General features: G+C 27.0%; 5 protein-coding genes and 2 long non-coding RNA genes across 10 annotated transcripts in view; 3 read left to right on the top strand and 4 right to left on the bottom strand.

The window, feature by feature from the left end:
- LOC135930833 (protein unc-50 homolog) overlaps positions 1 to 11,752 on the bottom strand; it is an 18,099-nt gene extending 6,347 nt beyond the window's left edge. The window contains exons 1-7 of the mRNA XM_065467621.1: positions 11,626 to 11,752; positions 11,215 to 11,337; positions 608 to 779; positions 534 to 559; positions 425 to 490; positions 263 to 383; positions 72 to 211 (exon numbers count right to left, since the gene is read on the bottom strand). Of these exons, the coding sequence (XP_065323693.1) occupies positions 72 to 211; positions 263 to 383; positions 425 to 490; positions 534 to 559; positions 608 to 779; positions 11,215 to 11,337; positions 11,626 to 11,752 (775 nt within the window). The remainder of the gene's footprint in view (positions 1 to 71; positions 212 to 262; positions 384 to 424; positions 491 to 533; positions 560 to 607; positions 780 to 11,214; positions 11,338 to 11,625) is intronic.
- A 1,202-nt stretch (positions 11,753 to 12,954) lies between these two features.
- On the top strand, positions 12,955 to 13,629 carry LOC135930148 (uncharacterized). The gene is made up of 3 exons (XR_010572732.1): positions 12,955 to 13,114; positions 13,165 to 13,294; positions 13,348 to 13,629. It is a non-coding gene; the product is annotated as an uncharacterized LOC135930148 (long non-coding RNA).
- Positions 13,630 to 17,085: 3,456 nt separating this feature from the next.
- LOC135930120 (U-scoloptoxin(16)-Ssd1a-like) lies at positions 17,086 to 17,775 on the top strand. Its single transcript, XM_065466907.1, has 3 exons — positions 17,086 to 17,277; positions 17,334 to 17,463; positions 17,516 to 17,775. The coding sequence occupies exons 1-3, from the start codon at positions 17,187 to 17,189 to the stop codon at positions 17,610 to 17,612; spliced, it is 318 nt and encodes a 105-aa protein (XP_065322979.1). The 5' UTR covers positions 17,086 to 17,186; the 3' UTR covers positions 17,613 to 17,775.
- Positions 17,776 to 25,207: 7,432 nt separating this feature from the next.
- On the bottom strand, positions 25,208 to 25,942 carry LOC135930166 (uncharacterized). The gene is made up of 3 exons (XR_010572734.1): positions 25,781 to 25,942; positions 25,611 to 25,731; positions 25,208 to 25,559 (listed from the first exon to the last, which is right to left on the bottom strand). It is a non-coding gene; the product is annotated as an uncharacterized LOC135930166 (long non-coding RNA).
- A 2,763-nt stretch (positions 25,943 to 28,705) lies between these two features.
- On the top strand, positions 28,706 to 35,451 carry LOC135930095 (uncharacterized). Of its 4 annotated transcripts, XM_065466883.1 has the most exons (4): positions 28,706 to 28,833; positions 32,507 to 32,601; positions 35,014 to 35,137; positions 35,220 to 35,451. In XM_065466883.1, the coding sequence occupies exons 1-4, from the start codon at positions 28,809 to 28,811 to the stop codon at positions 35,321 to 35,323; spliced, it is 348 nt and encodes a 115-aa protein (XP_065322955.1). In that variant the 5' UTR covers positions 28,706 to 28,808; the 3' UTR covers positions 35,324 to 35,451. The 4 variants fall into 4 exon arrangements, 1 of the variants encoding a protein (XP_065322955.1); XR_010572730.1 differs by lacking the exons at positions 35,014 to 35,137; positions 35,220 to 35,451 and adding an exon at positions 32,848 to 33,102; XR_010572731.1 differs by lacking the exons at positions 28,706 to 28,833; positions 35,014 to 35,137; positions 35,220 to 35,451 and adding exons at positions 30,045 to 30,125; positions 32,848 to 33,102.
- Positions 35,452 to 39,272: 3,821 nt separating this feature from the next.
- LOC135929729 (E3 ubiquitin-protein ligase RNF13-like) lies at positions 39,273 to 58,974 on the bottom strand. The gene is made up of 9 exons (XM_065466434.1): positions 58,841 to 58,974; positions 58,689 to 58,772; positions 58,515 to 58,637; positions 56,949 to 57,121; positions 44,864 to 44,969; positions 42,470 to 42,563; positions 42,007 to 42,087; positions 41,657 to 41,795; positions 39,273 to 41,132 (listed from the first exon to the last, which is right to left on the bottom strand). The coding sequence occupies exons 1-9, from the start codon at positions 58,913 to 58,915 to the stop codon at positions 40,127 to 40,129; spliced, it is 1,881 nt and encodes a 626-aa protein (XP_065322506.1). The 5' UTR covers positions 58,916 to 58,974; the 3' UTR covers positions 39,273 to 40,126.
- A 5,261-nt stretch (positions 58,975 to 64,235) lies between these two features.
- Positions 64,236 to 69,106, bottom strand: LOC135930834 (uncharacterized). Its single transcript, XM_065467622.1, has 8 exons — positions 69,044 to 69,106; positions 66,205 to 68,818; positions 65,936 to 66,126; positions 65,734 to 65,894; positions 65,505 to 65,659; positions 65,210 to 65,448; positions 64,758 to 65,127; positions 64,236 to 64,686 (listed from the first exon to the last, which is right to left on the bottom strand). The coding sequence occupies exons 1-8, from the start codon at positions 69,104 to 69,106 to the stop codon at positions 64,268 to 64,270; spliced, it is 4,212 nt and encodes a 1,403-aa protein (XP_065323694.1). The 3' UTR covers positions 64,236 to 64,267.
- Between the last annotated feature and the right edge of the window lie 2,983 nt (positions 69,107 to 72,089).

Raw genomic sequence — 72,089 nt, forward strand, 5'->3', positions numbered from 1 at the left:
GTAGCATTTAACAACACTGGTGACAACCAAACCTCTTTTTAAGATATTATATTAAATAATAAATGACTAACAAGAGATGAAAGGAAGAAGAATCCCATGAAGAATCAATAATAAAGGAAATAATGCATTAAGGTGGACATCAAAAGCATATGCCCATTCAACATCAACAAATTTATATCTTGAATCTATCATATATCGATTGGTAACAAACCTTTAAATAATATTTTAAAAATATTCTAAACTTTTCTGTAGCTTTAATTACCAAAACAAGGTAGCAATAACAATTCCCAATATTATACAATCAAATAAGGCACTCCAAAGCAAAAATTTTAAAAATCCAAGAATTCCCAGGTGAAGTGTAAATGCAAAAGCAATTGATGATACTAAATATATTAATTTTGATAAAAATTAAGCAATTTATTACTGCTGATCATTCCAATTAATAGAATTAAAAAGGCAGGATCATCTCTAGCAAATTGATCTTTGGTGTCTTGAAAATTATAAAATAATTGGTAAAAAACGTAAATAATTACTCTTTCGATATTGAAAATCACGAAAACTATATTAGAATATGAAGAAATATATAATAATATATAAATAAAATTACACTTTTTGAGGAGATATCATTAAGTATAAAATTTGCCATAGAGCAAATTGATAATCCATTTGTCTAAATTTAAATATCCGGCCAACATATTTTTTTACTTTTATGAGCCTATCATGCTTGAAACTAACGGGATGATGTCTATAGATGTCATCGTGTGGATTTTGAATAAAATCTACCATATGGTTTTGATTTTTAAAGGATAGATGTATGTTTTAATAGTGTTGTTAAATAGCCCAATATGAGCCTATTTTTAATTCGGCTAGCTCAATAATTTACCCGAAAAATATAGCCTATATCTCAAGATATTATTAATATTTATCTAAATCTAAAACTTGTAAGTTAGCCCTCTCTTAAAATTGGCTCAAAAAGCCGTTAACAACACTATTAAATAGTGACCTGGTTGAATAGGAATATAGATGTAATTAATGTTGCTGTACTTTAGAGGCCGACTAGAAAACCAAGGAGAATTCGCCACGAGGCCACAAGAAAATGTTGATTCAAGGTAAATCAGGAAAAATTCACCGATAGAAAAATATATTTATGATATAATTATAACCTTTCTATTATTGTTATCATATTTACATATTATATTTTAAAACTAGTAAATTTTATATTTTAGCATTTAGAATATAATATTAATATATTTCTTGAGGATTATCATTTAGCTATTGCTTATTTTATGGGTTTTCATTTTTTCAAAATAAAAATTTTGCGTTTTAATTATAGCTTTGAAGTAATAAATAAAAAAATTGAGAGATTCAAAATAATATCCATCTATATTTGAAAGGATAAAGTTTTATAAAAATGAGAATTAAAATTATGGAAATGAGATGAGATGAATTATATCAAATCAGAGATTAATTGGAATAGATCATATTCTGAAGTAAATGTTGAAAAGGTAAGCTGAATAGACAGTGGCGTAGCTGCGGGGGTGGTTTTCGGGTTTGGACTTCTCCCAGAGCAAATTTTTTTTTTTAGATTATACGTTCAAAAGACTTAAAAGTGACTTTGTATCAAATAAATACCATTAATATTTATATTTTTCTGGTTTTGATGTTTGTGAAAGGATATTATATTACTATTGAATTTATTCTGGGTAGTATTATTATAAAGTCATTGAGAATAATCTACTAAATTATAATAACATTATCTACTAATTTATAATAACATTATCTACTAAATTATAATAACATTATTTACTAAATTATAATAACATTATCTACTAAATTATAATAACATTATCTACTAAATTATAATAACATTATCTACTAAATTATAATAACATTATCTACTAAATTATAATAACATTATTCATGCATTTAAAAATATTTATATATATTGTCGAAGATGTGGTTATGATTTTTAAGATAAACCCTGCCGAAGGCCCGTTAAAGGGGGTCTGGGGGCGAAGCCCTTAGGATTTTATATGTATGGACCCCCTCTAAGGAAAATTCCTAGCTACGCCACTGTGAATAGAGGTAAGCTGAAACCTTTCGATGAATCAAAATCCAAGTGAAAAGGTCTTGAAGATTATCAAAGATAACCATTATAACTTTGAAGTTAAATTGAATTTAATTTTAAGAGATATTGTAACAAACGAATTGATTTGAAAATATATAGTGTAAAAGACAGCTGGTTTTGACGAATCAAAGATGAGAATGGAAGCTATAAAGTAATCTAAAATAGGTGAAACCATATGATGACCTGAGTACGTGAAAATTTTTTTATGTGGTTTTATGATCGCGACCGCTCTAAGTGCGCTTGGATCAATAAATCGTTTGAGGCTAAAATCTCATCAGCGCTAAATAGTTGATTGAGAATCTGTACAAATTTTAAAGGTTAAATCAGCTTTAATTATTTTAGAAATTTTTGTAATATTCATGCACTCCTCATTATATGCAAACTAAAAATTAAAATATTTTATCAGCTTGAAAAATGATCGGAGATGTCAAGTAATCACTTTCATAATCTTCCATTAAATATAGAGAGATTAAAATGGCAGCAAATTTTGAATTACTACCAGATAACCCTTGGACACAAAATGAAATGCTAAATATTAGAAGTCGAATAAAGAGAATGTTCAGCAGTTAACGTAAAGATGAATACCCGCAAATACCATTGACCTCTATACTGTTAAAGTTTGAAATAATGGATCAAATTATAAATAGTTTGATAAATGAATGTGCACTATTTGTTCGAATATGAAATAAATATCAAAGTTATCCTAAAAATTTCTTGAAGAAAGTTTTTGTTATGATTTGTATTTATCGAATATGTATAGTATTGTTTAAGAAGAAATGGTAGAGATTCCGGGAGAATTATTGGAAGTGTAAAGGTGATAATGTACTTTAGAAGTGATATCTAGAAATAGAAAAATATAAATTTAAAATAAATATTATTAAAATCTTTAAAAACGTAAAAATTGTCAACTTTATTAATAATTTCAACCACGATTTAAGTAATTTTATTCAATTCTTTAAAACACAAAATTTTATAACTTTTATAGTAATTTCCAAACGCAATAATTACCAAATTTTATAATGATGACTTTTTTATGAATGTTTTAATTTTAATATATTTTCTTTTTTTACAATAAGAATTAATATTCAAAAATTAAAAAAATTCGATGTTCATAACTTCATAACAATTTTATAATAATTTAAAATTTAATATTACATTAAACATTCAAATATATATATATATATTAAAAAAAATATTCAAATATATTCATAAAAAAAAAGCAAAAATATACAAATAACTCTAAATATTACCGTAAATAATCAAATATACAAATTTAGAAATCCAGTATAAATATTCAAATATAAAAATTCAAGTACAATAATTATTCAAATATACAAATTTAAAAAACCAAAAGTACAATAATACAACAGTTTCAATATTGTAAAATGTTGGCAAAAAATTATAATAAGAACTGTTTTCATTTCCTCGGAATTTACAAAGATTTAATATCTAGGTTAAATAAAAGTACTAACAATATAATTTGTTATAGTGAGTCTTATAAACGAAAATGTAATAACACAAAATGATAATAATTCCAACCAAGTGCAAACAATAACAAGTATTTATTAAATTAAATTATCTCAAAAAAAATTAACATAATGAGATAAAGAATTAATTATAATTTTTCTGTAAAGTCTAAAAGCAGTGTAATAACGTATAAACAGAGACTATTTTTCAAATATTTGATTGTCTAATTTAATATTATAGCAAAATATTCTCATTTTAAGCATTCGAGAAAATGCTTATAAATAAATTATCATTTTCGTCTGCTGTTTGGTCTATTAATTAAATTAAATTTGTAAATAAGAGTTCTAAGGGAGCAAATGAAGGTAAATGTATTGTAACGAATAAATATTTATTTAATTATTGGATATTTATGCTGCATATTAATTTGAATGATGGATTGTTAAGGTATAATATTATTTCATTTTCCTTTTGTAGACTACAAATGTGTATATATATTTAAAAAAAATTTTTTCGGTTCTATCATGTAAACTAATGTAATGTATTATAAAGTTAGCATGCTTTAAATGAAAGATTTGTTTTTCACAATCTATAGTTTATTAGATTCATTTTCGTTTTAGCTAAAATAACATTGTATTTGTTTTTGTAACTATAACATAATATATTATTTGTTACTTTTATAAACAATCTTTTTTCGCCTGATTGTATTGGCTAACGAAAAACAAGAAAATCAAAAAGAAATAGGGAATAAAATTTTTTCATTTTCAAATCTTTCGTTATAGGATTTAGTGATTTCGTTTTCATTTTCTTGTCAGTTTAATTCGGTAATCCTTTTCTATTCACGAATGTATATTGTCAATATGTCTGACTTTATATCTAAAATTAGCCTTATTCTCGGTGAATTATGTATAATGTAATGTAATGTAGGATTTAGATTCTATAGGACAATTTTTAATAATAATCCTATATTTGCAAATAATATGATTTTAGATAAAAGACCAGAGGCTTCGACTGAATCATGAATTGAAACCTCTGAATTAAGAGTTCTATTAGAAAAGTAAAATAATACTTCACCAATAGCCTCAAAATTCTCATAAATAATGCGAGATGTTTCCAAATGACCAGTCCACCTCTGGTCTAAAATCTCTTAAGGGCGTGGCCTGTATATTTACAGGATACGTTAAAACGCCTGAAAAAATTATACAATGCATATGATAAATTAAAAAAATTAGAAATAATAACAATATTATTATATCAATTTTGAACCACAAGATGCAACTTGTGGTTGTAGCAATGTAAAAAGGAACATTTTTATTAATTTTTTTTTGAAGAAGTGTTTGCACTCCTCCATTTCGGCCAGACATAACGTTTGCACCATCATATGCCTGGATTATTATATTAGCTGGATTAATATTTAGATCATTAAGTTGCTTTAAAATGCAATCTGTAATGCTTTCAGCAGAAAGACACTCTAAATTAATGATTCCTATTAAATTTTCTTGGATTTCTCCAGAAAAAATATAGCGAATTATTATGCTCAGGTTTTCACAACCTGAAGCATCTTTTGTCTCATCAGCCTTAAGACAAAAAAAGGCATCTCGCTTTTATTATATTTGTCTGAAATATGTTCAAGCACCATATCTGCCATAATGGATATTACTTTGTTTTGAATCTGTGATGATGTATACTGGGCATTTTGGGGTATAAATTTCATAATTTTATTTAATTCAGGGTCTTTTTGGATGATGTAGGAAAACATTGCTATAAATAGCCCAGAAGAATAAATTATATTTTCATCTTATGCAGCATCCGTAATATTTGTTGAACCAGTCCCACGGAAAGGTAGCTCTTGTATGCTAAGAAATAGCATCAAATCAAATATTGATTTAATAGAATATTGATTAATTTGATCACCTCCCAACATTTTAGTTATTTCTGTACCTTTGTTTATATTTTGATTTTTATCTGCCATATTGTAATTGAATTTAAATGAGCTTTTGAGCTCTCGTGTTTTAGCAGTCCCTTCTTGGCAGCTAACGCATTTTTCCAATTTCTGATTCCCGTTTGTCCAAATTCATCCCTTGGATTACACAAGTATTTCCTACATGGAAAACAAAAGGCAGCGTCAGCTTTTACACTATACTCCAACCAGTCTCGGCCTCTATACCATGATTTTTGAAATGATCTTTGCCTTCCATGGATATCTTTTTTCGCGTAATTGTTTAATTTGATTTGATTTGGTTTATTCTGGCCAAGGTCACCTGGGATTTGAATTGAACCATTAGAGGACTTTTTTGACATTAAAAATATTATAATTAATAAATTGTAATGAGGGAAAGGGTCATAAATAATAATGTTCATCAGGATGGGCGAAGGAAAGGCATGCTGAAAATGAAAAAACACAAAATTTATCTTGTATTTGTTGTATGATACAACGTATTGGTGTTTTCAATTACAATTATGTTTAATATTACTTTTTGACAAATGTTTCACTTAAGGCGAAAAGAAGATATATTATATTGTAATAATATATTAAAGGTTGTTAATTATATAACGTGATTGGAAACAATTGATTTTCAAGATATAAAAAGAATATTTATTTTTGATATACATACAGATAAAAACCATTCATTTTTATTTTCTATATTATCAAATAAAAAGACCACATCACATTCAAACCACATCACATTCAAGTTATTCTAAATATTTAATTTTATTCAATATGGTGGAGGATAGAAATGATGTAAAGATCAAGGTATTGTTGAAGACATTGGATCTAAAATTTCTTGCGGAGAATATTGTAGATGAAGCTACAAAAAATATAAACGATTCGAAACATTGGATAAAGAGATGGTTGTGAGTATCATGGATAACATTGATAATTTATCATATCAACAAATGAAAGATTTAATACAAAAGAAAGTTGAAAAGAACAAAATCACGCGTATTTTGGAGTTGTTCAATACAAAACCGGACAGACTTGAGTCTTCCAGAGAGTATTTCGATAGACTGAAAGTGTATGGTTCGGGGCTCAATCCTGAATTTTTGTCGGTGCAATTTATGTTGAATTGTCGTAATGAAAAGCTAAAAACAAGGTTGATAGAAGAAAATACTACAGAGCTTAATATTATAGAGGACATTGTTGTCAAATTTCAATCGTTGGAGATTAATAATAATAAAACATATGTAGAGAAAGATTCTTGGAGAAGAGAGGATAGAACCGATTGGCAAGGCTATTCGTCTTGGAAAGAGAACAAGCAGGCTTTTAAGGCCAACACCAAAAACAACTACAACAATAACAACAACAACAACAATTTCAAAAAAGAAATGATACAAACGCCATATAATTTGAGGCCAAGGAATAAGATAAATTTTATTAATGATTTTATGATTAATATGCAACTTAATAATCTAAATTTTTCTTTTTTGATAGATACGGGTTCTCCGTTGACATCCTTGCCCATTAAAGATTTTGAAAAATTGGAGAATTATGAAGAATTTGAGTTGGAAAATTGTTCTAAAAAATTATTCTCTTATGAGGGTTCTCCTATCACAGTCGTTGGTCAGGTCTCGAATATTAAGGTTAAATATTTGAATACAATTAAATATTTAAATTTGTATGTATTGGATGGGGAGGGACCACCGCTATGTGGTCAAGACTGGATTAAAGAATTTGATATAATCAAATTCAACGTTGATGTAAACACTATTAATAAGAATGAGATAGGAGATAGGGTAAATTTTTTAACTTTTAACAATCCTTTCAAAGATACTGATAAATTTTATAAAAAAAATTATGTCATTCAATCGTTATTTACTAAAAAAGGGTATTTTGAAGAGAGTTGTGACATCAACAAACTAATTAAGAAATTTAATTGTGTTTTTAATGATAGAATTGGAAAAGTCAAAAATTTGGAAATAGACATTTTATTAAAAAATGACTTTAAGTTAAAATTTGTGAAGTGCTCTTCGAGTTAGAAGAGGAATTAGAAAACACTATAGAGCAATGGCGCCAGCAGGGAGAAGCCTGTCAGATTTTCACAATGGGCCACTCCATTAGTGTTAGTTAAAAAAAAAATAATACGTAGAGAGTTTGTGCTACTTTAAAGTTACTGTAAACCCACAATAAGAAAGGTTCGAATAACCGCTTCCAAGGATTAATAACATAATTGCTAAAGTAGGTAATGGAAAGTTTTTTTCAAAAATAGATTTCTCATCGGGGTATCTGCAGATTCCTGTATCTAAAGAAACTTCCAAATTTCTGACCGTCTCCACACACAAGGGTCTTTTTCAATTTAATAGACTACCTTTTGGGCTTACAGTATCAACTGCTTATTTTCAGAAGACTATGGATGAAATATTTGCTGATATTAAGGGGTCATTTATTATTTAGATGATTTGTTAATTTTTGGTAAGGATAAGTTAGACCATTTTTATAAATTGAAAAGAGTGTTTGAAAGAATATTGGAATTTGGGCTGATTGGAAATATTAAAAAAAGTGAGTTTTACAAAGAGAGTATAAAATATTTAGGTTATTTAATAAGTGACAAAGGTATACTACCAATCTAAGAAAATATTGATCCTATAAGTACAATGACCGAAATAAGAATAAGGATGAATTACATTCTTGGTTGGGTCTTATAAATTATTATTCTAGATTTATAAGAGATTTTTCTAAATTATCAGCTAATTTATATGATTTACTTAAAAGGGGTAATAAATTTTGTTGGGGAATCAATGAAGGAACTAGTTTTTACGAAATTAGAGAAAAATTGTGTAATGCACCAATTCTTGCACATAATGATAGAAATAAGGAATTGTTAATTTCAACGGATGCGTCCAATAAAGGCATGGGTGCAGTTTTATTTCAGATAGAAGAAGATGGGTTAGAAAGGCCAATTGAGTTTATGTCTAAGGCATGGGCTGGAGCTGAAAAAAGATATTCAAATATTGAAAAAGAAGGATTGTCTGTTGTTTTGGCAGAAAAAAAATGGAAAGAATTTGTAGTAGGTAGGAGATTTAAAATTTTTTCGGACCATAAACCACTGGTGAATTTGTTTGGAGTAGATCCTGTTAAGCTTTACAATATGTCTCCAAGATTACAGAAATGGGCTTTTTGTTTAGCCGGTTTTGATTTTGACATTAATTATAGGAGGGGTAAGGATCAAATCATTCCTGATGGATTATCAAGGTTAATTAAGGAAGATATCATTTGTTTTGTTAATGTTAATAATGATATGAAGGATTTAAGAATAATTAACAATTTAGAATTGATTAAAGGAGAAACCTTTTTAGATTCAGAATTAATCCAAGTTAAAAAAATTGTGTTGGAAAAAGGTGAAAATGATACGCTGATTAAAGGTTACAAGGCATTCGGTAATTTGTTGAATATTAAGAATGATTGTATTTTTAAGGGCGAACAAGTTATTATTCCTCAAAGGTTAAGAAAAAGTTTCTTAGCGTGTTACATGAGGGTCATATTGGGTTGTATAGGATGTTAGATACTATGGAAAGGTATTTTTGGTGGCCAGGAGTCAATAAAGATATTAAAGAAATGATTTTTAGATGTAATATGTGCATGATCAATGTGCCTAAACTCCCAAAAGTTAAACAAAATTATTGGGTACAACCTAACAAACCCTGGTACCGAGTCTATATTGATTTTTTTGGACCTATTAAAAATTTTTATGGATTAGTAATTATTGATGGTACTCTCGCTGGTTAGAGATTATTAAGGTGAAAAACATTAATGCGACTACCACCATTATGGTATTAAATAATCTTTTTTCCAGATTTGGGTATCCAGTAGAATTGGTATCAGATAATGGACCAGCTTTTAGGTCTGTTGATTTTAATAACTTTTTAAAAGAAAAGGGAATTCTACATATATATACTCCTGCATACCATCTTGCGTCAAATGGCATGGCTGAAAGAGCTGTACGATCAGCAAAAAATATGATATATAAATTAGGAGGCTGGGATGACATTTTGGAAGATGTGTTGTTAAATTATCGCAACACGAAACATGCGGTTACTAAGTCATCACCTGCTTTTAGATTATTCGGAAAGGAGGGAAATGGAATTTTTTAAAAGACGATGACTGTGATTGTAGACCCAATGTAAAAAGAATAAATCAGAGAATTAACATTAGGCAACTCTGTCTTTATTAAAGTGGACTCCAATCAAGAATGGCGTGTGGGGATTGTCGTTGGGAGAATTAGTAACGTCATTTGGGAAATTCAGGTAGATGATAAGCTTCTCTTTGTTCATATTGATCACATTAGAAATTATTAATAGGAATATATTGTATATTTTTTTTTAACTTTTATATTGTTGGTTACAAATATTAAAGCATCATACATTGCAAAGAATATGGGTGGTGACGATATGGTGCGAGGTTCGAGTCAGTAAAAATATATTTTATTAACTAACTTTTTCATTTCATACTTCAATTATATACATTTTTTATAGGTCCAAATTAGAATATAAACGAAATATAAAAAAGTAAAATAATATATAAAAAAGTAAGGTTACGCCGTTTATAAAATAAAATTAGATTATAACAAAAATAATAAAAGTTCAAATGCAAAAAACAAAAAATAAGATAAAGGAATAACGCAACATACATATTCTATCTTTCCTAGTTATGATAATTATGATTAATAAGTTACATTGTTAATAATGATAATAATTCCCCTTTCCAATTGTAATTGTTTATTATATTCCAATATAATTCCCCCCAATTGTAATTGTTTATTATATTCCAAAATAAGGAAATAATAACAATAATTCCTTCCCAAATGTAATTGTTTATTATATTCCAAAAAAGAAAATAATGACAATAATTTCCCTTCCCAAATATAATTGTTTATTATATTCCAAAAAAGGAAATAATGACAATAATTCCCCTTCCCCAATTGTAGTTCCTACTATCCCCATATATATATTATTTTTTATATAATTCCTTGTTAATCTTAATGTAAGTATTGGGTATTATTTTAATAATTAAACCATTATTGTAACATTAAATATTAACCCTATCACTCATTTAACATTATAAGATTTTCCTCCCTCATGCCAAACGAGTTCTTTCCTTTCCCATTTTTGTACCTTGTTGTGTTTTCAAGACTTTAATTTTTTTATATATTTTTTTTTGGAGGTGGTGCATGTTGTATGATACAACGTATATTATGTATTTTAAGTGGTGTTTTCAATTACAATTATGTTTAATATTACTTATTGACAAATGTTTCACTTAAGGCGAAAAGAAGATATATTATATTGTAATAATATATTAAAGGTTGTTAATTATATAACGTGATTGGAAACAATTGATTTTCGAGATATATTTATTTTTGATATACATACAGATAAAAACCATACATTTTTATTTTCTATATTATCAAATAAAAAGACCACATCACATTCAAGTTATTCTATATATTTACTCTTATTCAATAGTATTTAAGATACAAGTATTTGCTATATGATGAAGATTATCAGTAAAGTTGATCAGTAAAATTATAGATATTCAGTATTAAAAACTAGAAAGAGGTCATAAACATTATATCAATAAAGATTAACAAAAAAATTTAATATTTTTATATTTATAAATCAATTACTAGTTGCCTCTTGATCTTGACAATGAGAAACTGAACTGCTAGATGAAGATGATTGAGTCTCTTCTTCGTCTTTATTTGTTTTAAAATCAAAATGTAATAATGAAACACCATAATCTCCTACTCCTATTGATATTGTCAAAAATATATAAATAGAAATTAAATTTTAAACTATTTACCATCTTCCTCCTCCTAAGTGTAGTGAGGATCATTTTCTAGATTATTAGCATTCATATCTTGAAATATGAGTGAATATATTTCTTTTAATAATTAAAATTATACAAAAATGATAATATTAATAATAAATGTCTGTCACTTATCTTATATAAAATAAATATATATGAAATAATAATATATAGGTATTGCCTTATATCAATATCATATAAGTCATGAAATAATAATATAAATTTATACTTATATGAGAAGAATCAGTTTCTGAAATTTCTGATGTAGTATTACTAGTAGTTTGTAGAGGTGATGTTGCTTGATATTTGTTTAACTTTAACTTAAAATAAGATTTAATAACTGATTGTTTCTTCATAATTTTAAAATAAACGTTGTAAAATAAAATAACTGGTTATATATTATAATATAAATGTGATACCTATAGAGAATGCTATACACAACAAAAACAAATGAAAAAAAATGAATGAATGATAATTTAATATTGGGTAAAAATACAAATAAAACAGGATAGAAAAAAATTTACACTAGACATGTTTGTAGAATATTCAAAATTTATTTTAAAAATATAAAAATAATCAATTCTAAATAGACATGTTTTTTGAATATTTTTGAATAAATATTCAAAATTTATATTAAAAATATAAAAATAATCAATTCTCTAAAAAAAATTTTCAAATTTTTTTTTTTTGGGGGGGGGCAGAAAATTTTTTTGGGGCCTAAGATTTTTTCTGGGGGCCAGGTTTGGGGGCCAAAAATTTTTTGCCCCCCCCCTCTCCCCTGGGCCCACCGTGACTACGGCCCTGGATAAGTCTATTATTAAATGTGCAATGAGTATGATTTTAAATCTGCAATTTTTAAAATAAAATATTCGATTATGCTGTCATAAGTCTCTTTCTTATTAAAAAGGTAATAGTTACAATATAGTGTTTAACCCATCGTTTTAAACATGTTTGTTTCCAAAAATATATTTTAAAAAAATCATGTAAAATAGGGTGCGCCAGGGATATGAGAGAGGAAGCTAAATGAGATCGCTAGAATAAATTGCTTAAGAAGTCGCACATCACCAGTCTGCCCTTGGTGCTTCGAGTCTTATGTTATATCTTAAAAAAGATATGCGCATCACTGATTAAACTGAGATAAATTTTTAAATTTAAAAAACTTTTAACTTATAAGCCTGGATTCGAAAATAATACAATCAAAATAAAAATTATCTACTTCAGTCCAGATTGCATTTATAATTTTTTTTTTAAAATTATTTTAATATTTGGAAAAAATTTGAAAAATTATTAAAATAATAATTGAATCGCTAAACTTGTTGGCCAGTTTTTATATCCTATTTAACAACAAAAGAATCACACCAACTAATTTACTGTGCAGCACTAATTGAATGATTACAACAATTCCTGGTTAAAATGCCAACAATATTTTGAATATAAAACATTAATTATATCTCATTTTTCAAAGGACATTTAATTATTTATGTTTACATTTTATTAATGAAGTTTCAAGAATATATTTATTATGTTTTTAATATAAATATTTGCAAATTTTTGCCTTTAAACATCATTCAATTTTTTTGGTAATTCAATTTTTTTGGTAATTCAATTTTTTTTTGTCCAAATGAAAACGTATAAGTTGGTGGTTTTTGGAATTTTAGTGCTTACTTTGGGGATTAATACTCAGAAACAGGTATTGGATGGTATATCTGAAAATTCTGGTGAATTAAATTATTTATGTTTTATCTTTTTAATCGGTTATTATCTACAGATACTTGTATTTTGGATCTAGGTAATGAGACATATACATTTTCTCCGGGAGAAATAATTACACCTAAAACTCAATGTATGGGATGCACATGTCAAAATGTTGGCAATGATTCTCAATATAGTTGCTTAGGGTGTGTACATTATACTGTTATTATTGATTTATTTATCATATAAATCTTAAAAGATGCAATGAAACCGAAAAATTGCCCCTATATTCTGGATGCACACCAGTTGGATTTAAAGGTGAGCCTCATCCTGATTGTTGTCCAGCTAATATTTGTTCTTAATAATTTTAACGATGTAATGTAAAATTTATATTTTAAAAATATATTTTAATATATATATATAATATTTGATTTTGTATGAAGAAAATTATTCCATATTTATTTGTCAATTAATTTTTTTTTAAAATTATGCAACGTATCATTGTAATCTCAATAAAATTTTTAGTTTTGATTAGATTTCACCTAGTGTAGTACGTTTGGAGTTTAAAATTAATATTTCACATTATCTAAGGTAAACACTAACCCTTATATTTGTCATGGCGGTAAGCTAACCTCGAGCGCTGTCCACTAGCTAGGTATCAGGCCTTAGTTTGAGTTGCGTAGCTTGGTAAAATATAGCAAGAACTTATTGGCTGCTTCGCGAAGTGTCTGTTAGATTTTACCTAATATAATGGGTGATTTAGTGTGTTATATAATTAGTAGAACTACGAATTAATTTTAAAAAATTGTGAAAATAATTATAAAACTTAGCATTTATTTAAAAAACTTCTAAAAAACTGAATAATTTAAAAACTATGATTTAAAAAACTGGGAAAATAATTTAAAAATTTTGAATATAATTATAAAACTGAGTATTTATTTAAAAAACTTCCAAATTAATTTAAAAACTGAAAAATCATATTTAAATAACTGTGTATTAAGATTTAAAAACTGTATATACAATTTCTTCCCTTTCATAAATAGACCGACCCATAGCAAAATAACAAATTCTTTAAGTTTGCGCTTAATTTAAGGAAAAAAAAATTAGAAATTAGAATAAATATCAAATTTGCATGTCGTGGCCCGGGCGGCAATTTTTATTTTTAAAAACCTGGTATGGCCTAAACAATTAATTAAATTTTAAAACCTGGGACGAATTTTAAAAAAATTTAAATTCTGTCAATTAATCAGTTCAGATTTTGAATTTTGAATTTTCTTTTGAAACAATTTATAAAATATAGTCAAAGTTATTCAAAAATAGATGAATTTTAAAAATTTCTAGTCGGGTCGGATCTTATAATGATCCAAAAAATATCGGGACCATGCTTGAAAATGTTCTTTTTTGGTCTGGGCCGGGCCTAATATATGAGCTTTTGAGATCTCTGATAAATATGTATAATGCTGTTTTAAAATAATATTCAATAATAGAAGTTTATAATTAAAATTCATCCTTATATCGATTTGCGTTGAATCTAAACAAAGGCAAATCCTACGCTCTTAAATTTACAGAGAATTTTATTTAAATTAACTGAAGCTAGTCTCGTCATAGAGGAATCCTCTCTGCAACTTTTTAAATAATTATGACTAGTTATTTTAATACTTACTTTCGTAAAAGTTTACAGGTACAGTTAAAAGTTTCATCAAAACAGAGATTACTCGATACATTCAATTACTTTACAAATTATTATAAACATCATTTTATAATCATGTAAAATAATTTTGGATTTTACAGATTTTAATCGAATAAATTTAAATAAAGAAATAATTAAACTGAAATAAGTTTCACAACCCTATTTATTTGTATCAAAAATAATGTAAAATAAATTATTTTTCCATAAAAATTTGGGTTTAATGATTTTTTATTTAATCTATTTTGAAAATTGCTGTATAAAATTTTCCAAAAAATAAACTTTCATAGCTTATACTTCGGCAGGAGCGCCTTTGCGTAACAAGTTGATTTTTATTTTTTAAATAGTCAATTCCTATTAATTTATAGGAATTTGCTGCTTATTTATTTTATTATTTTTCAATTTAATGGCACTTTTATCCGTGTTCTTTTAAACTAATATTAGTATTTAATCTTGGACAATTTTCCTGTATAATTTTATTTCATCTGTGTATTTTTTAAATTTGCTTGTATATTATCTTGATATATTTATTGTATCAAAATAACGATCCTACAGGAGCTGGGATAATCTCTCACTCAGGATTTACTCGAATTACATCTTTCTCACCAAACATTGGAATCCAAAAAATTAATAAATTATTTATTCACTCCTATAGCTTGTATTATAAACCTTAGGCATTTTTTCACTTATTAGGGGAGACCAGGGAACATAAGAGCCCTAAAAGGCAAACTTCAATAAAATTAAAACTACTTTATATATTGAATAAATAATATTCCAATTTATTCCACTTTATTTTTATGCTATACAGAAAAATAATTTTAAAAAAATTATACATTTTTTAACATTATTTATTTTTCGTAAAAAAATATTTGGGAAAGGGTGTACATCCGAGGAAGGATGAGCATACCCAGAGGCACTTTAGAGCTGCTAATATTGATTTTTTTTAAAAATAAAAACGATACATATTTGTTACACTGCTTTATTGATAAAAATAACGCCATAATGAAAAATGATTATAAAATTAGAATTTATTGACAATTTAAACTAATAAAGATGGATTAAATCCAATATGATCCATGGAAATTTACGTGTGGGACATTAACATTTTAGAGGATTTATTAGATAATTGTATAATATAGTTTATATCACTTTCTTGAGTATTTGTCTTGATGTAAACAATTTTTTGTTGTTTCAATCTTAATTTATACCTTTTACTGTTGCATAACCTAAGCTGGTTTTATCCGTAACGGCTATCAAGGACGGATTTTCGTTAAATTTATTAATGATCTCATCATTTAGTAGTTGTTTCTTCTTTCTAATATGATTTCTTACCATACTGAAATTTAAATAAGCACGCTCAAAAGACTCATATAAACCTCTGAAAAGTACCCCACAGACCCTCAATATCAGTAAAATTTAATTTCATGGTCGTTTAAACTTATTCTTAGTTCAAATAAAGAATAATTTTATATAGAATAGGGTTTAATCTATTATATAAGATGGTTATTATATAATTAAAACCTTAATTATTTTTTATTTATAGTATTTAAAAAATATACTTCACAGGGTATAAGTCATATATTGTGTTATAAAAACTTTATATGTGATCCTATATTGAAAAAATTATAGGCGCATATGCATCGCATATGCATAATGTAGTTACATATTTAGTTAATTAACTCTTAGAGTTGAGTACTCTAAAATAAAACCTCAAGGCTAACAAAAACCTCGAGCTCATAAGATCCCCGGCCTTCCGTACATTCAAATTTTTAAAAACATTAAGTTTAAAAATAAACAAATGATGCCAAAGCGGTTTTCTATCTTAGGCAAGAGATCTAAATCGACATTTTTATATTTAATTTTTGGGAACTCAATTTAAAAAATTTTTAAATATATTCTTATATATTTTTTCTTCTTGAAATTTTAATATTTTATCATATGAATTTATCTTTATAAACTAAATAAAATTTTTTATAATAATTAAAAAACTCGGAATTGAAAACATTATCTTAAATCTTTATACAAAATTTTATTTAAAATGTTTTGTCAGTTTAAGTTCCCTGATTTATCGACCATTGTTATAAACAATTAGAGGCAAAAATAATTCATATTAATAAATTTGAATGGTAAAAATTCGCAGATTTATTTCGCGCAGCATAATTATACAAATGAATGATTACAACAATTCCTGGTAATAATGCCAACCATATTTTGAATTTTCCCTTTTATCATAAGACATCTAAAACTTTAATTATTTATGTTTTCCATTTGAATTAATAAAATTTCAAGGTTAATTAAGCAAAATATGTATCATTTATGTTTTTAAACTAAATATTTACAAATTTTAACTATGAACATAATATTTTTTTTGTAATTGAATCTTTATTTTTACGTTTCTTTTTTAAATTTAAATGGAAACCACTTTTTTGTTGGCTTTTGGAATTCTACAGCTTATTCTTGGGATCAATACCGAGACCATGCTTGGATACACGAGAAACTCAAGTAAATTAAATTATTTAAGTTTTATCTTTTAAAATGGTGTCTATAATTATCTTTAGATGCTTGTATTGTGGATCTAGGTGGAAAGAGTTATACATTTTATCCGGGACAAATGATCAAACCTTCAACCGCATGTATGGAATGCACTTGTGAAAAAAGTGGCGCTGATTCTCAATTTAATTGCCGTGGGTATGTGCATATTATATAGCTATTATTATTTTTATCATTTAAATCTTAATAGATGTGGAGTTATAGGCAATAGTAATCCTAATTGCAGAGTAGTTACGAAAAAATATTTACTGCATCCCGAATGTTGTCCTGATTTGGTTTGTAATTAGTAATCTAAACGACTTTTATCAAAGATTACCGAATGTAATTAATGTGAAATTTATATTTTTAAAATTATCATTAAAATCATATTATATTTAATAGAATAAAAATAAAATCTATATAATTATATTTGATTTGTGTATAAAAATAAAATTATACTATTCTTATTTATTTATCAGTTGATTTTCAAAAAAAGATTATGCAACGTGTCATTGTAAATTTTAATTAAAATTTTTTTTGAAAATCTTTTCTGTCTGAACTTCGTATCTGTAGTTAGATGCATATTTTTCAAAAAATATTTATTTTACTTTCAGCTATTTATCTTTTAAAAAAGAGTTTTGATCAGGCCCGGCACAGGCCCGCCAGTTAGGCGAGGCCCTGCTCATATTTAATAATAAAAAATAAATCCCAGATCCAGCTCAAGTTTATAATAAGTTTCAAAAGATTTTTCTAAGCCACAAGCCCAAACCCATATCTAAAAATTTATTACATTTAATAAAAATAGATATTTTATTGTATTTAGGCAATCATTTTGTTTGCAATGATGAAATTTATTATCATTAGAAGAAAAAATTGCAATATGTTTTTAAAGTAACAACTTATTAAATATGTTAAATTTAAAATTAAAAAAATTTTAGACCCCAAGCTCATTAAAAATATTTTTCAAAGCCCCAAGCCCGGTCCACGCCGCTAGAAAATAATGGGCCACCTCGGCCCGGCTTATAAAGAACTCTAAGAAAATTTTTTCTATTGGTAAAAATTAGAACTTATATACTTTTTTATATTTTAACATTGACGTCATTTCAAAAGATAATAAATTTTAAAAAAAAATAAACTAAAAAACCATTGTAGACCTTCACTTAGCCAATAACAATATTTTAAATGTGAATATAAAACAAAAATCCGAATTATTCATCGATATATCGTAAAGTGGCGTAGGCATAAAGATTTTCTAAAGGAGAGATTTATGGGGGTAGGAAGGGGGGGGGGGGTTGATTGTCAGGCTTTAGTTCAAATTTTTAATATCATGTAAGCCTGGAGATTTTTCTCACGGGTGGCAGATCGGTTTCACTCACTATTAGCCAATTCTCGAAGCTTGCATAACATTATTTTGGCTAAAATCTTAATCGGGATGTTAAACAATTCTAGTTATATTTATCTAATAATTTTTGCCATTAAACTATCGTGTGGTATTTTATAAAAAAAAATCTATATAAATCTAAATATCTATTTTGGTTATTTTTTAAAAAATATATATTAAATTTTTCAAAAATTTTTTAAAAATAAATAACGTATCAAAGTTATTTTAAAAATATATAATATTATAAAGGCAAAAATAATTGAGCAATTTTAATGCCGGTTTGAATTTCAAAAGATATCATTTAAAATTTCCATCGGTCTTCTTGTATTTTATCAAAATATTCATTACTAGAATAAATATTGATTTTAACAAAGGTCTATCAATATAATATTTAATCAGGGAATTTAAACTGTCATAATTTAGAAAAAAGTAAATTACTTATAAAATTCGCTTAAATCGATTCAAAAGTTTCAAAATAAAGTTATCAATTACAAGTTTTATTTATTCATTATAAAACTTTATTTAGATAAAGATAAATTTTTATATGATAAAATTTAAATGTATTACAAGGAAGAAAATTAATTTTCTATTAGTATAATACGAAACATTTTTTTAAAAAAAATTATAATTGAGTTTTCCAAAAATTTAATTTAAAAATGTCAATTTACACACTCTTGCCTAAGATAGAAAAACTCCTTGGCATCTTTTGTTTAATTTTAAACTTAATGTTTTTATAAATTTGTATCTAAGGTTTATATAGGCTATGGGAGTAAATAAACAATATTTCTGGATTCCACTGTTAAAGATGTTTTGCAAGTAACATTTCAAATGAGAGATTTTCCCAGGAGCTTTAGATTTTTATTTAGATAAAATAAATATATCAGGAAAATACGCTTGCAAATTTATAAAATACGCAGATAAAAATAAAATTGTACAGGAAAATTATGGAAAATTAGATATTAAAATAAGTTTAAAATGCATACAATTTTAAAAATGATATTATATAGGAAATTCACAAAATAGATAAGCTATAAATTCCTATAAATTAGTAATTGACTAAATATTTGAAAAGTAAATATGTATTTGTGGCGTAACCTTGAATTCACAGTTAGCTCAAATTTGCGGCGAAGTATAAGTTAATAAAAATTATTATATATATCATATTTTATATACTTTGCCACGAATTCACGCTAACTGTGAATGCCGTGTAAAGAATCTCATGTGAAAGTGTAGTCTAGGATAGCTAATTTTTGAAGAATATACAAGCAATTTAGAAATAGTTTAAAAGTCAAGTAAAAAATCATTAAGCCCAAATTTTTATGAAAAATAATTTGTTATTTTTTCACATTATTTCAGATGCAAATAAATATTATTGTCATATTTTTTTTCAGTGCAATTAATTCTTTATTTCATTTGATTAAAATCTATAAAATGCAAAAATTATTTTGTATATTAAAAAATGATAAAGTAATTGCTAAACGAGTTTTATTTGTAAGTATGAAACTTGGAACTGTAATTGATACTTTTTCAAAAGTTACTATTAATAATATTGGTCATGATGTTATTTAAAAAGATTGATGAGCCTAGTGTCAGTTTATCTTACTGATAATTTGAAATGATTATTTATAAATATAAGGGCGATTAGGATTTTCATTTTTTTGGATTCAACGAGACCACAAGCCCGATGTTTGGGACTTGCTAACATAACAAGGATGAATTTTAAATTTGCCTTTCTATTATTGAATATCATTCTAAAAGACAGCGGAATACATATTTATCAGAGACCTGAGGCTCGACATTTAATACCCGGCCCAGACTTGAAAATAAAAACATTTTGAAACATGGCCTGGATTTTTTTTTGGATTATTATATGACCCGAAATGGCCAGAAATTTTAAAATTTAACTATTTGACTAATTTTGGCTATATTTTATATTTTGTTTCAAAAGAAGAATAAAAATATAAGCAACATTTGAACTTAATTGATAGAATTAAAATTTATTTTAAAAATTGGCCTAGGTTTTTGTAAAAAAATTAATTGTTTAGGCCAGGCCAGTTTTTTAAATTAAAAATTGTTCGGTCCTAGGCTGTCAAATCTGATATTTATTCTCATTTCAAATTTTTTTTCAATTGAGTATACATTTAAAAGAATTTGATATTTTGCCTTAAGTCTATTTATCAAATGGAACAAATTGTATGTATAATTAATCGAAATATACACATTTTTAAATATGATTTTACAGTTTTTAAATAATTTTTTACAGTTTTTTTTATAAGTTTTTAAAATAAATACTCAGCTTTTCAATTATTTTCACAATTTTTAAAATAAGCTCGTATACTAAATAACACAATAAACCCACTATATTCGGTAAAGTCTAACAGATACTTAGCGAAGCAGCCAATGTTCCTGTTATATTTTACCATACTTCATGGCTGGAGTTAAGGCCTGATAGAAAGCTAGTGGACTGCATTTGCGGTAAGCTATGAGCGTTTAACATAAAGTTTTTTAGTAAAGATAAGGGCTAGTGTTTATAATAGATGATGAGTATATATTTTGAAAAATATGTTAATTTAGAGTTGTATATATTTCGTTTTAACCAATTAAAAAGATATAAGCAATAATATATAAATGTTTATTTTACTGCGGCGTCTTTATACGCACTATATTCGGTAAAGCATAACAGATATTTAGGTGTGCTGAGCAGCTAAAGGCAATCAATAAGTTCTCTTAGTTTTTACCAAACTATGAAGATCAAATTAAGACCTTATACCAAATTCATGACTGTCTTCGCGGTTAGATTTAGAGTAAAACAGCAAAGATAAGGAGTGTTTATATTATGAGGAGAAATACTAATTTTATTAGATAACAAACCTACTACACTAGGTAAAATCTAACAAAAATTTAAAAATTTTGTTCAAATTAATAGACATGTTACATTTTTATAAAAAAATAAGAAAAAAAAAGTCGAAAATCTAATTTTAAATTTTTTTCAATAAATAATAATCTTCGAAATGGTCACTTAATTTATTAAGCGATCACTTTAGGAGTTTCGTTATAAAACAATAGTTAAATTTGTAAAGTATATCATGTATGCATACATAAAGTGTTGTAGTTATTCAATGTTTATTTTAGAAATTAAGAAAGTGTATTAAAACAAAAAGATTTTTTTTATAATTTGAAGAAGTTTAACCTTGAATATTTGGAGCAAGTAACATCTTCTACAGCAATTACAAATTCACCTTAGCATCATCCATCAAGATGACTACAGCACATTATTACACTCTATTCAAAAGAGAAATAATAGGGATATATAAAGTTAATGATAACTTAATTCTTTAAAAATCTAAATTACACGATGGTATATTATGGATAATTTCTATGGTAAAAATAACATCCTCTACAGCAATTACAAATTCACCTTAGCATCATCCATCAAGATGGTTAGAGCACATTATTATATCTCCAAGCATTTATGACATTTGACACTCTTTTTAAGGAGAAATAATAGAGATATATTAAAGATAACTAATACTTTAAAAATCTAAATTACACATTGGTACTATTAGGGATAATTACTATGTTAAAAGTAACATCTTCTGTAACAATTACAAATTCACCTTAGCATCATCATTATGTCACCCAACCTCATAAAATTGAATTCAGCAATATAATACAGAATGGTATAAATGAAATCCTATTTGAACTTTAATAACAATTATATACAAACAATAAATCAGGTCTAGTTTCTCTATTAAATCAAACATGCCTATTCTTCAAGAGGCTTCAATTCCAAAGAAAGGGATAAGCTAGCTTCAAACATTAATATTGAAAAGTTAGATGAACCTTTAACAAATTTACTTGAAATTTTTGATGACTTTGAATTTTACATAAAATGTCAAAACTTATATAGCATTACTCAAGATTCTTAAAAATATGCACCCACACACATTTGCACCCCATCCAAATAACTTACAATTTCCAAATTTACAATCAAACCCACTCACATTTTAAATCATCAAAAAAAAACCTACCACCCAGTCTCTCTTTTCAATCCACACAATTTAGACTCAAGGATTGACTTCTTTTTTTTCATATTCACCAGAAGCTACCTTATATATCTTACTTTCTTATTTTCTTTAATTATTTTTAAAACTTATTCATTAACACATTCATACATAATAAATTTATATATTAGTTTTATTTTTTTAATAACTTTTAACCTTCAATTAGTTTAACACTTATATTATCCAGCCTACAATTAAAGGCATTAATTTCCAACAAAATTAACAACTTAAACATCAAATCCGCTCTTCGCTTAGTAGCATCTGATGATTCATTTGTCACTAGTAACGAAGAAAGTTTCAACAAACTCAAACTTAAGCACCCCTCCGGAGTTAATTTCATACCTCCACCTCCTCCCAATATTTTTCCTTCTGATTTCACCTCCGCCGAGGGGCGTAAATCTATTCTATCCTTCCATCACGACTCTTCCCCTGGTTACGATGGGCTTCGTCCCACATCCCCCCTCATAGTCAGCCAGGTCCCAATTTTACAAAATTTATTTTGTAACAAAATAGCACACGGCCTCGTTCCCGAGTCCATCAGACCACTCTTATTCGGTGCTAAACTAATCGCACTCGAAAAACCAAATAAGGATATCCGCCCAATAGCAATCGGAACCGTATTTCGCCGTCTTGTCGCTAAACTAATATCTTCCAAAATTAAGGACAACGCGGCCTTAATTTTAGCACCTCACCAACTAGGAATCGGCATCCAAAGTGGCTGTGAAATAGCCACACACGCTACTCGTAAACCCAAGTAACAAAATCCTCGTTAAAATTGATTTCTCTAAAGCCTTCAACTCCATTCGCCGCTCTCACTTTCTCTCTCCCACAAATGTACCACTATTTCCCCACCTTTTCTCAATTCTTCCATTCCTGCTATTCCAAGCCATCTCATCTCCAATTCAACAACTATTTACTTTCATCATCTGAAGGGATCCAACAAGGCGATCCTTTGGGATCGATACTTTTCTGCATTGGAATCAATGAAGGTCAAAAACATTTCTTCCAATTGCAATCTCCCACTGCATACTTGGTACATTGATGACGGAATATTCTACGGTCCCCCTAACGAGGTTGCTAAGGCATTCACCAAACCATCATCAAAACTCATTCGCATGCTATCGGTTTCTTACTCAACGAACAAAAAACTGAGATCTGCCCATTTCATTGCTCCATCCCATTCAACCACAACTTCCACACAACCGAACTCTCATCCCTCAGTCATCTCGGCTCCCCAGTCGGTGACCTGGAATCCATCAATCACTTCTTAACTAACGCATCATCCAGCTTACTTCATTTCAAAAATATCTCTAAGTTTCTCCCTCCTCATCAAGCTATTTTTTTCCTCAAAAACTTTTATTACATTCCTAAAATTCTCTATGCACTTCGATCCACCTCAATTTTCAAATTCCCCGACTCATTAAAATCTTATGAAATCTCCGTCAAATCTCTCGCCGAAGAGATCCTTAATCTCCGCTTTAACCATAATTCATAGTTACAAGCATCACTTCCATGCAAGCTCGGGGGTATTGGCTTACGCTCACCTCTAACTCTTTCCATCAGTGGTTTCATCTCGTCTTTCATCTGACTCACACATTCAGCTTTCTAACTTCCCTGACCCCTTATTAGCTGAAGCCCAGACCATTTAGGACAACGCTCCACGACCCTTCTCATGTTCACAGAGAGACTGGGATATTCCACTCAACGAAGGCTCCGTCCCTTACCTAAAATCGAGCCATCACGACGACGATCTCACAGTTTTTCACCATTTGAACCAAGGATCTGGTTTCTGGAAACCATAACCTCGATTTGTTGCTCTCCGCTGACGAGCTAAGATTTGCTATTAGACTACGGCTCAATTGCGAAATTTTTCTTCCGTACCAATGCAAACATTGCGAAAGTGTCGACAGCAAGGGTAGACACTGCCTCCATTGTCGCTTTTGTCGTGGCCGTTTTTCACGGCACACCAAATGCAACGACATCATTTTACGCGCCCTCAAATCAGGAGGCATTCCATCTAGACTAGAACCAACCAGAATTTTTAGAACCGATGGCTGATGGAATGTCCTTGACCCCCTGGTCAAGGAGTCAGCTCCTGGTTTGGGACTTCACCTGCATTAACCCAAATGCACCATCTAACCATAACGTCGATGCCCTCGCAGAATCCCAGAAAACCATAAAGTACAGTTCCTTAGACCCTTCTTTCTTATTCATACCCATCGCCTGATTCATTCTCACCATCTTCGTTAGCAAAGCCCAACGTTTTTTCAAAGAATTAGGCAAACGGATCCGCGAAAAACCCGATCAGCCTAAGGAATCCCTCTTCTTACGCCAAAGACTTGCTATCGCCATCATTCGCTCTAACTATCTAAGCTTCATCTCTTCCATTGAATAATCTACATTTTCCAAGCTTTCTTTTTTTATCCCCCATCCTTTCCCGTAAATTCTATTTCTACATTTTTCACCTTTATTTATTTTACTTTTTTAAAAAATTAATTATTTGCTATGTTATTTTGACAACATAACATATCTGTAAATATTCAAATAAAGTAACCAATGACCGAAAAAAAAAATTATAAATAAATATAAATAATAATTCATTATACCAATCAAATATAATAATTTTTTTTTTTTAAAATATATATATTTTTATAATGATAAAATATTTAAATTTCACAATTACATTGATAATATTTGATAAAAGTCGTTAAAATTATCAATTACAAACAAAATAGGGACAACACCCAGGATAAGCTAGATGTGGTTTGGACACTGATTTGCATTTAGGATTACTAATGCCTGGTGCGCATCTATTAAGATTTAAATGATAAAAATAAATAATAACTATATAATATACATACCCAATACAACCAAAGTGATAATCTTTATTGCATGTGCATCTGATACATTGAGTTATGGGTGTAATCGTTTCTCCCGGATAAAAAGTATATGTTTTCCCATCTAGATTCATATTACAAGAATCTGAAGATAATAATAAATTATTTTATAAAACTCAAATAATTTAATTCACCTGAGCCTTTAGAAATCCATATCTGTGTATTGATCCCCAAAATAAGGACTGCCATCAAAGCATGGACTTTCATTTGCGTAAATTATTCAATTACAAAAAAAAATGAATGATACTCAAAGCGTAAATTTGCAATTAAATTTAAAAAAACTATTCATGAAATTTTATTAACACAATGGCATATATATAATTGAAGTTGTAGATGTTCTATAACAAAAGAGATAATTAATGATACAAATTCAAAATATTGTTGGCACTTTAAATAGGAATTGTTATTATCAATCATACAATGGTCTATACATTTTGAATCAGGCAATTTAAACTTGTGTAACTTTTAAATAAAATTATTATAAACAAAAGTTTCAAAATAAAATTTTCAAATTACAAGTTTATTTAAAAACCATATGATAAATATGAAAATTTAAATATATTACAGGGAAGGAAATAATATTCTATTAGTATATATGAAACATTTAAAAAAAAGATTAAAAATGAGTTTCCCAAAAATTAAATTAAAAAATGTCGATTTAGATCTCAGATCTAAGTTAGAAAAATTTCTTGGCATCATTTGTTTATTTTTGAACTTAAAGTTTTTAAGAATTTGAAATTAATAGACTATGAGAGTAAAAAAAATTTCTTATTTATTTAGTATAATTTTTTTATATTTTTTTTAAGGATATCGGTTGTTGGAGATTTCCCCAGGGCTTATGGAATAGTTATAGACACAATAAATAGATTTAAGAAAATTTTTTATACACATATAAAAATACATATGTAATGATTGAATTGTACATATAAATTAAATAGTAAACTAAGTTTAAAATCACATAGATTAAGTTTCATAAAATTAAAACACATAAAGGTTCTTCTGCAGAAGCACAGTCTAGAGAAAAGTTTATAGAGCAATTTTAGAAAATAGTTCAAAAGTCGAATTTTTATGGAAAAGAAAGATTCTATTGTCATTTTGAGTGCTGTTAAAATTACTCCAAATAAGAAACGCCTTGTCCGTTACTCTTTAGGAAAGAGGAATGCGTTACCGTTATTCATTATCTTATGTAATAAGGAACGCGTTACTCGCTGTTCAAAATAAGTAACGCATTTGCTTAAAAAAAATACTAAATTATATATATCATTTCTTTTAAAATGGTAATAAAAATTAAAGTATACAAAAATTTGATTTTCAAAAAATAAACTTAATAGATCATCATCATTATAAGTATCTTCATTCAAATGTTATGAATGCAATATAATATATTAATTAATGTTATAAATGCCATACAGTATATTACTATGATGATTGACATTATTAATATTTTATATACGAGTTAATAAAGTCATATGTTTTAAATTGTAGTCTAAATTAAAAATATATCCTTAGCAAATTTTTAAAACAGAATTATTTCTCAAGGTTTGAAAAATTTATTAGAACACAATCTAAATAAATCGTAGATCTGGTGCCCCCTGTCTTTGTATAAAAAAAAAGCCACTAGGGTCAGGGCAGAATGAAATCATCATCTTCATCTGAAGAAATAAGTTTGATTGACATCTTTATAAAAATTATAATGAAAAAAAAAAAAAAATATTTAAACTTTATTATGTAGATAATATTACGAAAACTCGCTTATAAAGATATATAAAATAATGGAATGGAGGGGGGGAGGGAGGTAGGAATTAACTAAAGGAAATTTCTTGACAAAATGTTTTTTCAAATCGGTATTTGGATAAAAGGGGGGGGGGTAGGGGTAATATTTATGCTTTTAATTGTAAATAGTAATGATACCTTATTATCGAATACAATTAAACATGACATTACTGAGGGTATGGAGTATTATTATATTAAATATAATTGTAATTAGTAATAATAATTCCTATTTATGGAATGATAATTATTTTTACAATTAATAAATTAAAAAATTATAAGAAAAAATCTATTTTAAAAATGGGGTTATTGATTTTTACGTTTTATTATAAATGTGTTAGATAACGTTGTAAATTATTCTTATATACAAAAATTATAACTTTTTTTTGAGTAGCATGTAAGGCTCAGACTCAGAGATCTCGATTAGGAAATCATTGTAAGCATCAGCTTATGTTATCCAGGTGGGCCGAGTTTTTTTTAAGTTAACCTGGGTATTTCCATGCCACGAGGCATGTATATAATAGATCTAAAGCAAAGGCATGAAAGAATGCAATCCATTTGTTAGTTTATTATTTTATTAGTGCGACCTATGCAGGTACAGGATAAATCGATTTGCTAAACAAAGAAAATTCATAAATTAAATCGTCGAAAAATATAGTAAGTATTTGGCGTAATCAGTATTTTTATAATGATTGTTAAATCTTTTTAAATATTTGTAATAAAGGCTGTATATATTAAATGAATCGAATCGGATCGATAGAAATGTTTGAATTCTTAAAGGGTGTCTGAGAGTTAATAACTTTAAGTCATATATACTTATTATTAAATTCACTGATATAAGATGGATGCAAAGAGTCGTTTAAGAATTCACAGTCCCCTTCTAAAATAAACGTTACTTGAGAATTAAATCAACTAATTGAAAGTTAATTAGGAAATAAAATAGACATAGCATAGTAGTAAATATGATAAGATAGCCCTTATATCAATCATTGATAATTTCAATTTGTTTGTACATTATACTACATATGTTATATCTTGACATTTAAAAATCAATATCGCATGAAATATTATCCTGTTAAGCCACTCATAAATTGCAAGTATATACCTAAAAATAATTCGTATTAAAATAAATTTAAATAATAAAATTATTCAACTAGAAAAATTAGAATTCAAATTAGGAAAATTTATTATCTATCAAATAATTCGTATTAAAATAAATTTAAATAATAAAATTATTCAACTAGAAAAATTAGAATTCAAATTAGGAAAATTTATTATCTATCAAATAATTTTATATCCATCGCCTATATAATTATTCTATGATATTTTCTAAATATAGCTCATAGACATATTTTCTTTAAATATTCATAAATATTTAAAATTATTTCTCTAATGGAGGAATTCGGAATTTTTAACGGTTATTACTTAGAATTTTGATAAAAAAAATATGATAAAATTGAAATAATATTATTATGGATCTTGATATGGTCTAATTAAATTTGAATATAATGTTTTAAATTAAATTGGTTTTGCAATATAATGAATAATTAATATTTTTATGTTGATTTTATATGTCAAGAATATGATTTTTTTTCTATCATATTTTCCAAATAAATTTATATATTATAATGGTTTCGCATTCATTCCACAAATTAGTTCAACTTTTTTTTTCTCAATAAAATAATTTTGAGTAATTTAATCCCTCTTTTTGTAAATTCGGAATATAAAATTTTTCATAATTATAGTATTTGTTCGAAGTAAATTCTCGAATCGAATACGAATAGTCTAATTCTTCAATTTGATATGTTAATTTTTGTTACAGTTATTTCTTGCCTACATATGAGATAATATATAAATATAAATTAACAACTTTTATAGGGATAAAATATAATTATATCTAAAAAATTTTAAAAATTTTAAAAATGCCTTTATTATGCTCAAGATGCCACATGTTTTATATAAATTAAATATTTTTCATATAAAAAATTATAATTCTTCTTAGCTTCTCCCTAATGGTAATGGTTCGATAGCTAATAGTGTTGTTAAAAAGTTACTTAACAGTTATCAAAATTACAATTGACTTTATTAAAAAGTTTAAAAATTTCGAAAAAAGTAACGAGCTACTTGTTAAGGTTTATATTTCAAAAGCGAATTATTTTATAATTTATATAACTTATTTTGTAAAATAATTTTTTCTTACTACAACAAAATTTTGAAATTTACAAATTTTAATCTAAAAATTTAAATTATAGAAATACACTTCCTTAGTATACGACATTATATTTAATTGTAATTTTAAATTCGGAAATCATTATTTAAAGATAATGAATAAGATATATATTATTCTCGTTACTTATTGTTGTATTCCCAAAAATTATTTTTTCCTAAAAATATAAATAGTTCGTAATGACATTTAGTGACACTGATGGCTATATATTTATCAGTTAGTCTATATTTTTATAGATTTAATAAAAAAAAAGTATTTATTTTTATAATTTCTAATTTTGATAAAATATTAAAAATTAATTCCCTTTTTTAAAAAAAATATTTTCAATAATTTTATTACACAAATTTTAAAGATCATTTCGAATAATTTCTTCTTCATAAAGATTTACAGAAACATATTATGAATAATTTAAAACAAATGACATTTACCATATTTCAAGCTGGAATTAACTCCGCATCCACAGTTAGAGCAAATTTGCGGCGGTATATACAAAAATTAATAAAATTATTATATTTATACCATATTTTGTATACTTCGCAGCCAATTTGAGCCAACTTTGAATGGGGTAAGTTGGATGCGAAGAGAACAAAACAAAAAAGAGGCCCTGATGCAATAATTATTAATTATAGACTTTCTCAGTACCCCAAATACAAGCTATTGAAAAAATTTAAAAAAGAAATTGCTCATTGACCAATGTTACAGTAGGATAAAAAAATTTTTAATGAAATATAAAATATAAACATATAAAAGATTTTACTATTCTTATTAATTACCTAAATACATTAACTATTTATAAAATATAATATTGATATTCCATGTAGAACTAAAGGTCAATCACTGTGTTTCAAAAATGTTTTATTTTTCAGAGGGAAAAGGTTTTTGAAATTGTTATATGTTAAAAGCAGTCTAACCTGCAAATTATTTTAGCCAAGTTCGGTCTTGCAGATATATTGACATAAATTTAACTAACAATAGGCAAATACAAGATCTCAAGTATATATTTGTTTCTGTTATATTTATAAATTATATTTCTCAACATTAATTCGGTTGGGTTTCCACTTTTTTAAATTAATTGAATGTAATTTTTTTAAAAATATAATAATTGATATATTCGATTTTATATTTCTATTTCTTCCAAGAATTTACTATATATGTGGGTTATGGAATCATGTGGGAATCGGAATTTCAACGTAGGGATTCGAGATCTTAAATTCCTACTATTTATTCGGAATCTTTTTGTATAAATCTTTTTTTTAAAACTATTAAATTATATTTTTATTTCTAAAAATTATTAATTTGTCAGGATAGAATATATTTTTAAACTATGAGGGGGGTGTATATATTTTCTAAAAAAATAACGGGCGGATAGTCTGGCCTCTCTAGGCCTACTTTATTTAGATTTATAAAAGATTTTTCGCATTATTCATATTTCTTCTATAAAATTTTTTTAACGCAATTTGAAAATATTGACCATTTAATTTGCTCAAGAAACATGAGAAAAGCGTGAAGTTGTTAGATATCTGATTTTTGTTTAAATTTTTTAATATTTTAAGCGAATTACATTAACTTTAATGGTAGTCTACTAGCCAAAGAGCTATCCTAGCCTCTTTCTATTTAAATTTTTTTACATATTTCTTTTGTCCCATTTTAATTTTAATTATAATTATGCGCTCATATATTCATTATTGGTTTTTTTAAGATATATAAATTCGAATAAAAAAATATTATATATAAATTTTATGCAAACTATTGTAAAAAAATTTATAAATAACAAAATATAATTTTTGAAAATTTCATTTAGAGATATTTTATTTTCTTTATTGTTATAATAAAATAACTGATATAATTTTCAATAAATTTATTCTTTGGAAGGGAGTTATGGAATTTCTAAATTATTACATTTTGAAAATTTATTTTTGTTTTTGTAAATTATAACATTATTTTATTTTTAATTTTCTTTAATGCCTAGCATTTTTTTTACCCAAAATACAGAATATAATTTATTTAAAACCATATTAAAAACAACCAAATAAAAATATATTAGAAATATAACGTCAAAATTAAAATTTATATTTTCATATTTATATTTAGAAAACGAATATTTATTTTGAATAATAAAATAAAACCCCATTATTATAATATCATATTCAATCAATATTAAAAAAAGTTCATCATAATGACAAAAATGATCTCGATGTTAATAGAAAAATTCTAAATATAGAATCAAATACAAATCTATACCCCAAATATTTATTATAGAATATTTTAATATAGATTTTTTTTAATCAAACAAAATATACAATGATTATAAAGCGTTTTAAAATATTAATTTAAATATAATTAATATAAGGTTATAACAAATTTAATAAAGGTAATTTAATAAAAATAAAAAATTTGACGAATAAAATCTTTTTATTTATAAAATTTTAGGTTTTAAAACTTTTATATAGATTTGATGTTAATAGTTTAATACATAAATATAAAATTAATAATATTTCAGCCGCTAGATTACCTCTTTTATTCAATTTTTTTTGCTAAATTGTTATTTTTTTTAATCAAAAATTTCTTAATAATTTTAATAATTATAATGAATTTTTATACCCTATTTAAAAAGATTTTTTCTTTTAAAATTATTACTTTTATTTAGACCTATTATAATACAGTGATATTGCTAATCATCGACCTAATCTATATATTGCATATAATCATAGACATTATTTTTCAAATAAAACTTTCAGCTATCCTTTTATGTAATTCAAAAGAGTTAGACATTCTCAGCACACTCGTATTCATGGCAAATTATATACTATAATAATGCTTTCATTATTGTTAACACGAAATAAATAATAATCTTAATTTAAAGGTTCCACATCAATGCGCGGAATATTCGGCGCGGCGACAATTCAGCGCAGCGTCAAATCAGCGCATCTACAATTCAGCGAAGCGTCAATTCGGCAAGTATCTATTACAGTTGCAATTTATTATAAATTACTTAGTATAAAAATATAAGAATGATTAAATAGAAGTCATTTTGAATGTTGGAATTATTAATTATTTCTTAATATTTATTTTTAAAAAAATCTCAATTTTATTTATTAATGTGTAATATCGAAAAAAATTAACTCTTAGATAAATAAATATATGTCATATATGTTTCATTCAATTCCTCATATGTTTTATTTAACTCCTGATGTTATATGAAAGATGGTGTAAATATGGGGATATTGATGACCAAGAGCTATAACTCAATGAAAAGCCTGAAAAAATTATGGAAGAATATCTTAGAAATTAAATGATATATTTTTTTTGAGAATGTAACACGTCGCTTCTGAAGGGTAGGCGTGTTGTAGTTTTGTATTTTTGTTATATATTATATTTATACATAATGATATATATGAAAAGTCAATCAAAAGTGATCTTTTGAATTAGTTTGTTTTGTTAGTGGATTAATGTAAAAGAATGAACAGATGTTGCTTTTCTATGTATTTTTTTTGCTTTGTCTATGTATTTTTGTGTAATAAAAAATATAATTTTATATAGATATTTTATTCTAATATTTTTGACTTCTTTAGACTTTTATATTACTTCTTTAGACTTCTATAATAAGGTATGTTGATTTGTAGCCAATATTATGTAAGCCTGGAGATTTTGCGCATAGAAGGAGAAAGAAAAGATTTGACCTCTATCTCTAATCTTATATATTATTTTGGCTACAATCTTAATCAACCGTTTTTAAAAATAGACCCAAAATACCCCCCCCCCCCCCCCGATAAGTACTATAATGTCAAATCTTAAATCCCATTTTCACGCCTAATTTTAGACAATTAAAAAAATAAATAAAATTATAAAAGTTTAAAAAAATAATATACACCCCTGATAAGTAATATAAGAATAACGAAAATTATGTTAAATCTTAAATCCCCTTTTCACGCCTAATTTTAACAACAAAAAAATAAATATTTTATTTTGGGATTTTCTCTTTTTGTTTAACAATTTTAAAGAATTCAATTATTATTTTTCTCAGCAATAAAAATAAAAGTTTACATTCTAAAAAACATAAAATCCAAATCTCCTATTTTTTATTTATTCCGCCTAACTATTGACAAAAAATTAATAAATAGAATTTATCTTGAAATTTTGTCCTTTCTTCCATTTTAAAATTTTAAAAAGTTTGTAAATAACTTTAATTTTTTATTTTCCTCCCATAATTTAATCTTTATAATTTCTTTCCATAATTTAATCATTATAAATTGAGAATTCCTGATAAAGGTAAATATTAATATTATTTCTGTATATCATTTATAATTTTTATACATTTATTTTTAAGAGTGCCTTTAAAATAGGTTATAAGTGAACGTGGGTCAAAACAACTTGTTCATGATCAATACATATTCAGGAAAGAGAGAACTATAAATCAAAAAACAATATGGAAATGTGTAGAGTCTTATAAATTATGGAAGGTAGACCTACCCATTTCAAAGGGCGGTGCCATACATTAAATGAAGAAGTAATTCTTCATATAGATAATTATAATCATGTGTTAGATGGTACTGAGATATTAAACCGAATGCTTATATAATATTGAAAGACATGCCATTGAGGTGACTGATACACCTTAAAAAATTATAAGCATTGCAATAGCAGGGGGTTCCCCATCCCTTCATGCTGCCCTTCTACCCATCGCGTCAATAACGGATTATTCAGCGGGCTAGATCTCTTATAGGTTCTCCATTACCTAAACCGACGAACAGTTTCTAGAATTTCCCGATATCTATAGAATAACATGTTCAGGATTGCTATTCCTTCAATATGACAGCAATCATTTGCAACCGAAACTACCAAGAATTTTGATATTCGCCACCGCCCAAAACCTTACATTGATGGCCGAAAGCAGTCACTTGATGCAGATGGCACATTTAAGACAACCCCCTTAATTTCACCAACTTTGGACCCTACCCATGTCCTATATCATAAAACGTACTCACAATTTTTGCGATATTACCGAATAAAACCCATATTACATATATAAGGCTCTTGGATGAGATAAAAAGATTAAAAAATAATCTAAATCCTATATCGGTAATGATCGATTTTGAGTAGGCGGAAATGATTATTCATTCATTTTCGTCAATAACTGTAAGAGGGTGTTTTTTTTCATATGACCCAAGCGATTTGGAGACATATACTGAGTGATGGAGAATTATTTAGATAAAGATGCATGATATGAGTGGTCTATAAAAATTAGACAAATGCTGTCTCTTGCATTTGTTCCCATGGATGATGTAGTTGATGCTTTTTATGGACTTACACAAACACCATTCTATCAAGATAATGAAAGAGTCTTATATAATCTTATAACATATTATGAAGCGAATTGGATTGGGAAAATTCTTCGTAATAGAAAAAGACAACCACCAAGGTTTTCAATTCCCCTATGGAATCAATATGCTGTTACATTGGAGGGAATCCCCAAAAACAAATAATGCAGTTGAAGGTAATTTTTTTAAAAATTTGCTATCTTTTTAATCATTATTACACGATTATTTTTTATAATAAACTTTAATTTTTTACTATAGGTTGGCATAGAGCATTCTCAGCTCTGCTATCATCGCACCCTCTCTATCTGGAAATTTTTAGATGCTCAACGGTTAGAACAATCGTTAACCAAAGCAAAAATTGAACAATGTATTTCTGGTACGCAACCCCCAAGATCAAGAAAGAGGTATCGAGATACGGCTGAAAATATTATATTAATTGTATCTGACTCTGTAAATTGCACGATTAATGATTATTTAAGGGGGATCAATTTTAATTTACAAATATAATGTTTTTTTAATGGCATGTTTTGTATAGTATATTTATATTTTCTATACTCATTTTATAAATTAAAAAAAAATGCGTTAATTTATTTTTGATTTATATAATAGAAAAAATTAGCCTAAGCATAATATATTTTTTTAAAAGGATTAATAGAATTTGAGAATTTTTTATAAATCTAAAAAATGAGTCAGTCTTAATTTGTTTTTTTTTTGAATCATGGCTGGGTGTATTTTTAAAAAAGGTTGATTTAAATTCTAGCCAAAATAATATGTAAGATTCGAGAGAGGTCCAAACCTTTCTTTTTCTTTCTTTCTTCTATGCTCAAAATCACGGCTTACATAACATTGGCTACTAATCAACACACCTTATGTGGTAAATAGGTCAACCAAAGAATTATATAAATATTGGTTGTTAATTTTTTTTGATATTACACATTTAGTAAATAAAATTAAGATTTTTGTAAAAATAAATATGAAGAAATAATTAATAGGACCAACATTCAAAATGATTTCTAATTAATTATCCTTATTTTTTAATACTAAGTAATATATAATAAATTGCAACTGTAATAGATACGCGCCGAATTGTCGTGCGCCGAATTGACGTGATACCTAATTAAACCACGTTTTCGATAAAAACGTAAATAAATATTAATTAAATTAAACGCGTTTTCGATAAAAACGAAAATAAATAATTATATAAAAAAATATTTAATTTTAACATAAAGTAACGCATTGCTCACGGACATATTTTATTATCGTTTCTTTCTTACATTATTATAATACACATTAACTTGATAGTTTTGTTTTAAGAACACTAACTAAAAAACATTGATAAGTGATTGTTTATTACTTTTTATTATTTTAGATATATGTAATTTACACATTTTTATATAACCATTATTGAAAGAATAAAGATATATTTATATACATCAAATATCCTATTAGTTTAACAATTAAATAGGGATTTTTAATTAAATTAGTGGTCTAAAAATAACTCTTATTTATTCACTATATTTTGATAGTTGGTAGTAAAGCTAAAATGATTTAAATTATTCTTCTTAAATTTTATGAAAGAAATACCATTATAATTGAAAAGTTGGAATTAATAATGTAGGAATAATTTTTTTTAGTGGATAGGCATAGATTTTTGAGGGGGGGGGGGGTTCCATCCAGTCAAAATCCTGTCATGTAGACGCTGCTTAAGTATATAGTAGAAAACGAGAGGATGAAAAGTCATCCTTTAGTTTATATTTAAAATGTGTCTTATTATATTTAATATTATCTAGCTTTTGAAAATTTATGTTTCCCAACATCATATCATACATTAGTTACCCTTTAACTTAATCCTTTTTCAGTCATGCGACCTACAGGTGGTGTGCCATAAATTGACACACCGATCAAAAAATTTTAAACTTTCGCAAATATAATTAGGCTTATACAAAATTTTCCCAATGGATAATTTATGGGGAACATTGATGCGCCTTAAATCTGATTTGTTATTTTATTAAACGCGATTTATAAATAGTACATATTCTTTAAAATCGGCAACCTTCTTGGGGCCCCAGTCAATAGATGGAAATCCAACAGCCAAAGTGGAAAAAAGATACTTGAAGTTTGTAAACCTAATGTCATCTATTATTAAATTCACTAATATGAGATGGACGCAGTCGTTTAAGAATTTAGTTTCCTATTAAAATATGCGTTCCTAAGAATTACACAGGTTACTTAGAAAATAAAATAGATATAGCATAGTATTTATTCAGAAAAATGGAAAAAGTAATAGTTTTTATATTAATTTTGTAATTCCAATTTGTCTACCCTAAGTCAATAGTGCAGCTATTTATAATACCTAAATATAAATTTGTCATTTGATATTCGATTTGTATTTTACTAATAATAAGATTGAATTTAGAAATTCAAATACTAATAAGGAAAATATATTCCTCGAATAATTTTATACCCATTATTTGATCGTATCATTCCTTTAAAATGTATTATTAGCAAATATTAAATAAGCATATTTGCTTTATATATTATTTGAAATTACTTCTATTGGATATGTTTATAATCAGAGGAATACGGAACCTTTGACTATTTCCTATTCCGAGCATTTACTAACAAATTCTGGATATGAATTAGAGATCTGCAAAAGTAGGCCCGACCTGTACGGGCATCGGGCCGGCGTATAATATTTTTATAAAAAAATCAAGCCGGGTCGGGCCTTGGAATTTTTTAAAAATATTATCTATTTTATATTGAATATTTTATGAAAATAAAAATATTTGATTTTATTTATAGAAACTAGATGCTATATAACATGTCTTTTATTTTGAGTAATCATAAAAATTAATTTCTATATTTAATTAAATTCGGGCTTGTAAATTTTTTAATTTCGGGTTCAGGTCGAGTCGATAAAACTTTTTTAAAAAAAATTCGGGCCGGCGGGGTTTGAAAAATTAGGTTCGATGCAGATCACTAATATGCATAATCACAATTTTTATGATTTTATATATCATTAGCGTATTTTTTTTTCAAAATAAATTTCTACATATATGATTGTGCTTTTTATTTACTTTAAAGAAAAGGTCGAGATACAAGTATATCTCAAAAGTAAGTTACTTTATAAGACTCTTTTTTTTACTTTACAAAGCAATTTACAAATTTTAATCAAGGAAATTTAAATAAAATTACAAATAAAAAAATATTCGGATTTTTTTTTACTACAATGTAATATTTATTAAAAATCAGCTTCTTTATAGAAGGACCTAATTGAGCCTTTGAGTCTCTTTATACAAAACGGAAACGATGCATTTCAAATAATATGGTGCAAATTGATAACAATTTATTAAAATTAATAACGCAATATTTTATTATTTTACCTATTCAAATTTCAATAATTGGTAAAACAAAGAAATTAATTTTTATATCTTCAGTAATCCTAATTACAAAATTGTTGGCATTTTATATATAATTCAACTCATAAAATTAATAAACTTCAATCTTCAATTTCAACACTTAGAATATACAAACGTTTTATAGGAATGCTAGATGTAAGTGAAAAAATTATATTGATAAAAGAATTATAAATTTGTAGAATATCTTATTTAAAAAATAATGAATATAATATTATATATAAATATTTTAAAAGGTAACAAGTTACTTATGTAGTTACATTCTAATTTTTTTGTTCCCAAAATTAAGCAACTTTTAATAACAAATTACTTTAACATTACTAATAGCTACCGCCAATGGGCAATCATTATAGTTGGATAACTGCTAATTCGGCTCAATTTTAAAGTGCCTAGAGGAGAAAATCAATCATATTAGCTTTTTCCAAATTTGAGCTATCTTTTTAAGAAAAACCCCGAGGCCAAAGTGATAGTTTTCGGGTAAGAACTTTGTTTAGTCGATTTTTAAGCTGGCTAAAAATTGGCTTAAACGACTAAAAAATAGAGTACAACTTATATCCTAAAATTAGATCTGTCTATAAAAAAAACTATATAGGTTACACCTGTAAAATAAAACCGCCATATCTTTTCTAAAAATATACCAACGATCTTCTTAATTATTTTATATTTATATTTGTTTTTTTTAAGAAACATAAATTAAATATTGTACAAGTTTACATAATTGAATTTAACATTATTTATGCGAATACAAAAAAAAAAAATATTATATTATGAAATATATAATTTCACAAAATACATTTAAAAAAAAATAAATACAATTATATCTTGCAAATAAAAATAAATTTCTTCCTTTTTTTTAAAAAAAAACACAAAATCCATATTTAAAAAAAATATATATTCAGGATATTTCTAAATTTAAAATTTATATCTGATTTATTTTTTAAAAACACATTTATAAAATTATAGATGATATAATATTATAAACAAATAGTAAAATATATTATTGTGAATCAATATATAATTTGTATCTATCAAAATGAGACGATGACTTTTTAAAGATCATTGTTACGCACTACCATTGTCGATAAATGGATCCATATTAAAATGATATTCAAATTTGGTTAAAATAAAAGGAACCTATATATAAGCCAATGGCTGCTGTAAGGCTAGTGGGGTTAGTATATATTGGATATAGGTGAGGGCCTGATTTTAGCTAAGGTTTTGCTTTTAAAAGTATAATGGTAAATTTAAACAATTTTTCATTATACTTATATATATTAATTATCTCATTTGCTTGATTTCTACACATATATGGGAGGGTTGGGAGTAGGGCTCGCTTCAAAAGAAATAGTTTAAATATAGGACTTAAAAGAGATTTTTAGTATGGAAATATTTATCGACACCTGTGTTTCGTAATAATAGCCCTTAACAAACAAGTTACAACAATCTTTTAATCCCTTATAAACTAGGGTAGATATTTTTGTCTTCTTTTAATTTTGCATAATTTTTTTTATTATAAAAATCGCATATTTTTAATGATTCCAAAGTTTTTTATAGTGGTTACAAAGTATGACACTTCGCAATGATAGAAAATTGTGCAAAGAAATTTTCTAGTAAAAAAAATATGTCAAATTTTTTCAGAAATAAATAATATAAATTATATTTGTATTCTTTTCAGCTTTAATATTGTTTGTGAGATTTCGAAATGCAAAGGGGAGAAAAAAAAATAATTGATGAGGAATTATGAAGTTTTTAAACTTTAAATTTATCGATATTATCAAGATTCCTAGAAGAAGTCGGGCTATTTTTCGTGTTGTCTAAATCATTAACATGATTAGTACTGTCCTTTTGCTTAAATATCTTTCCGATCCTATTATTCGGAACGATTACTTCAAGACTATTATCATTAGAATTATTCAATTGCACTCTCTCTAATAATGAAGTCGTCAAGGCCTTATCTTCGTCGTTCTTCCCAAAATTTTTCTTCAAAAATGTATCGATTCGTTCAGACAAAGTATTGAGACCATTCTGAAAGCCTAGATTTATCGAAGAATTCCTACTTCCCTCCATGATAGAATTATCATTTTCAATGGCTGGCAAAAATGAAACATGATGAAAACTATCGGTAGCAAATGTCGAATAAACGGGAAGTTTATGCTGGGTATCTTTATATGCTTTATTATCGGTGATTAAAGGAAGTTTTTCTGTATTAATATTGTCACGGGGAGAAGAGGTTGGAGATCTAATATTATCTTTACTAAAATTCATGTGCCCTTTTTCTGATTCTGACTCGGAAACATAATTGTCGGAAGAAAAATCCCCGTGCACCGGCATGGGAAGAGAGTGAGGAAGGGCGGACCTAGTGGATTGGGTGGAGCGATTAGTAAAAAAACGTGGGGGAGGAGGCGGAGAATGCCGAGAAGATTGATTCGAAGATGAAGAATTTGAGGATCGAGACCGGGAATGGGATGAGAAGGTGGAATCGGAAGAATAGTGGGGGTGAGAGTGATGTCTTTCCGGTTCCGAACGAACTTCGAGTATAGTGACGGTGTTACTAGCGTCCAATCCATCGTGGTCATCTTTAAAATTACTTGTGTCACGAGGAGACGAATTAACGTATTGCGATGTGGAAGGAATCTTTGAAGAAGAAGGAAATAGCTTAGCTAGCAAACTGATTTTAGAGGTAGTCGGGGTGGAAACCTGATGGGTAGTGGAAGATAACAATGGGGTTGACTCGTCTTGTCTGGCAATGGAATCGCTGAACAAAAGAATATTTAAAATACTACATTTAAAATGTAGATTTGAAAAAGAGGAGAATAAATAGTTTTATTTTAGTTTTTAAGATTTGGAAATAATCATGATTGATTCAAAGATATCCTATTAATGTTTAATAAAAGATAATTTTGGTGCAAATAATATTGGTTAAATTTGTTTAAGGCTGTCGAATAAAATATTCTGAGCCCTGCAATTAGATTTTTTCCATATTGGGCGCGAAAAAAATTATTGCCCGACCCATTTCGGTCCGACATTTTTTCTCAGTCTGGTGTTTGATCCTGCTGAAATCATGAAAATGTTTACGATTCAATTATTTTTCATAAAACATGGAGGAAAATTTTTAAGTCCTCGATGAAAAAAAACAAAATAAATAAAATTTTTGAAGAGGTTCAAGCCTGGTTTGAAAAAATCTTTGCCCAAGTCAGACCTAAATTCGGCCGGATATATCCGTGAAGGATTCTAATAAATAAAGTAGATAATAAAAATAAAATTTCTTTGCGGAAATACCCATTCCTCCTATTATGATGAAAGTGACATTTGCTTCGTAATTTCTTCTTTTTCCTCCCAAAAACAATTTTGCGTTTACAAATAGGACAATTTCGCTTATTCTTTGTGAGCCAGGGGTCTATACACTGAGAATGATAAGCTTTTTTTTTAAAAAAAATATTATTTGGTAAGAACTCAATATAACTAAGAATCTTGTAAAATTATAGACCCCCAATCCCTTTCATTTATAATTTATTTTATGAGATATTGGGAGTCAATGGGATGTTTGGACCTATTTTTATTATTTGTCAAACTTCATTCGATTAACGATTACATAAGTAAAAAATTGGTTTAGCTTTAATAAGTGTTACCATGTGAACAAGGTAATATTCGCAATTTATCGCCATCGTTGTAATCCTCTAAACAAACAGCACAGGTGTCCAAAGCATCTCCTATAATTAATTAAAAAAAATTTTTTTATTAATATATAAACCCAGAGTTTATAAAACCTGATAAAAAGGGTTCCTTCCTTTACCTATATTTATAAAAATTAGGGTTCTTAAGCTTAAGAAGGCTCTTTTCAAGGTTCGGGTTCAAAAACGTCAAATAAACTCTTTAAAATAAATCAATACCTTTGTTAAAACTGGTATATAGGAATTACCGGAAAATTTTAAAATATGATGTAGGGTTCCGGTTTTGTTAAAATCTAAAAAAATGGGGTTATAACTTTCGTTTTCTAGAATTGTCGCGGACTTTAGTTCCGGTTTCAAATTCCAAATAATGCATTTTTAAATATGAGTTAATCTAGTTAATAAAAATCATAAATGAACTTACCCGCGTGGTATTTTTTAACGGGTATAGATTTAAGGTTTCTAGCTGTCAACCTATTTCTCATTCGATACCTCCTTTCCCTCATAAATTTGACGGTCTAAATTTATTAAAAAAATATATTTCCATCATTCACGTTTTAAACGAGGGAATATTATATAAAAAATTTAAATGCCCCATATACAAATCAATGAGTGGCATTTCTAGAGAGTAGTAAACGTGTTCGACTCAAATATTTTATATTTGAGGAGAAACAGTTTCTAAATCAATTTTTTTCTAGAAAGGTCGCCGTATCTTATTTTGTAGTTAATAAACGTTGCCGATTTTGGATGATGCAGGATTAAGCGTCCTCATTAAGCAAAGCTTTCAGGCAATTGCAAGAAAAAAAATGAAAAGTGAATAAAATTTGGAATTTGTGAAATAAACTTTAAAGCTGCATTCACATTAAATAAATCTGATGCAATTTAATCAGAGTGTCGAACCGAACCTTACAGTGAAATTTTGCGAACCATAGCCGAAATGAATGTTAAAAAGAGCGAACCGAAACGTTAAAGCCAGTTTTAAATTAATTTTTTAAATGATTGTAAAAAAAATTTTTTTTAATTATTAATATAAATTTAAAAAAAACAAATTTTTGAAAAAACAAATACCCTTTAGAACGAAAGTGTAAATTTTGATGATAGTGTGGATTGCTACTAAAAAAATTAATTACTAATACATAACTAATCTACAAGATTATTTATTTTTGCTTTTGTTAATTTATTTCTAGATTTTTATTTCTTTCTTTTCTTTCTTTACATAAGTAAACATAAAATTGGTATTTGTGAGAATTAAATATGTGACACATAGACTCCATTTAAAATTAAAGAAGAGAACAATTTGAAAAAAGGTTATTATGAGTTGCAAGGGTTTGATGAGGAAATCACTCAAGAGTAAGGGATTATCATCAAAACTTACAAGACGAATGGAAAAAGATCTAAGATATATTAAAGGCTTTGCTCAAAATTTTTTAGTTGCGTTGAGATTTATCGATCCAAGGTAATAACCCTGAATTTACAGTTAGCGCGCGGTGAAGTATACAAAATTTGCGGCAAATAATACTAAAAATACAGCATGTGTATATACTTGGCAGCGAATTCGCGCTAACTATGAATGCAGTGTAATACTTTTTCCACCAATAAACGATGAAACGGGGGATGGCGAGAAAACAACTCGCAAAAACATGGAACTAATTCAAAATTTAAATGGCGAATGTGTGGAAATTGACATTTTGCCAGAATGTTCTTATAAACTTAAATGTAATTTATAAAGGATGGTTCTGAGAGGATTCTTAAGTTCCAAAATTTTCTCAACAAACACAATTCTGAAGACTAAGGTATTTTTATAATTCAATTCCTATTATAATATCAAAATATTAGGGCGGTGGGGGAAGGGGAGTAACGCTATTTAAATTACTGGAAAAATGTAAAAGTGAATATACCCGAACTTTATAAATTAACTATAACTCTGTTAGCAATTCCAGCTATACGGGTGTAATTCAGCTACATAGGGGTGAGTGGAGAGGGCATTTTCAAGTCTAAATGTTTACCCTTTCTGCGCAAAAGATGAAATTGAACTCGCAAATATTAGAATATGCTGTATTTTACTTCAATCTAATTAAATTTTTTTAAAAAATATTGGTTTATTAAACTGCTATAAAATAAATAATTGCAGCCTATTTTTTAATTTTTGTTTTGTTTTTACAATATTTATATATAGGTCAATTAAAAAAATGATTAATTTTTTAAAAAAAGCCAAAACTTATAAAATAAACTGGAACGCACGGATAAGTCGTCTGTAAATGGCAAAATCCTCAGGCCTAACCCGGTTTTAAAATTTTTAGACCTACAAGCAAAATAAGCAAACTATTTACTATCGTGTGGAATGGTTATATTAAAAACAACTTTATGGATATCACTTCTATGAAATATCAGAAAAATTTTTTTTAACCGTTACCTTGCCCGGCCCATTTATGGACCATTGGCCCAGATATAAATCAATTCAAAAAAAAACGGGAAAGAACTTAATCATTTAAAAAATTAAAACTAAAAACCGGAATGGACCCGACTCGTTTATACCTATCGATTCGACACCCTGGATTTAACCGCCATCGCAAATGTATACATTAGATTTTGACTCTCAACACTATTGAGAAAAATATCGCGTAAATAAAATGCAGCTCTAAATGATGAGGGAGCAAATGAGGCCAAAACGACACTAATAATATATTACGCCCTGAATATATTTCAATTACTGGTATTTAATTTAAAGATAATAATAATATAATATATATATACAAACATAAAATAAATGTGAGTAATCATAGTAATTAGCCTAGTTTTAAATTATTATTTTTTATACCAAAAATATGACCATCATGATAAAGCATAGTCCTATGACGACGGCGAAGGGGAGGAGGTAATTGTTTAGGCTAAAGGGCAATTCACCGGTAATCTTCGCGTAGTTCCTTATATTTTTTTTGTGAATGAATGAATACAAAATTTAGCTTCGAAATTGTTAAAACTGTTTTTTTAATATGAAAGATTCAAGTTTCTAATTAGTGTTTTTAAACGGCTCGTTTTTTAAAAACAGCTAACCTTTTAGTCAAAAAATATTATGAATGGCGGAAAGATTTTGCTCATAAATGGCAGAAAGGTTTGAACATCTATTAACAATGTTTCGAGGCTTGGGTAACATTTTTGGCGAAAATATTAGGTTAACCGATTTTAAAAATCGAGCCGTTTAAGACATTATTTTTAAATAACTTCTATAAACGCATAGTGTCCTCTGTACAACAAAACCTATATACATAACATCGGCTGGAATTAGAAAAATACTTTTTTTTGATATATGAATTCTTCAGGGGTTATATTCTTATATATCCGGAATAAAAAAAAATTAAAATACAATTTGAAAATAATCCTTTTATCAACTTTATTACATCGTGATCTGCAATTTAATAATAATTTAAAAAAATGGATAGAATAGATACACTATACGCAACCGATGATGAGCTAATTTGGATATGGATAATATCGTTGAATTTAGTTATTGTAATCAAATTTTCACAATCCAGGCAGAAGCCTATCCGATGCAATGTTAAATTAAACGAACATAATTAATTTCTAAATTTCGGTCCCTTGAAAGTTAAATATAAAGAGGTTTCACTGTAAATATTTTTTTGTATAATTAGACCCGATCAAGAATGAATCGAATAGCGCGATATTCGTATTCGATTCAATATTATGTATAATCTATCAAATAATTTACACATAGTAATAAACCATATCAATAATATTTAAAATAATGTAGTCTTTTAGCTAAGCTATTTTAATTAAATTATAAAATAAATTTATTCTTTAAAAAATATTTTAAAATTGTAAGAAATATATATTTTTTGGGGGAAACAATGTCAATTTCGTAAGGAAAGGATATTATAAAAAATAGTAATCTTTATGAATATATTTTTTAAATTTTTTGAAAAAAAAACTTTGAAATCTTTTCATTAAAATAAATTTATGATTTCACCTAAAGATAGATATTTTTATGCATAAAAATTAATTTTACAAAAAAAATATTTGGAATTTTTAGGTAAAATTTGATCAAGAAAAAGAAAATAAAAAGTGAATGAATGTTAAATAGCCTATTATTTCATAACAATTTAAATTTATCAAAAAATTCGGCTTGGGTTTTGTGATTTATTGTTATTTTAAACCCTATTTAAGTACCTACTATTTTCTCGGTTATATGTGGTTAATTCTTATAAAATTCGGAGATTCCGAAAAATTCTGCGACCAAAAAGCCATATATTAAGCATTCTTAATGTATTTTAAATGTTAAAAATCCTATTTTAAATAATAAAATAATTCAGGGTAAGGATGTTTTCTAATAAAAAAAATATTATTTTTATTAGAAATCAGAGTGACCTGCAAATAAAGCAATTGCGCGAATTCTATTCACTTTTTAGCGAAATGTATTTCAGACATTTTGATTTATGAAAAAAAAATGATCGAAACCCTAGAAAATTTGATTCCAATCAGGGATGTGAACCCTTCGACAAAAAAAAGGTCCAGGTCTAAAATTTGAAAAGACCCGGGTCCAGGGTTCGGGCTCAGGGAACATAAAAATAATGACTCAAAATAAGATTTTTTTTCTTCATTTATTATTATACTTCAATATATACATATTCATAATTTACAAATGAAAAATTTTAAAATGAAATAATTTATATTTTAAATGTTTTATTCAATCGCACAATCATAATATTTTCTAAAATATCATCCTTGACCACGTAAATTAGACAATATATATTTTACAGATGAAAATTCACGTATACCCTTACCTAAAATAGATAGTTATCTTTATAAAATTATGGTACCTGCGATGCCGGTACAGCCATGAAGATTCTAGATAAGATATATAATTCTGGATATATTGAAGAATTTTTTCCCCAGAATTTTAAAATATTTATATCCTTTATTCTCTTAACTTCTGAAAACTTTACTATTAAAGATGCAATAGGAATTTTGATCCTCCTTTCTATCTGATGATAATTTAATTTTTTTCTTTATCTAAAAGTAAAATTTCAAGATCGTTAATGTTGCTATTATTATTATCACTACTACCAGTAGGTACTATCGTAGCCTCCAATATATTGTAAATAATGGAGTTTTGAGTATGGCATAAATCCTTAAAATGGTCTTTAGCCATTTGTTTTTGCTCAATACTCAATAAAACTTGATATTGAGTCTAAATATATAGAAGCGTATACAACACTATTTTGCAATATTGTTGCTCTCGAATTTTCATGTTTTCTAATATTTCGTATAAAAGACTGTAAATTTTTCCAAATCTAATCGGCATCTAATCCATATTCCATAAAAATCAAATAAACATAATTGTTCTGATTGTATCTTAATATTGTTATTTTTAAAGGAACTAATACACTAGGTCCTTTATTTGGCACCAATCATCTTCCGACAAAATGACTTCACATGCTCCTATAATAAAATCATTACAGAAATCTTTCAAACTTAATAATCGTTCTAGCATCATATCAAATTGAGGACAAACGTGTTGTGCATTATCATTATCATTTAAATTAAAATATTATTATACAATTCACTTTAAAAATAATCAATGTATTTCTATAAAATAGCATCTTAAAAGATTTACATAATAAAATATTATTACCTACACTAATGATATCAATTTCTAAATAAAATAGAAGTCCAGGAAGAAAATTGAAAGAAAAAAAGCGAAGATAAAATAAATGATTCCACAATTTAAATAATTTATATTATTTTTTAAAAAGGGTCAACTGTCAAAAAAAAACGATGACGACGAAATAAAAAAAATATCAGAAATGACAAACTAGAAATCTAAATAAAAAGAACTATCAAAATTGAGCAGACAATCCAAATTGGCAATGATCTAAATATAGAAATAATTTATTCAAATTACAAAAATCGCAAATCAAATAAGGTCTTCTTTTTTATTAGTAATTTAAATAAAACAAATAATTCATATTTTCATAAAAAAATTAATGATATAAAAATCACTTTTTATCAAAAACGACAAAAAAATCTAATTTTAAATGATTAACATTTTAAATATATTAAAAAAAATAGTACAATTTATGACATGCCACCCCTTTATGAGCCAATGGCATGTACATCAAAAAATATAATTGCATACTATTGCTAATTTTCCGATGTATCATGTAAAATTACGCGATATATATAATTAGAATCATCGGATGTGAATATCGCGGACTTTGTGGGAGTCATCACGGTAGCAGTAATTGATTCTCCCACAAATCCATTGCATCATGATGTTGTAACAACGTCGAGGATGCTGATGTGCAAGGAGCGGTCTCTTGAAGAGTGGTCATCGCTCTCTGGAGAATGTCCTCCGCCGGTGGGGTTGATGCGAGACTGGATCGACTACTGGACGTTCCTATTAACCCTCCTCTGTTGGCCGACGGAGCCCGATGAACGGTAGGAAGCGACAGTTGAACCTGCGTTGGTTCGTCCGGCCTTCGTTTATTATTTCTTGCGGACCTGCCCGCAGAGTTGGTATTTATCGGAGCTAGGGGGTGGCGAGAATCTCTACTTATAACGTGACACTGGCTGCGGATATGTCCGTCGCTGTTACAGTTGTAGCATCTTCGCTTCCTAGGTCCTACGGATGTCGCATTTTCTTGAGATACAGGGGACTGGATGGTCATACACGTATTCTTTGGTATGAGAGTCACTTGGAGGTAACAGGAGCCGAAATCTATTAACTGACTGTTGGTGTGCATGGTTACGATCTTTTGCTGTTGATGAAAGTTGTACGCCAGTTAAGAAAATTGATTAATACACCAAAAGAAAAACTTATTTTAAAAATATAAATTATTATTTTTTTTTTAAAGTGTGAAGGGAGAAAAAAAAACTTTTTGGGAAAAAAACTTTAATTAAAAATATAAAAAAAACTTTTATGAATATATATGGAAAAATTTTCATATATATAGTGTGTATTTGTAAAAAAAAACTTATGGTATACACCATGCACCACACCAACAGTCAGTTAATAGATTTCGGCTCCTGTTACCTCCAAGTGACTCTCATACCAAAGAATACCGGTATGACCATCCCCTGTATCTCAAGAAAATGCGACATCCGTAGGACCTAGGAAGCGAAGATGCTACAACTGTAACAGCGACGGGCATATCCGCAGCCAGTGTCACGTTATAAGTAGAGATTCTCGCCACCCTTTAGCTCCGATAAATACCAACTCTGCGGGCAGGTCCGCAAGAAATAATAAACGAAGGCCGGACGAACCAACGCAGGTTCAACTGTCGCTTCCTACCGTTCATCGGGCTCTGTCGGCCAACAGAGGAGGGTTAATAGGAACGTCCAGTAGTCGATCCAGTCTCGCATCAACCCCACCGGCGGAGGACATTCTCCAGAGAGCGATGACCACTCTTCAAGAGACCGCTCCTTGCACATCAGCATCCTCGACGTTGTTACAACATCATGATGCGATGGATTTGTGGGAGAATCAATTACTGCTACCGTGATGACTCCCACAAAGTCCGCGATATTCACATCCGATGATTCTAATTATATATATCGCGTAATTTTACATGATACATCGGAAAATTAATAATAGTATGCAATATTTTTTGATGTACATGCCATTGGCTCATAAAGGGGTAGCATGTCATAAATTGTACTATTTCTTTTAATATATTTAAAATGTCAATCATTTAAAATTAGATTTTTTTGTCGTTTTTGATAAAAAGTGATTTTTATATCATTAATTTTTTTATGAAAATATGAATTAATTGTTTTATTTAAATTACTAATAAAAAAGAAGACCTTATTTGATTTGCGATTTTTGTAATTTGAATAAATTATTTCTATATTTAGATCATTGCCAATTTGGATTGTCTGCTCAATTTTGATAGTTCTTTTTATTTAGATTTCTAGTTTGTCATTTCTGATATTTTTTTAATTTCGTCGTCATCGTTTTTTTTGACAGTTCAAGGGTTCAGGGTCCGGGTTCACATCCCTGATTTCAATAGTTATTTATGGCACAAATAGTTTACAAAAATTTAATTAAAAAAATAAATAAATATAATACAAAGTGTGTATCTTTTATCTATTTTACTTCACAAAAAAATATTCAGTGAAAAACATTTCACAAAGAATAATTACAAAATAGAAAGAGAAGAAAAAAAAATATTAATTACATTAAATCTGTATTTATGTTAAAGGATAAACATAAAAACCCAAGACAAACAAGAATAAATAAAAAGTAGGTGTAGTTTTATATATGGTGAATTCCATATCAAATCAACCAAGGTTTCAACCTGACCCCCTTCAATTTTTCTTAAATTTTGTATACTGGTAGTATATACCATAACTAAGAAGAAAATAAAATTTTAACTTCCAACACTGTTTACCCGTTAGATATGGCCGTTTAAAGCGCGGAAAAATGGTACATTTTTGACAAAATGCACCTCATATTTTATTTTGTAGCTTAATAAATGTTCTTTAAAATAACATAAAAATAAATATGATATACATTTGATTAATATCGAAAACCGGATGTGTAAAACCGGAAATGGCCATAGAAAAAAGGTATTTTTATTTCAAATTTTTTTTCTGTAGATAGATATCACACTGCTTTATATTTGTACAAAATCCTAGACTGGGATGTGTCGTAAATTGCAATGTATTTTTTATTATTAGTTGAAATGTTAATCATTTTAACTGATTTTTTTTTGAGTTATCATTTTTATAAAAAATGATTTTTATGATCGTTAATTTTTTTATATGAAATTTGATAAAATTAATTATTTTTATTTGTGCTTGAATTTAATAAAATTATTGTTTAAAGTGAATTAATTTTGGATATTAAAGAAATAAAAGATTATTAAAAAATCCTAAAATATCACATTTTTCTTAGCTTGAAAACGCTAACAAAATAAGCAGAAAATCTAAACTGGCCAAGATCTAAAAATAAAAATAACTTACTGAAAGTCAAAAATGGCAAGAATCAGAAACGTACTCAAGCTAAGAAAAATGTGATACTTTAGGATTTTTTAATAATCTTTTATTTCTTTAATATCCAAAATTAATTCACTTTAAACAATAATTTTATTAAATTCGAGCACAAATAAAAATAATTAATTTTATCAGGATGAACATGGGTTTAGGAGTTATCACTCTTTATATAGCTAATGAACAAATTTAACATTAATATCATCATATTTTAATTTAATGAATAGTTGTGAAATAATGTTAATTTAAAAATTATGTCTAAATGACAGGCCCTTACTTTTTTTTATCTTTATCAAAATTTTTGAGAAGTGGCTGGAATAATGAGCTTTGTTTAACACTTTAGTTAAATTTTGTCTCGAAGTTACTTGACAAAATAATTCTAAACATATTTATAACTTTATTTGACTCAAATAGCATTACATATAATACAATCAAAAATTTATAATCATTCAAGGAATTTTAATAAATTATGACTTTTGTTTTCGTCTAGAGGAATAAAAGCTTGGAACTTTGTGTTCCAGAAATTATCTTTGCTCTCAAAAATCTGGTTTCAATATGACTTTCTATGTTCATATATTCATTATCGCTCATAAATATATAATTTATCCCATAGATATTATTTCTTGCATAGTTAAATAAATCTATTGTTGTCAATATGTGATGTTCATATGGACGTTGCAAGCTTGCTCGAGCTGCACCGTTTAGTAACGGCCCCCAAAATGTCGCATGGACTTTTACCTTGTGCGGTTTCAAAAAATGTCACTCAGCCTTTATCCCACAATCATTTTCATGATTGTAGAGATTAATGAAATCTTTTATTTTTATATTGATTACTGCTCTATCAGAAAAATAATAAATTTTAGCCACTCTATTAAATCTTTCCTTCAAGAATACGATCAATTTTTAAAATAAATAAAATGCACATGCGTTGTGCTTTAAACAATCTGATATAACCACTAAATTTACATGTTTTATTATGTTGTTTTCACGCTAATAAATTATAAAAGAGTTGATAGTGGCTTGATTATTGGCCTCATTAAATCCTTGTGCATGGTTCTGCACTACAAATGCATAGTTTTCTGAAAAGTCTGCAATAACTAAGAATTCGCCAACATTTAATATTGATTTTAAAAAGGTTCGAATTAATGATTATCGTGAAGCTATAAACAAATGAGGAATTAAATTGTTTAATTATTCGATTAAATTATCTAAAAATTCGTCAGCGGATTTTGTCAGTGTTTCGAGGGTAGTTCGATCAACTGCTATCCATTATAATCTATAGAATTCTCATCAAATAATATATTAAGCCTTTCTTTTAATTTTGAATATATGGGGGAAAATTTATTGTTGAATTTCAATTTTGCTAGATTATTTTATGCTAAATAAAATATTTAAAATTATTTTGTCATGTAATTTTGATTTCGAGATAAAATTTAACTAAAGTTTTAAACAGCTCATTATCCCAGCCACCTCTCAAAATATTTTTATAAAGATAAAAAAAAGTAGGGCCTATCATTTAGACTTTTAAATTAACATTATTTCATAACTATTCATTAAATTAAAATATGATGATATTAATGTTAAATTTTAGCCATATAAAGAGTGATAACTCCTAAACCCATTATCCCAGTCTAGGATTTTGTACAAATATAAAGCCGTGTGATAACTATCTACAGAAAAAAAATTTTGAAATGGCCATTTTCGGTTTTACACATCCGGTTTTCGATATTAATAAAATGTCTATCATATTTATTTTTATGTAATTTTAAAGAACTTTTATTAAGCTACAAAATAAAATTTAAATTATTTTTCTAACATAATTATTTCTCGAGATATTTGAATTTGTCAAAAATGTAAATTTTTCCGAACTTTAAAGGCCATATCTTAGCGGGTATACAGTGTTGGAAGGTAATTTCATTTTTTTCTTAGTTATAATATTTACTACCACTATACAAAATTTAAGTCAAATTGAAGGGGGTCGGGTTGAAAATAGACTTTTTTTTGTTGATTTGATATGGAATTCACAATATATATGTTTAATTGGCTAAAAATAAATATTATAATTAGTCTCCAATTTAATAACTATTTATACCTAGTAAAGTATATAAGGAAAAATTCAAGTAGCGTGGTGGATTATAATACAAGTTATTTCTTAATAATTTATAAAAAAATTAACTGTTATATTAATATGATTTGGCTTTTATCAGAGTTGTTAAACACTATTTTTAAAAGTAGCGCGCTATGGCTATAACAAAAAAAGTAGAGCTCTATTAGCTACTAAAAGTTTCTTTGGCTTTTTATAAAAAAATTTGTTATATTTTTTGCTTATAATGTAATTGCATAGTGTAAAATACATAAAATCATCAATTATAAATATTTAAATATAGTTAGTATATTGATTATAAAATTTTTTATGTAAAAACACTATAATATATGTAATAAAAATATATGGTAATATTCATATTTTTTTATTTTGTTGCAATTTATTAATAAAATTATGTTTATACTATCATCCCATGTCTAGAGCGATGATCATAAAGAATAAGTTTCGCCTTACTAAATAATCTCTCAACACTACCACTTGAGCGCAAGGCAGTCATTTATTCATTTGTATTTTTAGATTTAAAAACGCGTCTAGGGGATTTTCTATTAATATTATTACCCTTAATTTCAAAAAATATCAATGCAAGTCATTTTTATGGTTCTAACTAGGGCATCTTTGTCTGCTATCTCAATCATTAGTGTCTAGCGACCAGGATATTGAACTTTAACCATCATAAAATGATGGATTATCAACCAATGACATTGGCTGAACTGTATCAATTATAAAATCGACAATATCAGTCAGTTTCTAAGAAATATTGAAATGGCAATATTATTAATCAATTTGAATGTGGTCTCCCCTATACCAGAATTATTAAGATGTTTTTCTATCTCTTTAAAACTGTTGGTATTAACATTCTTACATATTAATTTAAAAAAGGCAATTACCTTTAAGTTTTTTTTGAGGTTATAGCTACTAGATTTATTTGAAGATATATTTTTTTAGTTTGAACAAATAAATTTGTAGCCATCTTTTGTTTTTACATTAATTTGAAATTTTCAAATTTTGGAAATTGAAAATTTGTATTATTGTTATCAAGAACATTTTCTTCTAAGGTACCTTCCATTTCATTTATATCATAATCGTCTGACTCACTTACATGGATATCCATTTGCGATGACATTTCAAATAATTTACACCATATGACTTAATTTTTAATATAAAATGAAAAAATTTCAATTTCAAAATTAAATAATAAAAATTATAATAAATTATATTATATTTAAATTTTCATATTTAATCATATTCATTATATTATATTTAAATTTTCATGTTTATAGTTATATTCATTATATTTTTAAAAAGTAGCAAAGTAGTGCGCTCTATCAAAAAAGATAGCCCGCTATTTTAACAACTCTGGTTTTTATATTATGCAATTGTTTAAATTGTAACTATTTCTATCTTTCTAAATACTTTATGTAATTTTTGACTTAAATATAAATAGGTCTCCTAAATTAATAACTATTTATTAAGTACAATATGTTTATAAGGATAAATGATTTGATTAAAAATAAAAGTTATTATAATTAGTGAACAATTTAAAAACAATTTTACTTTTCTTCTATAAACTACTTAGGTAGAAAATATGAGAAATGAACGAGATACAATTTTTAAAATATATTATTATTTTTTTATATTATATGGAATAATAATAATTTTATAATAATTTGATTAGCCCTGGGATGTTAAAGAAATTCCTTTTAGGCCCGATCCAGGTTTATTTTTAAAAAAAATTATATGACTTTTGGTCAGTGTCTGTAAACCTCTGATAAAAATTAATAACCTATTTTAAACATTTCGTTTATTTTAAATAATAATTATTTCCAAAACACCTGCTTATCCAAAAATCTAAGATAAAAAAAATGCAAATATAATATTTAATACAACTTATTTTTGCAAAATTTTCTTTTATAATGTAATCATAACAAAAAAAATAGATATTTATGTTTTGAAAATCTATAAAATTTATGACAATTATTTTCTACATATCAGTAAAACTTCCAGATATGACTATTTTCGACAACGTTTTACTAATGTCCTTTGAGATAATATTAAGCTAAAATAATCTCTTTTGATCACCTCTTAATGAAGGGCTAATGAATGAGTGATAATCAGGGCTATAGCCAGGAAATTCCAGCTGGGAGGGGGCAGGAGCCACTAATTTTTTTAAAATAAAACAAATAATTAAGCATTCATACAATTTTTTTGCTATTTTTATTAAAAATTTGTAAAATGTAATATGAATACAAAATAATACTATAATATAATACGACGATATTTTTAAATTTTTACATAAATGAATTAAATGATAAATTCCGTGTTAATCTTTTCATAAGCCATTAATACTATGTTTTGTTTACGTTGATCTTCTCCAGTGCTCGAATTCTTTAGTGTAAAGAATGAGGCCTTACAAGAAGCCGTTGATACCCCAATGAAGATGGCTTCTGAATAGCATTTATACAATTCTTTAACAAGATGATATTTTTTATACATAATATTTAAGATATTTTAAATATTATGTGTTTCTTAAAACAGCTAATAATCCTTTTGTTATTGTTTTCATATTTTAGTTTGATAATGATTCTAATGGGGTCATTTTATCTTATATAAAATAATCAGGGTCAAGGGGGAACAATGTATTAAAACATGATGAATATAATAATTCTTTTTTAAAGAACTCCAATTTGAGTCTTTTTCACAATCACATTGTAATTTGGTCTTGTCTATAAAATCTTGAAAATTTGCTGGCGTTTTATACCCATGATGATTTTTTGGGATGAGATTAAATTTAAAAGTTTTTCCTTAATTCTAATCAAATCAAAAAAATTATTGCTTCTTTTATTTTTATATTGATTGTGGAATCAATACAATTTTTAGCATCCACTAGATTAGTACCTACTGACTGTAGATACTTATTTAGTGGATCTGTTATTAATATTTCATAATGGCTCACATTGAAATAAAAGACCAGAGACTTTGACTGAATCATGAATGGAAACCTCTGAGTTAAGAGTTCTATTAGAAAATTAAAAAATACTTCATCAATAGCCTCAAAATTCTCATAAATGATACAATTTGAATCTGGGGTGATGTATATTGGACATTTTTGGGAATTAATTTCATAATATTATTATATTCAGGATCTTTTTAGATGGTGTATGAAACATTGCTATATATAGTCCAGAAGAATAAATTATGTATTCATCTATTGCAGCATCCATAATTTTTGTTGAACCAGTCCCATGAAAAGGTAGCTTCTGTATGTTAAGAAATAGTATTAAATCTAATATTGATTTAAGATGATTACAGTTGATTTTTTGGCTTACAAAAATTATAGTTATATCAGTATCCTTATTTATATTAAGATTTTTATCATGCCAATGTTATTGAATTTAAATGAGATGTTGAGCTTTCATATTTTAGCAGCCATATTTTTAAAAATTTGGGGGGCCGGAAAAATTCTTGGGAGCCATCCAAAAATTTTTTTGCCCCCCCCCCAAGCTCCTTCGTAGCTATGGCCCTGGTGGTCATAAATAGAGTTTTGTATATTTTAGTTTAACAAATAAATTTAAAAAACTCATAAAGGTTCATAGTATAAATTGTCAGGAATTTAAAGGGTAAATATTCTAAACATGTTGGAATAATTTATAGATAATATCAAATTTAAAAATCACCCTAAATGATGATTTAAAATTTAGATTAATCGAGATGAGTCATTTTTAAAAAAAAACTTCTACATATATACAATAAATTATGTAATTTTTTTATAATTTCATTTGTATAATTTTACCCATGTTCCTGTGTGTAGCTCTTCAATATTTTGATGCCAGCAGTCCATCCTATGAATATAGATGGTATATTGACCATTTTAACATATTTATAGCCATGCATGGGGATGAGCTCGTCATTTTCGAAATTATATATTATGGCCATGGCATAGCCAGCTCTCTGGGCATTCAATACCTTTGAGAGAAAAAAATATCGATAAATAAGTTTAAAAATTTTACTTAATTCAAATTTATGTCTGGTCTATAAAATTATCAGCCCACGTTTACAATAACACATAAATGGCAAATTATATCACATAACTATCCAAATTCATCATAGTAATGATATTCATATTTATTTGAGGTTGGCATAGTTTGACCCAAACCAGCCAATGGAAACTTACCATAATGTTTTTTTTTGCTCTTGCCCATAATTATTTTTACCCAGCCTAGCATGTAAAATAAGTTTTGTATGAGTTATTCAGCCCAGCTCATAATAATTTTTTACAATGGGAAATCATAAATTTACCTAATATCAGTCTTAAAAACATTTTCAAAATTAATTTTGGTCTGGTCTATAAAAATATTTTGGATCATTAGGTAAATTATAAATAAGTAAAAAAAAACATCAGTTTTTTTAATGATAACTATAGCTCAGAGGGTTTAGAGATATAAATAAATGGCACTATATAGAAATGTAGAAGGTTGCTGATTCGATTCCTGATGGGATTATTTTACCTAAGGTAGCTAAGGGTTAGAGATAGGAATGTGCTGACATTAAATATTGGATTGGAGTCAATATTTAGTGTCCTTAGAATAAAAAAAACAAAATTTATTAAATCATTCTTAAATTTTAGTTGGTATTTTATTAGAAAATGTTGATTTTTTGTCATTGGTTCAAAAATAGAGGTAAATAAAATCAACATAAATATTATATCAGTTAATAATCTTAGAATTAGTAAAAAAAATATGGATTGGCACATCTCTCACATTATAGAAAAGACAATTCACATTGTTTATGGAATATCATTGAAATTTTTGAACCCCTTTTTATTGAGGATAAACTAACAATTTTTTTATGCAATTAAATATTTTAATAACAGCTGATCTAATTTCATGCAATTATTAGTTTTTAATCTAAGTATGTATTAAAAAATTAATCAATTTTATATTTTTAGCCTAATAATATATTCTAAGAGCAAAAATTCCATTCAGCTATAAATATTGATAATATTATGTACATATAAATTATCAGCTCATATAATCACAATATTAGAAAATGCAACAGACATATTTAAGTAAAAAGATAATAAATACTGGGCATATTTATTGATATTTCAAAAGAGGATGTCCTCTTTTAAAGGGGATTCTGTTATGTTTATTTTCTTTTTAAAAATTTTTTATATTAAATATGTAGTTATCATATAAATTAATAAAGTATCAAATAATCTGATATAGAAAGATATATCATAAACATTTTAAAAAGCAACCCTTTGCTGGTATATAATATTTGATATATTTAGCATCTAAATTCAAAAAATTCATAACTTATAGAATAGTATTGGCTAAATAAGTAATATAATAAAAACTTTGTAATCAAAATCACATCCATTTCTTTCAATGAGAACAAACCATCGTCGAAGAGAATAATTAAAAGGAGGTGACAATATAGGAGAACATGCTTTGGCTGGATTAGAAATAACAACATAACCCTATAAAGATATAAAATGAATGATTAGATTATTAAAAAGTTATTGTCTTACAGTCAATCCCGATAAAGGAATAATGCTACCGAATTCTGCCGGAAGATCTTCAAAAACATCAATTGTTATATTTTTTGGAGAAAACTACAAATATATGAAATAATAATATAATTCATAGACATAACTTAAAGAATGAAATTATATTTAATTACAATTAATAAATCAGCAATTATAAGCCCAATATTCATCCATATTACTCCAAATATGAATAGAAAATATTTTTTCATATGGAATTATTATAACATTATTTTTAATAATAATTTTTTTTAAAAAAATCCAAGCCAATATTAATCAAATTTTTATATTATACATTTATCCTCGAAAAAAAATTAAAAATATCTAAAGGTCTACCAAATTTAAAAAGCTATTGAACACTTGTTCATTTGTTGTTTACCTTGTATAGTTGTAATAAGTAGATAAAAAATTAAGTCTCTCACGTAAAAAATAGCTAATTATGGAAAAAAACATAGTTATTATTTGATAAAATATATTAAATATATAAAAGTAATTTATAAAAAAGAAAAAATATATAAACATTGTTTCCATGATTACTAGTGGTGTATTGCAGAAAAATTAAATATCTCTTCTAAACTAGCTCGATTATATGCCATGATCAAATTCCGCGAGAAAAGTATCCACTAAGTTAAGACATTTTTTAATCTTTCATTAGGAATATTTTCATCGATATATTGTCGAAGTCCAGCAATCGTTTTATATTTATTTAATTTAATCTTTGACAAATTATTTTTATTTTATTCCCTCCAAATCCTGCATCTAGGTTCTTGGGCCAATTTAATTTTTGAATAAACATTATATCAGAAAGAATATCTAAAATAAAATAAAAATATTTTTAAAATTTATTCAAGTTAGACGGGGTTTCACAGGCCTTTTTTTTATAGATTCAAGTTAGGTTCGGGAGAAAAATTTTTTAAGGTTTGGTTTAGGTTAGATGGTTAATACTGGCTTAATGGTTTAGTATAAATTCTTGATTTAAATAGATCATTAAACATAATAATAATATATGAGATATAGCTCATGAAAATAAATGGTAAATTATATTTGAAAGTTATTTGCCCCAAATTTTGAAATACTATGTAATATTATTTTCTCATTACCACATGTAAAAAATATCTTGAGAAATTATCGTAATTGATTATATTTATCAGCTTTAAAAGTGGAATTAATACTACTTGTAAAAATTTTAAGTAATATGTAAAAAAAAATAAACTAAAAAATATAAATGAGAATAAAAATTTAATGATCCTTTCAATTTCTTCTGCAACGATATGGACCATAGATCCGTCAGTAGTCAAGGATAATATGGATGGAGATTTGGATACAGTTCATAAGTTAACAATGCTAAAAAATGTTTGGATTTTGTTAATACTTATTAAATTCATTCGGGTTAGTTTTGTTGAAAAAAATATTAAATGGTTAGTAATATGCTTTAATTTCATGAATATTCGATATGGTTTATTTGAAAAATTATCAATAATCCACTTAATAACTTTCCATTTCAAGGGTAGGTAAAGTAAAATAGATGACTAAAATAATCATTAAAAACTATAAAAGGATTTAAGAATATCCTAAAGATTCGATTTGTTGTTTTTTATGTTACAGGCTAATTTTTCTTTAACTTATATTTTTACTACTCTTGTTGGAACTGTTAAAAAATTTAGAGTTCATTGAACAATTCTATCATAGATAGATTGGAGCTAACTTATAATAAAAGAATGGGCAGCTTTGGAGTAGTTAAGAATTGATTCAGCTCACTTTGAGCACTATTTAGAACAAGTCGTGATTATTAGAACAAGAATTGTAGATGACAAATAATTTATTAAAATAATATAGTTAATCAAATCATTCTAAAATAACATAAATAAAACTTAAACGTAAAAAAAAGACATAAAGTAAAAATTATAAAACTTTCTGTTTTCTTTTCTTGAATTATTACATTTCCGATCCCACTATTTATACTACTAAAATTTACATACCATCGATTATATCATATAATTGTTATTTTATTTTATTAGAATTTAAGCCTTCTAATTACCTTTACAATTTAAACATTTCAAATATCTTTACAAATTTTATATTCAAATTAACTGTTTCTTTTTAAAATTATAAATAAGAACCAGATTGGACAAATTAAAAAGTATAAATAAATAAAGTTAGCTATAAAATCATTTTGTGGTTTACATTAGTGTTATTAAAAATCCCGATTGGGGGATTTTTCAAAACGGCCCGATTAAGATCTTAGCTAAACTAATATTATGTAAGCATCGAGATTTAATAAATAGATGTCGAAGCATTTCTGCCAGCAAGGAGCAAAATCTTTAAACTTACATAATATTATTTCGGTTATAATCCTAATCGAGCCCTTTTTGAAAATCGGCCCGAATCAGGCTTTTTAACAACACCAGTTTACACGTCGATAAATTATCTTATAGGATATTAATACACATTAATGCCATTTAATGGATGACAAACTATAATGGCGCTATAACTGATTCCTATGTATATGTATACTTTTATATGTGATTTATTAATTAAAAGTGTACACACATAAAAGCCAGCTGTAGCGCCATTTTGTGTTTTTGCACGTAGATTAATTATCTTATCAATCATTATATAAATGCACATTAGCCACATTTAATCGACGTGCAGTAGCCATAAAATAATGTTACAGTTGACCACAATTTTAAAAGGAGTTGTTTCATTACAACTATTCTTTATAATGATTCCCTGGCTCAATTATATGACAAATTTTAGTAATTTCATGAGTGGAATAGGTTTTAGTTTGCCCATTGAATGATCTGTCATGTAGACGCTGTGATGAAATCAGGGATATCTGCTATGGAGGGAGTATGACCCAAAATCTTCATTAAAACTGGAAGGGGTAGGAAGAGATTAATTTGATTAAAAGTTTCTAATTTTCATTTTTTGCTCATTTTAATTTGCTAAAAAGATAAAACGGGAATAGGAGGTTTGTCTCGCTTAGAGGCATGTAAAAGTGCTTCATTCAAATAAGAGAAGGGAATCTATTCTGACGTTTTCGGAACGAATTCAGTCTATGGAGTAATTATATGATCTTTATCAAATATACATGCTCTCGATTCCGTGGTCAGATGATCGCAAGAAGAGTTATTAAAAAGAACCAATGCAATAATAAATAATATGATCACCTCTTAAAAGCACCATCTTTTTAATCATAATCTATGCTAATAAACCTTCAGTTGATATGTAAAGTAAGTTTCAAAATTTATGTATAGGTATTGTATTATATTTATATATAAAACTTTAAAAATAAAGTGAACATATTCGAACAGAAAAAAAGAGTGAGAGGACATTTAAACGAATTGTCCATCCAATAATTCTACCTATAGTTAGATAATTTTTCTATTTTTTAATCGTTATTCAATTTATCCCTTTGAAAATCAAAGAAACTTAGTTATTAGCAGAAAATTGTTACCTTTATTATGAAAAAAATATAGCCTAACCCTGATAATAAAGCAGAAATAAAATAGTTAGCTTATTAATTAATTCTTAGCCTACCCTTATAGATTTATGATATTAATTAGCCAATTTTAGCCATAACTCAGCTATAATTCTAACTATAACAAACAATAATACATATGTAGGGAGCTGCATTTTTTTTTATACTAGAATTTAGGTTCATAGTTTATAGAGGATCTTAAATGAGAGAGAAATTATTATAAAATACCTTTTAGAATTTAAAAGTTCAAATTAAATAAAGTAGTAATTATTTTTAAAACGAATATGAATAATATGCTTCTCGATTTAAAATTTAATAGAATTTTCAAATTTTTCTTCTGTGCAAAATTAACAATTCAAATTGTCTTGATACATTATTTATATCACTGTTTTTTTAGCCGCGATACATATTATATACAAATTTTATCCTAATCATTTACTATTTACATATTATCAAGAATGTTACAGTGAGGTTGAACGTTGTGCCTTTCACTAGTTATTATATTTCGATTAGAAATGCCGCTACTTTCGAGTAGTGGTAGCTAAATAGGCTATTTTAAACTTTAAAAAAAATTTAACGTTTAAAAGATATTTTCAAATATTTCAAAATGAGAAATATAATTAGTTATTTTACATTCATTTTATGTTACCTATTCTATCTATCTCGCAGTTATTCATTTAAATTCTAATCTAAAAAAGATTAAAATGGATATTGAAGTGATTAAAAAATATATCCCATATAGATATTATCTAGTTAAAAAAGCGGTGTTTATGAATAAAAATAATTCGGCTAGAAGAAAAAGTTTTGAACGTATCTTCTTTTTTTTTGTGTGTAAAATTGCTTTTCTTTCTTATTTTTCTTTATTATAAATCCATAGGCTACAGTATTTTATTTATTTGCTCCTTTAAAAATTTAAACATCAATATCTAAAGCTTCAAAGAAACTAGATATAAAATTAGTCTTTTATTTTATACATATATTAACCAAAGGTAATAAATTCGTTACTCTTTTTTAAATATATTTTTGAATAAGGTTTATAAAAATATTTTTCGTTTTGACAAAAACTAATTTAAGTCAATCTAAAACGTTGTTCTTTAAGTGGCGTTCAGTCTTAGCAAATCAAAAAAAACCATATATTAATTTTAATGTATAACCATGAGGACAATTAGAAATGATACGGTTAAATTCAAAATCTGAATAAAGGCAAGTAAAAGTTACCACAGACATTAAAGTTCGTGAAAATAAATCACAAAAATTCTGTCCTATGAGGATATGATTTCTTAACTAAATAATTATTAATTATGATATTCATTTTATCGGTTAAAGAAATTGAAAGCAATGCAAATGAATAGTTGAAAATTATTTAGCATGGGCATTATACGATTGCTCTATCAATTGCTTGAATTTAATGCTCATTTATTGGTGTCAGGAACCATTTTAAGTATGGATAGAATACGATTTTTGAAACCGGGTTTAAATTTTTTTTTAAGAACAATTATAACTAGGGATCGATTTGACCCGTTTTATATTTCAATCTTCATTTAAAAGTTAATTTTTTTATATTTAATATGAATCTCAATTGTGAATTCCTCTATACAAAAATCACCGTAAGTTTATGGTATTTTGTAAGATTTAATGTAAAATTAAAATGAAATTTCTATCAAATTTTATTTTTAATGTCAAAAAAATAAATCATATTTTGTTTTTATATTAAATAATTTACACAATAAAAAAAAAATTTATAAATGGTAAATTTATTGTTACATAAGTTAATTTACATCATAATCAATTTTTTTTTATATATAAAAAAAATATCATGAGTTTGGCAAACATCGGAATAGCATATTCTTAAGTAATTAATATATCGTACAAAAGGCACTTATAAAATGTTATAACAAATCAAAAGTAAGTATATGTTTGGTTGAAAGACGCGGGTGCTAGGTTTCAAAACGGCTAAGGGTATATATTCTTTGTTATGTTATGGGCTAAAATAATATCGTAAGACTATCACGTCAAATTTTGTTTTTAATGGGGCGAAGGGTATAAAAAAAAATAGGAAAAAAAAATGAGCGATTAAAATTTATTATGATTTGTAAACAAATATGGGATGTAATCTCAACGGGAAGGTATTTTTATTGCTAATATCATTGGGTTTCTTATCGGAACCATTTTTTTGGGCAGCTGGTGATCTCCAAGAACCATAATCTTTGGATAGTATATGTTTTGAATCCTTTTCACTGCCGTTTTCGTAATATTCGCTGTTATCGAAGGAGCTGAGTTTGCTACTCATTTTTTTCATCTGTTTTTTTGTGAGAAAGTAAAAGGAAATGGTGGCGACTATTATTATCAGAGTAAATAAAAATCCCAACGATGTGGCGAAGGTAGTCTTGGATATGCATACTTCCTTCTTCTCCATTTTTCGAACTAAATCATGATTTAAATCCGCATTTTTATCCTTTTTTGAGGGGATCTCGTTCACATCGTTCGATAATATGTCATCTTCTAAATTTGATTAAATTTTGATATTAATTTTAAAAAAATATATATTAATAAATGTTAACTAAATTAATCACCTGATTCATGAGAAAATTGTTTTTCTTTGTGATCCTGGGAAACCAAATTTAAATCAGATTTGCTTTTCAATTCAAGATATTCATCCTCTTGTTCCATAGGTATTTTCACTAATATTGATTGGAATATTGTGCTGGTTTTGACTCCATCAATTGCGTTTGCAATTTGATTATGTAGAGATTCATCCTTAGGGATAGTATCGTTTAGTTTTGAATGGCTGATTACCATATTATTTAAGGTTCCGTTATTCTCATTAGTTATGTTGAAATGTGATGTATCATTTAGTTCATGATGCCATATGATAGGTGAAAACAATTCCTCTAGATTTCTTTTTTTACGATGTTTGCTCGCTGAGAACAGTCCGCAATTAGGCTGTATTTAATATAAATAAGTATTGTATTTAATATAAATAAGTATTGTATGTACAGATATACACATATTAGTATTTTACTACCTGTTGGCATTTCTTGTAACATATTTTGATTTCGCACACAAAATATACGTTGTTAACATCCGGAAATTTAAAGACTTTGAAATGGAAAAAAATTGATAGAGAGCCATGAGAGACTTCTCTACTCTGAGGCCCAACTATTTGAGTATGAATTGGGCATCCGTTAAAATCAAGTAACTGAATTCGTCCCATGCCCATTCCATCATGCGCAAAACAATTGAAAGCGTAAATGTCAAAGTGACCTTGATTATATTTTTGTTGTTATAAATTTAAATTAAAAAAGATAAGCATAATAAACCTTGAGTATCATGCAATTTAATGACAACAGTCCCTATCTGTCCCAGATTTAAAATTTGGGAAGGTGGTGCTTGCGGATCTTTACCTTGCACAATGGACATCCATGCTGGCGGCATAGTCATAGAAGTCGGTTGCATACCATGTGGTAATAGCATCCTTTAATTATGTTTTAAATATCATAAGTGACAAATTTTATTCTAACATTCAATCATGTATATTTATCAACTTACGGAACTTGAATTCCTGATTCTAAAGCAGGAGCCCCTGCACCTCCCAGAGTACACGTGGCTTTGTAGGCTGTATCATGCGATGTAATAATTCCCAATATGGTATCAAATATGATTACAAGTCTGCTTATAAAGGTAGTGACTCCCGAAGATAAATCCCAACCCTATTACATTTATAAATTTTATATTTTAATATATATTTTACCTGGCTGACAATGGAATTCCCACAACCATCTAAAGGTAAAACTAATGAAACGGTTTGTGAGCCATGACCTCTAGTTCTACATTGCTCAACTTTATAGTATCCTTTAGTGTATACTAATCCAAAAAATTTATTCTTAAAATGTACAGTAAATATTAATTCGTTCCGATTTAAGTTGCATTTGACATTAACTCCTAATATAATTAAAAATATGATTAATTTATTTTGAAATTATAATTAATTAACTATTTTTCTTAAAAAGTTATATTTACCTATAATACCATTAGTTTGGTAAGATTTTGACGCTGGGGGTTGTTGTATTTTAGGATAACCAGAAAATTGGGTTCCAAAATTTGAAGATTGTACATAAGATGCCTGACCAGCTAAACTATTGTACATTGGTTTAGATTTAGACATAATATTCGACGATTGAGCCGCAATTCCATGGGAATGTTGAGATACATCATTTAAAGGATTATTGCTGGCATAACTGTTTTGGGGATTCCTCCATGAAGTAGCTTCTAATCCTGGTTGATGATTACTCCGAGCACTCATATATTCCTCGTCAAGAAAATTTTCATCTCCACTAGAACTATCACTATAAGGTATTCTTTGGTTCTCCCCTATTTGAAAAGTATCGTAACCTTCTCCTGAAGGTGTCTCACTATCCGAAGAGGGTATAAAAAACTCTTCTTGAGGTAATATATTTCCACCCATTGCTGGGGCCATATTTTCTTCTGGAGGGCCATCAATATTTCCTCTTGATTGCGCATACCCGCTTTGAGTCAGATAAGGCGAGTAGCGACCACCACTTAGACTTTTAATATCATCAAATATGCCTTGTTCGTTATTCTGCCTTAAGTGTGACACACTATTACCTGGGGTATATTGTATATTATCATAAGCAGCCTGAGATTGATCTGAAACTTGTGATGAAGGAATAACTGATCCAGTGGGTGACTTTTCTGAATCAGGTTCGCCAGAATCGGTGAATTGTGATGATAACGAGGTTGACTGTTTTACATTGTCATCATTAGTTTCATGATATATTAACTGAGGGGCATCAATAGGAGTGGGTTGAATATTTTTATTAGCCATTGACGGATTTGAATTGGCATTAGTTATGTATTCTCTGGTGGAATTGACGTCACCCGAATATCCAGTAATATGGTTATTGTGAGGAATTATATTTTGGGGTTCTGGTGATCTATAATTTAAATGATTTTGAGAAGAAAACATTCCATTAGATTGATCTTGATATGCTGGCAAGGCAGCATGGATAGAAGATGGGGGATACATTGAGTCGGGAGGTAATCTATCAACATATTGTCCTTGGATATGAACTCTTCCTTGGTCATCAATATTTGATTGAGGTTGATCAGCTGTATTATAAGGAGGCGAGGCGAAATTATTATGTAAAGAATGTGGATAAGGTTCATGAATTACAGAGGATTGATCATTTGCAGTATTTATTCCTGTTTCTTGTTGATGATGGCCTTCAATTTCTTGTTGATTATTGTTACCACCTTCTTGTTGATTAGGATTTTCAACTTCTTGCTGAGAGTTTGGATCACTTTGATCTACAATATATTGATTATGAAGAGATGACGGGTCAAAGTTTGGCATATTAGAAGGGTCAATGTGTTGTACATAGTGTTGATTCTCATTTTCCATAGGAAATTGATGTGGTTGACCATATGATGCAAAGTTTTCCATATGCTGCTCTTCCGAAGGATGGTTAAACATAGAGGGCACACCTTGATTATAATTATTTTGGTTGCCTTGCATATTATTATTATAGCCATCAAAATTTTGATCTGATGATAAATCAACATTTGATGATTGTGGATGTAAATACCCATCCTGCCCATATTGTGCTAAGTTTGGTACTGCATCTGAGGACGATGGTTCTTTTGCTACATTGTGATTCAATTCATTCTCTGACGTAATGTAAAAAGGTCTATTTTTTACGTTGTAAAGATCTAATTGTGAACTTCCTTGAATTTTGCCCTCTTTACTATTTAACAATCCTGGGTATGTTCCAGTTTTAAAAAATTTTATTTTACTCTGACTTGAATGGATATTTTTTACAGTTTGAGATTTATTTTGATCATTTACTTCTGTGTATTCCTCATTCATAATTTTCGACGGGCTGTCATCTTTCAACGCTTCATTGTTTGGCTCATAGTTGATTGGTAAATCCATATTATTTGAATCCTTTATGTATTTCAAGCTTTCTTTATCTTCTATTGGAGATACAGTAGCTGAGTCAAAATTATTGTCCGTTCTGCGCTTCTGTTGGTGATGAATTTGATCGTGGCTTTCCATAACGACAGAATTCTCTGTGCGGTCAGGATTAGTCACTGTAGTAGATAATAATTTTAGTGAATTTGAAGGTGTTTCACTTGAGGGTTGCAATGTTTTCGTCATGCTAGTTAAACTGCTAAATAGGTTGCTACCCATAGGCAATCCTTGACTCAATCCCATGAGTAGATTCATAAAATCCAATCCAGATTTTTTGGACACTTTATCTGTTGTTTTATTACTTTCGATAGCCGATATATGAAATCTTCTCTGAGGCCCTAATCTGGAATGATGGCCTAAAGGTACGGGAAAATTTCCACCAGATACCTCTAACTCGCTAACTGTTAATAATTTGCTACCATTTTTGTTATAGAGCATATCCATTAAATGCGTATCGTTAAATTTGAAATCGTAATCTCCTTTCTCGTTTTTCGTGGCGAAACCTTTGCTCAATATTTTTTTATTCGGAATCAATTTTAATAAAGTCGACAAAACGGCGGCGGAGTTTTCAGCGCTCGATAAGCTTTTCACCAATCGAGTTATGTTTGAATTGCCTTGAAAGATTTGGAGTGACTGTTCAGCCTGTTGATATATGATGCATATAATAAATAAAATACTAATGTGGGCAAGCTTATAATAATAGAAAATTCTTTATGAATTAAGAATAAATTTAATTTTTTTAATAATTATTTTAAAAAAGAGATTGAATATTTTAAAACATAATATTTTGTTTGTCTATAATTAAATAAAATATTTCTAGAGTACAATGATATGTTAGTTTAATTTAATTATGTTAACAATAATTACCATAATCATCCATCCCATCACCGATATAATAGCCCAGTACAAAAGGAAGAATGCGTTGAACATTTTATTTACACCTATCAAACAAAAAAATGATTTTTTAAAAAAGAATATATTATATATATATATCAAATTTGTCTAATTTGAGAACTCATTGAAACCAGGGTTCTTTACCCTAATATCTAAGACGTGACAAGATTATTTAGGTGTTGTCATTTTATGGAAAAATTTGTAAATAATTTCTTTTTTCGGAAATAAAAAAATAATTTTATTTTCTTGTTGTGGATTCATTAATTTATTTGTATTTTCTTTTTTTTCTACCTTGTAGAGTTTCTTTCTTTCTTTTTCTTTTAATGTTTCCATTCAGAATCGGTAAAATATATTGTTTTAAACTTTAACTACTAGGTTTGAAATGGCGTTTTTCAATTTCGAAATTAGACACGCAAAGCTTAAAAGGCTCTGATATAATTTTTAGTTTTATATCACCATAACCCTAGAGAGAGAAAAAATTAAGTTTTCCCCACATAATTACACAAATTTGTATTTTAATAAAAAGCATGATTTTAAATAATAATAAATACGACACTTTTTTTATAAATAGGAGTGTCAACAAAAGTATTCAATTTACCGAGATATTAAATCAATGACGCTTGCATTTCATGATGTTTCTTTAATCTTTTCTTAACATTTTATTTGCATTAGCGTTAAAGAGTCTTATTGTTTATTTCATTTTTGCTATAAATAAGACTCAATTTATATCCTGATGTTATGATAGTTTATTCCTAAATTGATATTGCCTGAAGTGACAAAAACTTTCGGTATAAACCTAAATAAAAAAAGACCTGACTTTCTTTTACCATGCTTGATAAGCTCACAACACTATCCTAATTAATTATAAGTGTCGGTCGGTAAATAAAATTGGGAATTTATTTATTATTATTTTCAATTAAAAATTTTTTTTGGGACAACAAAGAAGATATCCCTCCTATATATTAAAATTCGCTTAAATATTTTTATAAAGTATATTAATTTCAGTCTTATGGTAAAAAAAATATATATAAATCTAGTAATAAAATTAATATAATATAGTTACAGTGCTAGCTTTTTTTTAATAGTAATATGATAAAAACTTAATTTTTTATTTTCATATTTAAATAATAGACTTAATTTATTTTGATAAATAATAGTATTTATTGATATTTAAAAATCTCATATATATAAATATTTAATTTTATTAACGAATGAATTAATGAAAATACCCTAATCAAAATGATACGGTATGCGTAACCTATATTGACACAAATTAAATATAGCACCAAGCACTTTTCGTAATTCATTTCAAATTACCGTTAACATAATACAAAAAAAAAGTATATATTTATTTATTTTTTATTGTTATTTTGGAAAATCATGTCATGTTTCCAACACCGTTCATTAACTCTTTGACTTATTTTTTATTTTTAATATTAGAAAAAAAACTTTATAATTCTATAATTTTTTTAAAAAATATATTTTCCGAGCAATGCATACATATATATAAGTATTATGTAATATATATTTTTTATAGTGTAGATAGAAATAAATTATTAAAATGGATCAGAAATAATAATGAATACTGTGTTTTATTTTCGTATTTGACATTAGAAAATGATAAGTTAAATATATTTATTAATCAAATAATCTTTTATATAATTTATAATCAATATTAAAAAATTTTTTTAATTCGTTAAACTAAAAAAAATAAATAAAAAGATAGTGTGACATATGAAAAAAAAACACAAGATTTAGCTTCTTATAAAGTTAATTAATATTATTTTTCTAATTGTGAATAAAAAATTAAGCTTTAGGATAAAAATTCACTGGAGACTTAGGGTGCAGTGAATCCAAAGTCAAAATTTTATTTATTTTTAAAAAAAAAAATATTTACTTATTTATTATTTACGAAATCTAGGCTGAACGTGTACAATGTATAAATGCGAAAATCATTTTTTTTTGAGAAATTTTGTGACTTTGGAGGCGTCCTTAATATTATGGGAAATATCAAATTTTTCAGATTTTTTTTAATACAAAATTTGTCATAGGCATTTTCTGGACAGAAAGTTCCTTTTTTTCAAAATTCGTAGCTTAAAGGGTATTATTAAGCAGAGTTTCGAACCGTTAAGTATATCGGTCCGGTTCATTCCGGTTTTTAATTTGACATTCGATAATTTTGTTCCATTGCGGTTTTTTGAGGAAATTTATATCGGTTCTTTTCGGTTCAGAAAATTATAATGGCTCGTACCGGTTTCGCGGTTCTGGTCGAAACCCTGTTATTAACGGCTATGTCCTAACTTGCCGTTTTTCTTTTTTTTAGAATGCTAAAACTGTCTAAATAGAATTATTTTTTAGACCTAAATAAAAGAAGAATAAGTACACATCTGAGAGTATCTTAAAAGGTAAAATTTTGATGTTGATTTTTAGTGCGCAGGCGCACAAATTAAGCGTTTGCGTTTTGCCGCACTTTTTTTTTATAAAAAAACGTAACGCATCTTTTTTTACATTGAGGTTGCCTTATTTTGTGAAGTATAAATAATGAATCTAATGAGAGGTGTTTCATTTTCCGTTATTTTAATAAAGTGTGTTAGTGAAGAATATATTTGGCACTTTTTATGGAAAAATTTTTTGGAAAAATTTTATTTGCAAATCAGACCTAAGATCAGTTTTCATGACGAAGATCTCAGTTTTTATCACCTGAACCAAGGACCTGGTTACGAGTTTATGGAAAGCATACCCTATAATAATCTTAATTCACTCCTTTCAGTAGACGAGGAAAGATTTACTATTGGACTGCGGCCGGCTTAACAGAGAAATTGTTTTGTTACCAATGCAGACAGGGCAGGCATTGCATGCACTGCTAATTATGCCAAGGACATATTCCTGCATATCCACTGCAACGATTTTATTTTATGATCCCTTCTAGATTTGAAATAACCGACAACTTTAGAACCGTTGCAAAATTTCTATACGGAATATTCTTAATTCCATGGTACAGGGATTTTAGTTTGGATAT

Source organism: Gordionus sp. m RMFG-2023, chromosome 1, assembly GCF_954871325.1.
Source record: "Gordionus sp. m RMFG-2023 chromosome 1, tfGorSpeb1-WG-v2, whole genome shotgun sequence".
In the NCBI taxonomy this organism is placed as follows: Eukaryota; Metazoa; Nematomorpha; class Gordioida; order Chordodea; family Parachordodidae; genus Gordionus; species Gordionus sp. m RMFG-2023.

Coding starts and splice junctions, on each gene's coding strand:
- LOC135930120 (XM_065466907.1), top strand. CDS start 17,187: ATGGAAACCACTTTTTTGTTGGCTTTTGGAATTCTACAGCTTATTCTT. Junction 17,278..17,333: donor TGGATACACGAGAAACTCAA/GTAAATTAAATT, acceptor AATTATCTTTAG/ATGCTTGTATTGTGGATCTA. Junction 17,464..17,515: donor TCTCAATTTAATTGCCGTGG/GTATGTGCATAT, acceptor AAATCTTAATAG/ATGTGGAGTTATAGGCAATA.
- LOC135929729 (XM_065466434.1), bottom strand. CDS start 58,915: ATGAAAAAATATTTTCTATTCATATTTGGAGTAATATGGATGAATATT. Junction 58,773..58,840: donor TAATTGCTGATTTATTAATT/GTAATTAAATAT, acceptor ATATATTTGTAG/TTTTCTCCAAAAAATATAAC. Junction 41,796..42,006: donor AATATTACCTTGTTCACATG/GTAACACTTATT, acceptor TTAAAAAAAAAG/CTTATCATTCTCAGTGTATA.
- LOC135930095 (XM_065466883.1), top strand. CDS start 28,809: ATGGAGGAATTCGGAATTTTTAACG. Junction 28,834..32,506: donor GGAATTCGGAATTTTTAACG/GTTATTACTTAG, acceptor CTTAATTTAAAG/GTTCCACATCAATGCGCGGA. Junction 32,602..35,013: donor GCGAAGCGTCAATTCGGCAA/GTATCTATTACA, acceptor CATATTATGAAG/CGAATTGGATTGGGAAAATT.
- LOC135930834 (XM_065467622.1), bottom strand. CDS start 69,106: ATGTTCAACGCATTCTTCCTTTTGTACTGGGCTATTATATCGGTGATG. Junction 68,819..69,043: donor TGATGGGATGGATGATTATG/GTAATTATTGTT, acceptor ATATATCAACAG/GCTGAACAGTCACTCCAAAT. Junction 65,660..65,733: donor GAATCAGGAATTCAAGTTCC/GTAAGTTGATAA, acceptor ACATAATTAAAG/GATGCTATTACCACATGGTA.